The following is a 72,089-nucleotide window of genomic DNA, read 5'->3' on the forward strand; positions in this document are numbered from 1 at the left end:
ATAATATGTACCAAAATATAGTATCAAAAGGAGTCTAATTGTGAAGACAGGGGAAAAGAAAATGGGGAGCTGTTGCCTATAGTGATTGGTCCATTATTATTTTTTTTTTTTTTTTATTCAAGTTTATCAAAGCTAAAAATGAATTGGTTACTATGGACAACAACTGTTTTTCTTCTTTCAAGTTTTTATAAAACAGGCCTAAGTGCTGTGCTAGGGGAGAGAAAGTGAAATGCATATTTTTTTTTTCTGTATGCAAGTTTCAGTAAAGATTCATAAGATTTATTTTCAGTATAAGACCTCTTGCACACTGCAGCTTGAAAAGCTCAGTACATAGTTTTTTTTTTTTTTTTTACTGATGTAGACCCCGTTCACACTGGAGCAATCCGACTTGCCGGGGCAACCTCACAGGTCGCGGTGCGCAGCTCGCACCGCGACCTCGGAGCGGCTGGCACGGACTTCATATCATTGAAGTCAATGCAGGTCACTCCAAGTCGCCTCAAAGAAGCTCCGGACCCTTTTTCTAAGTCGGAGCGACTTGTGTTGCTCCTTTTAGAACGGGTCCACAGCTTCTCTATGCCAGGCGACCTACGGCGACCTGTCAGGCGCTGCCCCAGTGTGAACGGGTCTTAAAATGCAGTTAATTGTTTACAATGTGCCTGTGCACACAGGTGTGTAAACAAGCTCTCCAATAAAAAAGAAAAATCTGCGTTCCCAGTCAGTATTTTACACCAGTTCAAGCAAATGCGCACATATGAGCATAAATATTATTGAATTTTCCTGAGCAGCAATATGGTTTGTGCAAATGTGCGAAAACTGGCGTATAACAGGCATATATTCACGAATTTGTGCAAAACAAATGCCTGAAATTAAGCCTATAAAAAGCAGATGCTCAAACATCAATACCATGTGCAAGAGGCCTATAAATGTTTCCTTAAACTTGCAGCAGGTCATATGGGACAATTATTTTCTATGTATTAATCCAATGCAGGTAGCAGACAGGAAAAATGGGAAGACTTGGTACAGTTGTAGAATGGTTCAGCACTGTGGCATGGCATCTTATATGCAAAGTGTGCAACACGGTTTGCCGTGCAGTATCCTGTAACTTGGAAGCAATTTGTACCACTCACTTATAACGTAGCAAAAGGTTAAAGGGTATGTCAAGGCAAAATGAAATATTTTCATTCATACATCTCTATGGGAGCAGGGATATTAAGATTCTGGCTGCAGCCATAATCCTAATATAAATTTTCTCAGCCAGCGACTCTGTACAAAGTAGAAGTGATCAGAGCTGCTATACAGCCACCCGATCACCTTTTCCTATTCCATCAGATGCACAAGATGGATTTAAAGCAACCCCCTCCCCATTCAAATGCGAATGTAGGTCCAACACTCATATGTGAGGCATTGCCTCGAACGCCGGAGTGCGGGCAATAATTCTAGCACCAGACCTCCTGTTTAACTCTAAACTGGTAATAAATAAAGGCTTTTAAAGTGTCGCCTATAAATACTTAAATGTACTGTAGTTTTTTTTCCCATTCTACAGGTGTTCACAATTCTGACATGTTTGGTATCTGTTTTACTCAGCGTAATTTCATCTTTTATATTTTACCAAAAAAATGGGTAGTATATTGAGTTTGTATGCACTAAAATTAATTAATTAAAGTGTATTTCTTCTTGAAGATTTGCTTTTGATAAACTGCTACACAAATATCGTGTGACATAAAAAATTGCAATAATAACTTTATTTTCCAGGGTATCTGCTTAAAAATATATATTTGGGGGGTCTAAGTAATTTTCTAGCAAAAAAAAAAAAAATAATTGGATTTTTTTCTTTGATGTTTATTGACTGACACAGCTCCAGAATCTTCTTGACCATTGGGTTATGCTGCCCCCTACAGGAGTAGGACACTAGGCAGGAAAAAGCTTTACCAAGCTTATGGGGCAGTCCCAAGGGGTATACACCCACTTCCTGCTATAGACATTCAGTTTAATTGTAAGCTGTGTCAGAAGAAAAATAACCAAACTCAATAACCAAGGGTCGGGTGCTTTGTCTGTCAATTAACATCAGAGAAAAGGATTTTACGGTAAGGCAAAAATCCAATTTTCTCTTTCATTCATTGACGGACAGAGCTCCAGAATCTTCTTGACCATTGGGACGTCCCAAAGCAGTGTTAAACATGAGGGGTGGGAAAAAACACAGCAGAAAAATTCTGAAAAAAGGCTAAACCTAGCCAACCAGGTAACATGGAGCTCAACCAGGAACAACTGGAGCACACCTGAAAAAAAAAAACAAAAAAAACCCATACACCCTTAAAGAGGACTAGTCCTCCCTAAGGGTCCTTTCACACGGTCTGCTGTCCAGTGCGGACCGTTCTCTACTTAGCTGGGATCCATCCACTGATCCCCGCTGAGCAGGCGGATGACAGCTCTGTCTCCGCACTGTGTGCAGAGAGGGAGGTGTCAGAGCCCCGCTGCTCTCTATGGGGAATCAGATGAGCGCGGACCGCCTGTCCGCTCTCATCCGATCTCCTGGACGGATGGAAAATAGGGTTTCCATCCGTCCGGATTTCACGGACAAAATCAGATGCGGATGGCAGCGGGTGTCAGCAGACATGTCTCCGCTGACATCCGCTGCCCCATAGGAATGCATGGAGGATTCGATCAGATCCGCCTAAAAAACTGACTGGCTCCTTTCATACGAACGATCCGATCCGCCGAACAGCGGCCTGTAAAACTTTGCGACCAAAAGCAACATCCGCAGATGCCAGCACATCTAGCTTATAAAATTTTGTGAAAGTGTGCAAAGACGACCAGGTGGCCGCCTTGCAAACCTGCACCACTGACGCCTGATGGCTGAAGGCACTAAGCGCCCGTGTAGAAAGCGCCCTAAGAGGGAAAGGAGGAATCTGACCCTTGATTGAATAGGCCTGCTCTACTGTCTGTCTGATCCATCTGGAAATGGTCACTGCAGGCATGGCCAACCCCTTGGGAGGTCTATCCATAAGGACAAAAAGTGAGTCTGATTTCCTAAATTTCCTAAGTACACCCTGATCGCCCGAACCACATCCAGGGAATGCAGGGCAATCTCCTGAGGATGCTTAGGACATAAGGAGTGCAATACAATGTCTTAATTTAGATGGAAACCAGAGGCAACCTTAGGAAGGAATGACTAACAAGGGCGAAGCACCACTTTATTTCTCTGTGAACCACCACATAAGGTGAACGACAAGACAAAGCCGCCAGCAAAAAAAGAAAAGGGGAAGAAACCCCAAGAGATTCGCACCACACAATGTACGACTTCCATATGCGATGGTAAATCTTCCTAGAGGTAGATTTCCTGGCATTTAGCAGCGTGGGAATCACCGAGTCAGACAATCCCCTATTCTTCAGCACTTGGCTTTCAATAGGCAAGCCGTTAAAGCCAGCGACTGTAAAGCAGGATGAAAGAATGACTCTTGGGCCAATAGGTCTTCTCTGAGAGGGAGTCGCAAAGGAACATCAGCAAGCAGCCGAATTAGATCCGCATACCAAGACCGGCGAGGCCAGTCTGGGGCCACTAGGATGACAGAAATTCCTTGCCTCGATCCTTCGCAGAAGTGTCGGCAGAAGTTTCAGAGGGGGAAAGGTGTATATCAGACAGTACTGGCCCTAAGGAGTCACCAGTGCGTCTATAGCATCGGCTAGAGGATCCGGAGACCTTGCCACGGATCTCTGCACCTTCCTGTTGAGGCGAGAGGCCAACAGGTCCAACTTCCCCACCAGACACACAGCTGTTGAAACACCTCCAGATGAAGTGACCATTCCCCCTGGTCCAAGGCCTGTCGACTGAGGTAATCCACCTGCCAATTTTTCCACCCCCAATCCCTGTACAGCAGGGAGAGCACTAAACTAAATGTTCCACCCACCTTAGAATGCCGGCTACTTCCAGAGCTGCTAGGACATTTTTTGTGCCCCTTGGTGATTGACATATAACACTGCTGTAGCATTGTCTGATTGAATCCGTACCGGACACCCCTGAAGACAAACTGGCTAATGGGCCAGACAAAGTCTGATTGCCCAAAGTTCCACTACATAAATTGGAAGTCTGGACTCCTCCAGAATCCAAACCCCTTGAGCACAGTCCGTGCCCAAGACACCTCCCCACCCAGACAGGCTGGCATCCGTGGTGACCACTGTCCAGTACCGGGGAAGGAAGGATTTTCCCTGTCAAAGAGCCAGAAAACGAAGCCACCAGATCAGGGACCCTCTCGTATCCTGGTTCAGCAAAATAAGATGGTCTAGACTAGAACCACTCACTTCCTGCTCAGGACTACATGTCCCATGAAGCATTGCTTACACATTCACATGTTCTAAAGGTACTTACTGACATCTATGGACAGTGTACTGAGCTGTATGTGTGCTTCACTGCCTCTTCGGATATGTAAAACAAATAATGCACTCATTGCAGGCCAACTAATCTGATGACCAAGTAATCGATTATGAAAATAGTTGACAACTATTTTCATAATCGATTGTTTCAGCCCTGAACTCAAAGTCTGAGCAAACTCCTGCAAAGTCTGCACAGTGATGTCCAGATTGTCCTTTATACCAGGCGGAGACTCTGCTCGCAGAAGAAGATCGTCCAGGTACCCCAGTACCACAATCCCCCCACTGTTGCAACAATGCTAACACCAGAGCCAACACTTTTGTGAATACCCAATGAGCGGAGGCGAGACCAAAGGGTAACTCCACAAATTGATAATGCTCCTTTCAAAACGGCAAAGTGGAGGAAGCGCTGATGCCCGACGTATATAGGGATATGGAGGTAAGCGTCCTTGATGAAGGGATATCACTACCGTACGTATGGACTCCATTCAGAACTTCTGTACAAGCACAAAGCAGTTCAGGGCTTTACAGTTCCCAGGAGGGAAGGCAAAGTTTGCCCAATCCTGGACTTCAAACAGGTTTGAATAAAAACACCGAAAACGTTCAGTTTGGAACTGGTAAAATCACCCCTTGTTGCAGCAAATTTTGTAACGCCCGGAAGAGACCACACAGGCGGTCTGGGGACAAATGCAGGTTGGAAGGAAAAAAACCTCTCTGGATGATAAGACCGAAATTCAATCTTGTAGCCGGACCGAATCAACTCGTGGACCCATCTGTCCTGAATCAGAGAGGTCCACAATAAAACTAAGACTTCCCCCCACCCCAGATACGGGTGAGGGCACCCCTTCAGGCAGAAGAGGGCTTGTCTGCAGGTCTGGAAGGACCTGCTTTGGGCTTACCAGGCCAGGGCCTCTTGGAACCTCCGGAGACGGTACTAACGGATTTTGATCCTTTGGCTTGAGACCCTGAGGGAGGAAAAAGGCGCTTATGAGCTGAGTAAAAAGGACCACGTCTGCCAAGAGACGCCTTGCCCCTGGAGGCCTGCAGGAGGAGAGTCGTCTTCCCTCCTGTGACTCCCTTAATGATTTCATCCAGGGAAGACCCAAACAGGCGATCCCTACAAAAGGGAAGATCTGATAAGGCCTACTTGGAAGCTTGGTCCGCAGACCAGCATTTCAGCCAAATCATGCGCCGAAGGACCACTGCTGTCACGGACAGCCTAGAAACGAATTAAGCTGCATCCAGAGAGGCATCACAGATAAAACTGTAACCCCTGGACCAACTGGTCCACCAGCATTGCAAAGGAAGGGGGAAGCTGTTCCCCCTCCAGATCCTGGCACAAGGTCTAGGATACCAAGGCAATGGTGAACACCGGCCTAAGAACCGAACTGGTCATAGTAAACATGTTCCGGGCCAAGGTCTCCGCTTTCCCATAAAAAGGGTCCTTAAAAGCCGGAGACTCTTCCACCAAGATTAGAGTGGATTTGTTCAGCCTGGAAACCTGAGAATCTATCACAGGTGGGACCGTCCACTTTAACAGGGACTCTTCAACAGGGTATGTGCTAGCAAAACGCTTAGGAACCACCATGAATCAGTGGAGTTGCTCTAAACACAAATTTTGTCAAAATAGGCAGGAAAAGGAAAAACCTTTGCCGCTTTTGAGGATTTTCGGGTACCAAGGTGACCGGCGCCTGCGACACAACTGCATCCTCCATTTTTTAAGTTTCCCACACTGATACAATCAGTGCATCAACCAGCACTTTTTCATGCGCGGTTGTAGTGGAAGAGGAATCATCCTCACTATCAGAGCACTCAGGGTGCGTGGACGCAGACCCAGCAGGGTGATTCGCGTCCATGGTGGTCAGATCAGAAAAGCTGTGCATTCGGCTGCTGGCAGGGGTCTCTGTTGCTGGCTCGACACCCCGCAGGCGATCCTGGACAGGTATGGCCACCCCCCGGGGGGGAGCTAGGTGTGGGTAGATAGGGGTGGTCCACAGGGGACCCCGATATATGGGGGGGCTGTATGGAAAGGAGGGGAACCCAGGGGTCTGACTGTTCCAGGGAGGGGCCCCCAACAGGCCACCAGGCAAGGGGGGACACTACTTACTATACATGGAACTGGGTAGGCACCGTTGGACCAGGACCAGGTCGTATGCACCCTCGTGGGACATTTAACTTGCAGGCCAGCCCCTGTCCAGTGGGGCTATGTAGCAGCTGACCTAGCGTCTAGCTAAGGTCTGCGTGCACTTGCTGACCAGACTGGAAAGACCATAAGGATCCAAAACATCCAGTCCGCTGCCCAGTCCAGCAGTTGATTGTAGTTCTTACAGGAACAGAAAATAAAAGAGGAAAAAAAAATCCTAGGACCAGAGATCTCAGCAAGGAACTAGGTCCTTAACTCCTGCCTAGGCAGAAAAAACTGAATGCCTATAGTAGGAAGTAGGAGTCAGGGTTCATACACATTTTTACCAATAAAATTCCATGACTTTTCCATGACTTCATGTAAATATTCATGACCTAAAGTTTCATGAAATGTCTACATATACATGTTAAATAAGAAGAAAATCCATGTCTCACCCAGCATATTTTTACTAAAATAAATGACAAGCTTTGTAGTGTACAGTACCTCTGCAGTTAGGGTTTCGATTCTGGATACAGAGTGACTCAAAATGGTCCCTTGTTTTACAGTGGATGAGATGGAAGCACCGCTGCCTCAGCTGGGAGCGGGTGTCACTTCAGGCACACAGGTGAAAAAGCCAGCGATCGGATTGGAAGCTGTCGAGCACGCAGCTGTAGACTGGTGCTTTGCACCTTTAGCGTGGCTAGACAGTGCTGCCTCTCCCATGTTCGAAATGTCAAACATTTTACGACACACACTGTACATTTAGCACGTCCCGGGTCCTGATCTTTCTCCAGCCACCTCTCATACTTTTCGTCATGAAGCCATACATTTTTAAAGCTGCATTTCCCTGGCATTGCTGTAACACTGTGAACACACTAACTTTAGCTGAAACTGTTACCCCTGTTTTAATTTGACCAATATACTGTAACTGGAGAAAGATTAATGGCCGCTCCTGCTTGGGGATAAAGCATCAGTTCAGGCAGTCATGATGGAGGTGCCGGCGGACTGGTATGGATGGCACAGACAGTCAAATGCACAAAATGCAGCACTTACTCTTTTAGGCCCAAGCCACAGTCATGAGGTGCAGGCAGACTGGTATGGATGGCACAGATCTGATGCACAAATGCGGCACTTATTCTTGGAGAAAGAACAGTAAATGGGTGCTCCTGCTTGCCGGAATAAAGCAGTTCAGGCAGTCATGAAGGTGCAGCTGGACACTGTGATATGGATGGCACAGTTAAATGCACAAAATGCGGCGCTTACTACTCTTAGGCCAAACCTACAGTCCCACAAACAGGCAGAAAAGAGTTAACAGAAAGGCACCACTCAGTGGATTGGATGCTTAGTATTTTTATTGACATGTATTTTACATTGGTGTAAGCGTATAGGACTGGTAGGTGGCCTTCCGGGTCCGCAGTTTGCCTTTACTGTCACTGGCCAGCAGCAGCAGCCGAGGAGATGAACCAATCAGGCAGCGGGGAGGGCCGGCCGCAGTTTGCCCTGATACTGTAACTGGCCAGCAGCAACAGTCGGGAGATTACAACCAATCAGGCAGTGGAAGCGTCACTGGAGGGCGGGCCGGCTGCATGAACGTGATGCGGAAGGGGGTGGTAACCACAGATTCCTGTGACCGCAGCAGACAGACTAGTAGTTTCTGTGCACCTGCTGCTTCCCAATTGACAGCCTCACACAGGTGTATTCTGTAGTATGCCTCATGTATAGGGGACCTTACTAGGTTGTGTATATATTTTATTTTTTTTAGTTATTTTTAATTAATAATTTTTACTTTTTGGGGGGGATGCTTTGGTGAGACATCAGGGTGGTAAAAAGACTCCTGAGGTCTCTTATGAAACAGGACAGAGTCTTCAATCCCTTTCTCTGCAGCGTCATCTGCACTGCAGATGAATGAATATAAGCCTCTATGCAGAGGCTCCTCTCCTATTTATTCACAAACTGCAGCATAGTACTGTGTTTACTATGCTTCAATGATGAACACTGTAGCGATCGGTACTGCTCTCCATTCCGACAACTATAACAGTGGAGTGGAGAGAAGGGGAAGGGGCAGTATAGGGGATCTCCGAGCTGAGGGGGGGGGGTGTAATCTATTTGCAGAGTTAGGTCCTGCTGTGGGAAGGGGAAAAGAACTAATCAGATACAATGCAGCTGCAGGTACAGTACATGCATAGAAAATGCTCAAGAGAGGAAAGAGCAGCAACAAGTCTTCTGCTGCTTCCTCAAATATACACACAAACACCTTTAAAAAACCAGTGCTGTTCTTAGTAAATACATCATTTACAAATACTTATTCAAGAAATGCCTACAAAGTGCAAAAAAGGGTAAACAGTTAATCAATGCTCATAATGCAATAATGTCTCAACAGCAGTGTCTTTAAGGTATATATTGTCCAATATCTTTATGATGCAACACAGCTGCTTTAGTTCGCTATGGGGAATAATATGTGAAGAGCATTTGGTATATATTAAAAGTAGCTGTATTAACTGCAGTAGAAAATAGTCCAGACACAAGATTGGCTGTGCTGTATAATTCTCATTACAACATTCTACATTACATTAAAGTAAACCCATAACAAGGGAGATAGGACTTTTACTGCACACATTCTTCTAAAAATCCTGGTTATTTTAACGACCCATTAAATGTTTCCAATGCTCCTGACGTGGCACATATGCAGATCACAATGGCATTTTGGGGATATGTTTGGTGAGAGAGTTAATGACATTTCTTACTGGTTTCCTTTAAAACCTCAGGGTCTATATTCCTATTGGTCACTGGCACCTTTGTTGCAGGTAAGACAGTTTGGACCTGAGTCCAATTGTTTTATTAAAGATCACAAGCTGTAAAAAATATTTAAAAAAAACACAACAGAATCATTCTGTTTTAGACTCCTAAAATTCACACAGATGTAATGTGATTGGGCGGTTATTTAAAAAAAAAAAACTTACCAGACTCATTTTCATGTTTCTAATGCAGCATGTAAGGCAAATCTGATTGGCTGTTTATTAGCCACCTGGGGTTGTGCTGTGGTTTACACAGGGTGGAGCTAACCCAAGGTATACTGACTTACCCGAAAGGTAAATCCTCCTTGTCACAGGTCCCCTCTGATCCTATGCCGTGGGGCTCTGTGACCTCCATATTTTCTAGCATTGTGGTGGGGAGTCATCTATGCCTTCCATAGTTTTACAGCTTATTGTCTTCTACATAGCATGTTTCTATCATGAGATACTACAAAGAACACTCCTGCATATGAAATAGGTTTTGGCCTCAGTGTTTGTAAATTTTGATTCATTATGCTGTGAACATTTTGGTTTTGTCACTAGTGATACTAAATGTATTTCTGATCAATAAATTATTACATTTAACTACTGATCTGACTGGTAACTTTTCTGCTAGGCCTTCATTGCAGGCAAATAAAGATTAACAGATTGTGTTCTTCACACAAGTTTATTAATGTAGTACGCCACACTGGCACTTTATAATTAAAATAGTTTTCTGTCAGCACATTGCTTTGTGACTGTATACAGTGCTAGGCTATTGAAGGAAAGAATATTCAATACAAACAGAACTTCCATGGCATCCTTCACTGTTCTAAGAATTTCTTTTTGTTTGCATCTGGCTTTGCTGCAGTTAGTCCCAGCCACCACTAGATGGAGCTCTTGTGAGATGGATCGTCCCAAGATCATGCCTGGTGGCAGCTGGGAGTGATTTGTTTAGCAGTACGATATCTACAATGTGGTTACACAAAAATCTATTTAAAGCAGAGTTCCGCCTCCCCCTCCAAAAATTAAAAGTCAGCAGCTACACATACTATAGCTGCTGACTTAATATTAGGACACTTACCTGTCCTGAAGTCAGGCGATGTCGGCACCGCAGCTGGTGTTTCCATCGGCTGTCAGGGTGCTGCCGCCGCCATTGCCGGTAAGGGGACCCGGCAGTGAAGCCTTGCGGCTCCACGGGCAGGTCCCTACTGCGCATGCGCAAAGCACGCTGCGCATTCCTACTGGCTCGGCGGCGGAGGAGGGAGCTGAGCTTCCGAGGGACAGCACCACGGAAGTGGGGAAGGGTACCTGTCAAAAACAGGTACCCGTTCCCCCCTGAAAGGTGCCAAATGTGGCACCAGAGGGGGGGGGCAAGGAAACAAAGGAGTGGAAGTTCCACTTTTGGGTGGAGCTCCGCTTTAAATAATCTACAGGAGTCTCGCTTCATTTTTTTCTTCACAAGACCAGATTACTGCTGTTGCAGAGACCTGTCACAAATGAGCTTAATCAATAACCTAAATATTTGGTAATGTACTTTACATTCATTTAGCTATCCTAATTTCTGGTGTAATGCACACTTCGGAGCTAGGAGACAGTAGGTCATGAGCATAGTAAGGCAGCTGACCTCCAGTGACAGTCACACTTCTAACGCAAGCTCAAGAGCTAGACACAAAACAGGCAACGTTAAATACCCATAAATGAATATACCCAGGAACTGTAAAGCAAAACTTACATCTTTTTTTTGCGTGTACAGATTTCAGAACTCTTCCATATTTATACTAACAGTAAAATATAGGAGGGAGCTGGCTGGAAAAAACCTTTAAATGAAATTAGGAGATCTCTGATGGAAACGACAGAGGAATGTGGGCTAAAGGACAAAAACACTCTACAGAAATTGAGCAGTAGAGAACAGAAATTAGTCCTTTTGTTATCCATCTTGCTTTCCAGACTTTACTGTATGCAGACCTTGGCACATATGAATCACAATGTCATGTCCTATGCAGACCTTGGCACATATGAATCACGATGTCATGTCCTATGTACAAACTCATACACACAACCCCCCCTAAAAAGAGATACTGGACCTATCACAGGCACTTGTTAAAAATGCCAACTATGCCTGGTGCCTGCCTTTTCACCTCTCTCTCCCTCCATTCAGAGCGCTTTTCTTTGCTTGAAGTTATATTACAGCTTCTATGAATGGAGGAGGCAGGCATAGTCAGCTCTCTTGATAAGTGCCTAGAATATGATCAGCAGCTCATATTACCTTCAGCAGCACCAGACTACCAACACAGGGGTATGGGGTTGCAGAGAACTAAAGGCTTCAACTAAAAGAGCAGACAGCGACACATCTGTTGAATAAAAATAGAACTAAATATACACAAGCTTTAAAAAGGATAGGTTCACCTTTATTTCGGGTGCAACATGCTCAGCATCTGCCTGCTCTTTCCTCGACCCCCCTCTCCTGTGACAGCAGGCTGGTGATCTTCTCACATCCGCTGTCCCAATTCAAAAAGTGCGTGGCTGTGCAGGGCTCCGCCCACATGGGTGCGTCCACTCGTTCACAGAGCCCAGTGAATCAATGAACTACAACTACTGCCAGCCTTTGTGGCCGACAGCTTGTAGCTCTCAAAAAACTACCAGGGTGCCAATTAGTGCTTTAGGTAGGTCATTGAGCTTCCCGTCATTCAGGAACTGCCTGCTGGTATTTGAGGTACAGGGAGACAGCTACAGTGAGTTTGCAGCAGCCTGCAGATCGAGGATGCAAGGCTTTACAGGCTCCAAAAAAAAGTTTTAATAAAGCATATTTTTTACCTGCAAAAAAATGTGCATTATTTTTTCTTTTAAAGGAGAACTTCTCTGTTAAGTAAAGACTAATGTAGAATGTGCAAATAAAAAAAGTCTGCTTTATAGTCCGTTGTAGTGACAGCGAGACTTCTGACTCCACAATAGCCACTGCACACACCCAATAGCTCATTTGATAAAGTGTCCAGACAAGACAAAATGAAAGAAAATAAAATTAAGATGGTTAGGCTTGGTGCTGCTCTTATCATACTATCCTAGGTGCAAGCCCACAAATGCAGTCATGATTATTACAGCCCTGACTATACGGGGATTGCCTTAGAAAGTTCAGAGGAAACATTTCCGCAATCTGAGTCTTGGTTCTAAGGCTAGATTTACACTCGTGCAGGTGATGCAGCTTTCTTTTGCATGGGCACAGAAGCTCATTCATTTGAATCAGCTTACTGTACCTGTGAAAAAAATAAACACAGGAAAAAAGCCCAACCCTTTTTAAAAAAGCAGCCGCATGAACCACGCTGCATTTTTTAATGTGTTTAAATTTTTTTCCTCATTCACACAATATATACAGAAAAACTGCTGGGGGAAAAAAAAAAAAAAAAACAAACAAAGCAGATTTGATCCGCATGGAATCTTTTGGGCTTGTTCACATGTGCAAACATGAGTTTTTCTAATGTAGGTCTCCACAAGAACACCATTACAATAAAAATAAAATAAAAATTACAGCGCTCAGCAAAATAAAGAAAATACAACACCCATGCAGAGTGATAATGTCCAAATAAGAAGATAATTAAACAAATAATCCGTAGTGGTCTTAAAGTTAATAAGGTGATCCTAGGAATGCTTGGGACAGTCCTTCACCAAAATGATCCACCATGTGTCACCGCCACCTTAGGCAGAAATGCAAACTCACCAGACACTGTTGCGGTCTATTTATAATATAAAAAAATAAATAAAAGATTTAATAGACCGCAACAGTGTCTGGTGAGTTTGCATTTCTGCCTAAGGTGGCAGTGACACATGGTGGATCATTTTGGTGAAGGACTGTCCCAAGCATTCCTAGGATCACCTTAGAGTCCGTTCACACTATGGCGACACGACTTCGGGGGCGACTAGTGAAGTCGCCATACACAGCGACTTTTGCGCAATTTGCACGGACTTCACATAATGGAAGTCAATACAAGTCGCTCCGACTTTGGTCAAAAGTAACGCAGGAACATTTTTGTGAGTCGCTCCTATTAGAACGGTTCCCATAGCACAGAATGGAGCACGACTTGTCAGGCGACAAGTCGCGGTAGTGTGATCCAGCAGTTAATGAACTTTCAGACCACTACCGATTATTTGTTTAAATTATCTACTTGTTTGGACATTCTCACTCTGCATGGGTGTTGTGTATTTTTTTTTTGTAAATCCACACTCATTGCATATGGGCGTACACTTTACCATTAAAGCTTGCAGATTTACGTTTACAAAGAACACCATATGTTCCCTGTTCACGCCACAATGTTGGTGTCATCTAAGTTTTTTCTGAACAAAAAAATATAATAATAATAATAATAATAATAATAATAATAATAATAATAATAATAATACGCACACGATACCAGTGTTGTGGTCGTGAACAGGGAACATATCAGATTTGTCACACAATTTCCATTCCTAGATGGTTCAGTTTGAGTTTTGCAGTCTATGAAAAGAGGTTAAAAATCTGAATACAGAAATTAGGAAAACGACTGCACATGTGCAATTCTTTCCCCACAATGCTTTGTTGTCTAACCCACAAGAGATCTGATGGCCCAATCACCTTAAAAACAGAGGAAGAGCCCACATCAGTATTTCATAAGATACAATGTATTATTTATTTTGTAGCACTGCATTCTGTATCTTCCACTGGTATCAGCACTACTCCCCTTTTATTTTTAATTTTTTTATTACATAAAATATTTTCAGTGGCAATGTGACATCTTGATCATGATCATTGTAGTGGATCTGACGGGAGGAAATGTACAAAATCATCCTATCTGTAATAAATATTGCATATTAAAAGAAAGTCCACTGTATTTAAATAATTCAAAAGAGGTGTTTATATTGGCTGTGCCTTTAGCAAACCATAAGACAAATCACATACAAAGGGGTAAGGAAAAAAAAACTCAAGAGGTTTGTAGCGGGAAGAAAAAGCCCCAAATCCTCATGTTGATCTGTGACAATAACAGAGTTCTTGTTGCCATGGTAACATTTTTGGCTTTGCCAATAAGCTATATAGGGGAGTGACAGGCTGAAAAGAGACATACAAGTGCAGGGAGTATGATAGGTTGATCTGCTTGGCTGTCACGCTGTAAGAAAACCATGTGCTTGCTTGGCATTCATAGAAAGAATAAAAAATATATAGAGCAGGCTGGGAAAGATTGCCAACATTCACTCTAACTATTCTTTATCGGCTACCCCGTGACAATTTATTTAGAGCAAAACACTTAACTCTTCCATCATTGGGTAAGAGAGCAGCCCAGTGCAGCTGCTCACTAATGTCCCTTCAAAGACTCATCATGGAAAGAAGTCTGTTTTCAGCTCCAGTTTATATTGTTCTCTTCATGCAGCTCCCAGTCAGATTCTCGCTCAATCTAATTCGATAGGGCTGCTGTCATCCTGGCCATCCTCCACTTCATCCTCATCTTCACCAGCCCCCATTAGACTGTTCAACAGGTTACCTTTGTACAAAAAATGAAAAAAAAATTAAAATACAGTTCAGATAGGTTGCCAAAAAAGTTTTCAGCATTTAAAAACCCCATTTATAGTTAATATTTAAGAAGTAAATCCCTGCAATACATGCAAGTGGTTTTCCCCCCCCTTTAAAAAACCGGCAAGTACAGAAAAACACCTGGACTGTAAAAAAGGAACAAAGAAGATATTCATTGTAGGCATTTACTACTGTAAAGCTAACAGAAATGTACATTTTGAGTATGCTTCCCCATTATTACACTTTGAAACATATAGCAGTAAATTTCTAAATGCTCTCACTCTAGCAGTCATCTACATATTAGGGAACATGATAAACATTCAGAACTAGACTTGTGCTGTCACTGCTATTCTCCATGCCAGGTGTTATGCTAGTCCAGTGGCTTCCATGCTTTGAGTGACTGCTTAAAGTGAATTTGCAGCACATGAAGTAAGTTTACTCATGCCAAACCAGTAACTCAATGTGCTAAAAACAGAAGGAGATCAGCATTATACAGAAGCAACAAGCATTTTATCAGGGAGTCAATGGTAGCCAATGTATTCTTTCATGCAGTTAAAGAATAGCCAAGGTAAAATCAGATATCACTGGAGATCATCTGCTGTTTTAAATCTATACCTCACCCACCGACTTGCCCTGAAAGAGGGGAGCAAATCAATCACAATCCATGTGCAGCTCTACTAGGCAAGAGGCACAACCTGCATAAGAAATTTGCACATATGCTTGCCATTTCAATAAAATATATTCACAGGAAAGACAGGTTTAAAATATTCACACTGATTTATTTTTTTTCCCCCTTACACTTGAAGCTGATCCATCCACATATCGCTAAAACCTGTAAATATACTAGATTCCCTTTTGTGGAGTGCTGGAAATATTGTAATCCAATGTCTGATATTAAGCCATCTTAAGGCAATGTCATGTTAGGGCTGAATCATGAAAACTGGAGATGTTAGCCACAACAGTCTGCTTCCTTCTTTTATTTCCCCATTGGACATGAAACTGAATTTTCATCACTCATGTTCACTACACATTGCCACACTATATATAAAAAACACATATACAGTTAAACACACACACCAGCCACCTTGCTAGTACCGGATTGGCCCCCTTTTGCATTCAGAACTGCCCTAATTCTTCATGGTTTAAGTTCAACAAAGTGTTGGAAACTTTCCTCTGAGATTTGGGTCCATATTGACATGATAGCATCACGCACTTGCTGCGGATTTGTCGACTGCACATCCATTAAGCAAATCTCCTGTTCCACCACATCTTAAAGTTGCTCAATTGGATTGAGATCTGGTGACCATGGAGGCCATTGGAGTACAGTAACCTCATTGTCATTTTTAAGAAACCAGTTCGAGAGGGCTTGTAAAATGGTGCATTATCCTGCTGGAAGAAGCCATCAGAAGATGGGTATACTGTAGTCATAAAAGGGATGAACATGGTCAGCAACAATTCTCAGGTAGGCCATAGCGTTTAAACAATGTCCAATTGGTACCGAGGGGGCCCAAAGTGTGCCAAGAAAATATCCCTTACACCACCAGCCTGAACAGATCCATCCTAGAGATGGCGGTGCATGAAAATCCCAGATCAGCAGTTTTTGAAATCCTTACACCAACCCGTCTGGCACCAACAACCATGCCACGTTCAAAGTCTCTTAAATCCCCTTTCTTACCCATTCTGATGCTCGGTTTGAACTTCAGCAAGTCATCTTCACCACACCTAGACGCCTAAATGCATTGATTTGCTGCCATACGGTTGGCTGATTAGCACTTTGTATTACCATAAGCAATTAAATAGGAGTACCTAATTAAAGTGGCGTGCGTGTGTGTGGTGTGTGTGTGTGTGTTTTAATTATCTTGTCCTCAGAAACCCTTCTTAATCCAGGATAAGGTAAGGGGGCCTTACAAGACATGGTCCATTGGGAAGAAATTCCACCATGACTTCCATTGGTAATCAGAAGAACCCAGAAACAACTGTGCACTAGAAAATATTTACAAGGATAGCTAACCATTTCAATTTTTTATTTTTTTTTAATAAAGGAAGGGTTAGAATCTCCAGCAGCTTTTTGCGATTTGTCCTGGGGACCACTGCCACTGAAACAGAAAGCAATGGAAAATCCAAAATTTTACAGTAGACACTAGAGCAGGAGCACAGGGCAGATCTTCCAAAGGAGATACCAGTTTCAGTTACAACTATACAAGAAAAGGCATTCCTTTACTTTGTAGACATTTCTTCTCGCTTCCTGTTGGGTCTCTGACAGGAAGTGAGGAGAAATCTCAATTAGAAGCAGGCAGCAAAAAATGGGCCGACAAGAGCTGAATATCTTGGTCTACATTATTAAAAAATAAAAATCCCTGGATACTTGATCCAAAAAAGAACAGTTTTCAAAGTTTTTATTACGGTTCTGGCTTTGGTACCTAGTCAACTACTGTCCTGGATTAAGCACACAAAAGCTCAGACTTTTCCGATTGGCTGTATCAGACTCAGATGGCAGAACATTCAGGACAAGGATAACACTTGTACAGCTCTACACACCGATTTTCTACTCACCCAATAATCCCCCATATGAAGATGACTGTTTAGGAGGTACACCAAAGAAAAGCTGTCCTATCCTGTCCAGATACTGCAAAAGGAGAAAGACAGATCCATATATCAGTCTAGAAAGTACATGCATTTGTCCTTTATTAACCAAAAGCAAACTGCGATGTATCCCTGGGCTATGTGAAATCCCAGCTATTACCATGAAAAACAACCCCACCACAACAAAATGATGGGCAAAATGTAGCAGACATAGTGGGCACCCAATCATCACACCCATTATGGAGGTTGCTGGACATACCATTTATATACCATGGACATTAATATAATATTGGATCCCCTCTTGTAGCTATAGCAGCCTACACATAAGATTGTACAGCGTGTCTGTGGGAATTCATGTCTTTTCAGCCAAAAGAAGAGCATTTGTCAGGTCAGGAAATTCAGAATATGATCTGGCTTACAATCAGCATTCTAAATGCATCCCCGAGGTGTTCAGTATGGTTGAGGTCAGGGTTCTATGAAGGTCACTCCAATTCCTCCACACCAAACTCAATCCATTCATGTCTTCATTGACTTGGCTTTGTATACAAAACAGTCATGGTGGAACAGAGATCGGCCAGCTCCAAATAGTTTCCACAAGGATTGAAAGCGCACAATTGTCTAAAATTTCTTTGTATGCGGTGGCATTAACAGTACTCTTTACTGGAAACACCTGAAACTAATAATTTATAGTGTATGGACACAAAATTACTACAGCACACCATTACTACATTTCACAACAACTGTCCCAACCTACCTCATTATACATAGGATCTCTTTTTAAAGACGGCTGATACTGGTCACACAATATTGTAAATACTGTTAATTTCCCACTGCAAAAAAAATAAATAAAATCTGAATTACCACAGGTTTTCGATAATGCACATTTAACACTGAGATCCGCACATCAATCAGGAAACACAACTCCCAGAACACTTTCAAACAAGCCTGTATGTTGTGCATGCAGAGGAAAGCAACAGGGTAGCTTTATAGTGGTTCTAAACCTAAAACATCAGTTTTACACAAAGAGGTTGGGAACAGACCCCCGAATCAAGTTCTAAAAGTATTAAAATCACTTTCACAATACCTTTATTTCTTCTAGTTTGGGGGGGGGTCACATGACTGCTTCGATGTATTTTTAGCCAAACAGGCCGGGCGGTGGGAGGGACCAGCCTGCCGGCTATGACAAGAGGATCTGCTGGTCCCACCCACCACCCGGCCTGTTTGATATGAAGAGCCTCCTTAGCTTTTAAACCATAGGGAGGATGACCTTGCAGATCGTTGCCACTAACAGCCGTAAGAGGTCACTGAAGGATCAACTGGTATTTTTAGGCAAAATTCATTTAAAAAAAAAAAAGTCAAATTTATCACAGAATCTATGCAGGCTTTTTTTTTTGGGTTTAATGACACTCTAATGCCCCCCATTCAGGCAGTATGAAAACAAAAAGGAAGAGGAAGAAGAACTCTGTTCAGCTGCCAGAAGCAGAACATATCTGGTACCTTCACATTTAACGGAGCCAATAGCTCACTCCATTTGGCCCCTCCGGTGCTTGGTAAATGATGGAGCTCCATTACATGGGGACAAGAAGAGTAAAGCCTCGTACACACGCAACGATTATTGGCCGACCGATTGTCCGTCTTTTGTCCAGTGGTGTTTTGTTGGTTGGAATGTGCCTAGACTGCACACGAATTTTCTCGCCCGACAAAATTCTACTTCAGAAGTGATGTCATGTGTTGGTTTGCTTTCTTTGTGTTCTTTCTTCTCTGAGCATGCCCAGACTTGCTCATAAGATTTTCCCTGTCTAAATCTGTACTGACTGCACGAAAATCGACCGTGTTTTGACGGCGGACAAAAATTTTTATAGCCTGCGCACCAGATTTTTTTTCGGCCTAAAAGTCGGAAGCATCATACTAACAAGCCGAAAATCGGCAGATCAGTCGGACGAAAATTCCCTGCCGATTTTTGACGCATGTGTACGAGGCTTAAGCTTTGACTGGAGCAATTTAGAGCCAACAGACTTGTCTTTATTTGCTCCAGACAACTGAACAGATCGAAAGGCAGGTTTACTTTAAAAGATTTTAGGATTGTTGCTTCCATACATTGTGTATTGCTGCTCAGCAACTGCTATCAAGTTGTTACTCCATGAGGAAAGTTCAATACTGGTTCTAATAAAGATCTGGGAAGTCTTTATTTTCTCTGAGTCCATCCAAGATTTATCCTGGGTTCAGTCCTAATAAAAAGGGTCCCCAAAATACAATGGCTTTTTTTAGAACTGTTTTTGTGGGAGGCTTATTAACCGATATATAAAATGATCTTGGGACGCATTCACTGTTTTGTTCTGGCTCTTCTGTATTTCTCTAGTTTGAGCTACTGCTGGGTGTCCATTGAGGGAAGCCTTGCTGTGTGAGAGCCACCACACCACACCTCTCAAACTTGTTTGAAGTTTTTCTTCATCCGACTACACATGGACTTCTAAAAGCTCCCGCCGGCTTGAGTATGTGGTTCTAGATCACAGGCGTGATGTACTGTTTTTTAGTATTGGTTGAGCTACAAGTTGGATTTATGTATATATTCACATTGGTATTCCTTGTACATCAGCATTCTGACCCCAAAGAAGGGTCCCGTGTGCCCCAAGATGTAGTTTCTTCTGATGAGACTACTACAACCTCACATTAAACCATAAATTATAGTTTAGGAAGTTCTGTTTAAGATTTCTTCTATATTACAAGGGGAGGACTGGAAACATTTGGTCTGGAGGGAAAAAACACAACCAATTAGCCTTTTTATGACAGGCACAGATTCCTTAGGGCTAAAGAAAATGTACCATTCATAGAGTGCTAAAGTGCTGCATTGATTGGGGGGCATGATGAAAGCTTCCTACAGCATACGAATAACTGACAAACCCTTTCACACCTTTCAGTGCTGGCTTCCTTTGTGGCACTCTGCATTCAATACCATGACATCTCAGGGCTGCTCAAGGAAGGCTATATATTGCCCAACATGTGTTACTAAATGTTTCAGAAATGGGAATTGAAGAACCACATCACTGATACAAGATCCAGATACAACTTTATTCCAATAAAAGTCAGGAGGACAATTCAAAAACATTTGAATGCTGAAGTATCTCCAATCAGGACCAACAGTCTAACATGTAGTTAGTAATGTCTCCCCCCCACCCCCAAGTCTAGTCCTCCCGTGTGTATTACTATTTGCATTTCAGAGTGTAATTTAAGGCTCCATTCACACCAATGCGTTTCTTTCATGCTTTTTTGCAGGAACGCAGGACATTTAACATGAGTTCTTATTGAACACGTTCACAGCAATGCATTTTTGGGTCTCCGTAATTTTGCGAAAGGGCCAGGGACTATTTAAATGCAAAACGGTGCTTTTTTTGCTTTTTTGGTTCAATAAGACTTTAATGGAGAAGCTGCAGAAAAGCATGTATTGTGTTTTTACTGCGATTTTGTGTTTTTAAATCTGCCAAACTACTAATTTTCCTAAAGCATAAAAAAGGCCAAAAGCCCTGCAGAAACGCTCAAAAGAAACATGCATAGGTGTGAATGGAGCCTTAGACACATTCCAAACAGCTTGCTCAGCCTGAAAGCAAGTGCACTAGAAACCAGTTCCATCAGTAAAATATCATTTCGAAATGAAATAACAGTCAATACACTATTATGCTCTATGAGAAATGCAGAGAAGTCAGTAATAAGCTATTCAATTTCTAAAGCCTGGTACACACTATTCGTTTTTTTTTTTTTTCGTTCAACCCAGCAGGCTGAATGGAAAAAAAAAAAAGAAGAATGAAGAGCTCGGGAGTAGCCGCTGTACTATGCGATGTTAGTACAGCAATCTACCCCGCTAAGCTATTGTGTTCTGACAGGGGGACAGCCTCCCCGCAAGAACACTTCCGTCAGCACTCCCAGCCAATCAGCAGAACTTTTTAAGTCATGCTCCTTCGACAGAAGCTGGCTGAAGGTCCGGCTTCCGTCGCACCGGCTGCCACACTCACGGGCTGAATGTAAACCGGCTGATGCCGTCCAGTATTCGGCCTGTGTACGGCTCTTAAAAATGGCATTCAAGCCCAACACTCAAATGTTCCTTACCCCCTCCTCCTACCCTTCCTGCCTACACTGTAAAAAAGATCTCCATACCTACCTTCTTCTGGTCCTATGATCCTTCAGCCCATTCACCATAATACTTCAGTCCATTCACCCCGTGTCAATGAGTGGTAACGGCAGGGGAATCGCCAACAACTGGGCTATGGGAGCCCTATGGCTGATTTCACAGCTCCTGGAAATTCCCAGATACTGTGAAGCGCTCCATGACACAGGAGAGTCAGAGCTACAGGATCACATGACAACTCAAAAAAAAAAAAAAAAGTATACTGAAATTTATTTTTTTTTGCACAGGGTAGGCAGGTTAGAGAAAGTGGGAGGGAATATTTTTGAGAATAGTTAGTGTTAGGCTTGAATTCCACTTTAAACAGCCATCTCAGATTTCACTCTAACGTTTTCATAGTTCTGACATACACCCAATGCATAAAACAACAAAAAAAACATACCCCTCCACAGCCAGTAGTAGAAACCAAATAAAGTTTAAAAGAGGCTGTACAAAAGGAGGACCCCTCTCTATTGAAGGATGCTTCTCCGTATACGTTGTGAAAACCACTGATGCACTGGTTTTGTTTTTTAAACAGAGGAATCTAAAAAGGAAACAAAAAAACACATTGTAACTATACAGAAAACAGAAATTAAACGTTTAGTTCTTGTGAATCGTGGATCAGCAATTTTGGTACTGGGAATATGGCTTACTCTGTTTTAGTGCGAAGCCTAAGCGGAAAAAAAAAAAATAGAAAAATAAAAGCTAAGTAGAGAAGATAAATAAGGAGTTAAAGTGTTTGTTAACCCAGCATTTCAAATTTCTGATATGTGGATGGCTGTACTATGTACTTGTATGAAAAATGTTCTATTTGTATTGCTTCTTTTGTGTGAAATCTCTGGTGTTCCTGCCAGTCCCTCTGCTTTCCTGTTAAAAACTGACCACACTAAGCAGGAGAACACACCGTGGTTCGTTCTCTAGCTATGCTGGGAACTCCGTGTACTCGCCTCCAATGATCAAACTTGTCCTGACACACCTCCCTCTGCACAGCCTTTCACTGGGAAGATCAGTGTACTGGTACTTCTCCTCCCGCCAGCTCTTATGCAGCTGAGAACAGAGAGGAATGTGACAGGAAAAAAAAAAAAAAAAAAAAAAAAAGAAGACACACACGCACTCTCCCCCCCCCCCCTTTTTTTTTATATCTATACTCAAGGCCAATTTCTGTGCAACCACCACCACCCCCCCAGCTTCGGAATTACAGACTCCAGCAAAGCCGTCAAAGCCAGCAACTGCAAATCAGGATGAAAGATTGGTCCTTGGGACAGCAGATCCTCCCTTAGAGGAAGTCCAAGGAACATTGGCGACCAGCCTTACCCAATTGGAGTACCAAGACCGGCGAGGTCAGTCTGGACAGAATCCCTTCTGCTTTGATCCTGCAGAGGAGTCGTGGCAGAAACAAATTGGGTCAGCCCACCTTAAAATGCCGGCTACTTACCGAGCCGCCAGGACACTACTTGTGCCCTCTTGGTGATTGACCGACCACGGCCGTGGCATTGTCCAAATGAATTCGTACCGGACATCCCTGCAGACGAATTGTCCAATGAGCCAGACAAAGGCTTATCATTCGGATTTCAAGAACAATAAATCGTCAGTCTGGACTCTGCCAGAGTCCAGACCCCCTGAGCACATCTGTGCTGAGGACGCCTCCCCACGCGGACAGGCTGACATCTGTGGTGACAACCGTCCAGTACTGCACAGGGGAGAAAGGATTTTCCCTGTCAAAGTGCCAGAGAACTAAGCCACCTCTAGAGACCGTGGATTCTTGTCCCATTTCACCAGAATCTTTTTAGCAGAAATCATGTGTGGAACTCTGTGCAAACAGACTGCCTCGAGGGTGGACACCATCAGGCCCAGCACCCGCATGCAAACCCAGAGGGATGACCGTCTGCTGAACAACAAAAGCCGAATGGCCTCCTGCAGTGTCTGGAGTATTTCCTGAGGTAGAAACACTGGCTAAGGCAGAGTCCAGAGTCAGACCCAGATAGTCCAGTTTTGGTGGACAGAACCAAAAGCAGACTCCTGAAGGTTCAGAATCAAACCGAACTCCCTCAGAGTTGGCAGCGCAATCTCCAGTTGTCCATCAGAACAGTCGGAGACTCCGCTCGCAGAAGATCGTCCAGGTACCCCAGTACTGGGATCCCCTGCTGACTCAAACAATGCCAGCACAGGGGCCAACACTTTTGTGAAGACCCGAGGAGTGGTCCATGCCACAGAACGATAATGCTCCTCGCCCACAACAAAAAAACAGAGGAAGCATTGGTGACTGGCACATATTAGAATGTGCAGGTAGGCATCCTTGATGTCGATAGAAACTAGAAGAAATCCCTGACGTAGGGATGCCACCTACCGTGTGAATATACTCCATGTGGAAATTCTGTACTCGTACAAGCAGTTTAGTGCCTTAATGTCCAGAATTAGACGTACTTTGCCTTCCTTCTTGGGAACTGTAAAGAGGTTTAAGTTAAACCCCCTGAAAACGTTCCGAAATCGGAACAATAACCGCTTGAATGAACAAGTCTTGCACTACCCAAAGAGACCCGTAAGTGATCTGGGGACAAGTGCAGGTTGGAAGGGAAGAACCTTTCCGGAGAATAAGACCGAACTCTATCTCATAGCCCGACCGAATAACTTTGTGGACCCACATGTCCTATACCAGGGAAGTACATGAATCCGGAAACCAGCAAAGACATCTCCCTACCCCAGATACGGGTGAGGGCGCCCCTTCATGCAGAGGCAGCCTTACCCACAGGTCTTGAAGAGGCCCTGACTTTTGACCTTGCTTGAGACCCTGAGGGACGAAAAAACCTCTATGAGCCAAGGAGAATGGCCCACGTCTAAGACAGGGCTCTTTGCCCTTGGTAGCCTTGGTCCCCCCCCTGTGAGACCCTTAATGTCATCCAAGGAAGCTCCAAATAGGCAATCCCCTACAAGGGGGAGATTAGATAAGGCCTTCTTAGAAGTCTGGTCCGCAGATTAGTATTTCAGCCAGATAATACACCGAAGGACCACTGCTGATACAGACAGCCTAGAAATCAAAGGAGCCGCATCCAAAGAGGCATCACAGATAAACTGTAGACCCTGAACCAACTGATCGCCAGCTCCGCAAGACAGGGGGAAGCTGTTTCCCCTCCAGGTCCCGGTGCAAAATTTAGCTCACTCGGTCAGAGCTTGCGACACCAGGGCAATAGTAAATACTAGCCTGAATGCTGAACCAGCCACACCAAACATTTGGTGGGCCAGAGCCTCCGCCCTCCTATCAACTGCATATTTAAAGGTCAGGGAGTCCTCAACCGGAATGAAGGTAGCTTTATTTAACCTGGAAACCGACGAGTCCACTACAGGTGGGGCCGTCCACCTTTAAAAAACACAGTTAATCCTCATAAGGACACCGCTTGCAAAAAGCACTTCAGTACCACTGCGTTTTGGACAACCCTACTGTTTTATGACAATGTTGTCAATAGTGGAAAAAGGAACACCCTCGCCACTTTGGAGGACCTGTGGGTGCCAAAAAGGGACCAGGGCCTTTGACGCAGCATCAGCCGCAACCTCCATTTTTAAAGTGTCAGGCACTGACACAAACTATGCATTCACCAGCACCTTTTCAAGCACGGCTAGAGGAGCAGAGGAATCATTCTCACTATCTGAGTACTCAGGGTGCTTGGATGCAGACCCAGTAGGGTCGCTATATACTAAGCTCACCCGGAAAACATAAGGGCAAACATCAGGGCAGGCCGCCAACTGCGATCCCGCAAAGGGGACACCGACCAAGGGCTCACGACAGGACCCCACAAAAAAAAAAAAAACAAGGGGTTCGCTCTCCATAGAGAGCATAATAGGAAATAACAGCCTTAAAAGGGGGCCTGCCCGCTGTAACGCAGACACGCAGGCAGGGTACCCTGATGGTCCCACAGCGCTAAAAGGGGAAGATGCCCCACACAATAATGGTTGTCATTAAAAAATGAAGTGCCCCCACAGCACCAACCCTTACAAGGGAGGTGCCAAGCTGACCACATAGTCTAGCAGGCCTCAAGCCGCGGCCTACATTTTTGTGGCTGCCCAGCTGCAAGTGCACGGATTCCAGCCTGGCAGATGCCCAAAGGAAGAGTGGGGGCTTCAGCTAAACGCACTGGGGCCGCACCTGTCTCCTGGAATTTCCTCCATGCTCTAGAGACTGTGGTGAGAGACACAACAAACCTTCAGGCCATGGCACAAATTGATATGCCATCCTGGAGGAGTTGGAATGCCTAAGCAACCTCTATAGGGTCCAGTTATCGCCTCATACTACCAGTAGTGACACTGACCCTAGCCAAATGAAAAACTAGTGAAAAACAGTCAGAAAATATGAGAAGGGAAAACAATTTCAGTTGCCTTCACCTGTAAAACTATTCTGTTTTGGAGGTCGTCTCATTGTTGCCCATCTGGTGCCCCTGTTGTTAATTTCAATAACACCCAAAGCAGCTGAAACTGAACAATCCCCACTGACCAGATCAATATCCCAGGAGTTTAATTGACTTGATGCTATACTCTGAATAAAAGGTGTTCCCTTAAATTTTTTTGAGCAGTATAGAAGGATTTTTCTCATCTCCGTGTATCACATAACGCTAATAACTTCACAGGGTATGAGGGTTTACAAGAACTTTAAGATCTTCATATGGTAAGGACGACCAGCAAGGTACTCAGTTGTTGCTGCTTGCTGTGTTTCCGCAATCAAAGAGGAGAGACCACATTAGCAGGGAAAGTTCTCTTAGCAATCCCGTTGCTGGCAGCAGTGTTCCCTTTAAGGTGCGCGCGTGCGCGGTCGCGCAGTGGAAATTACGTCCCGCGCAAGCACCTAGTTAGACGGCGCAGCCGCAGACGGAGCGGCCAGGGAGCAGAGCGTGCACCCCGAGAGCACGCCCATCGTGTGACAATAGCGAATGAAAATTCGCTATTGTCATACGGATCCTCCTCCTGGCCAATCAGGGAGCGGGTCCTCCCGCTTCCTGATTGGCCGAAAGGCCAACTTCATGCCATTGGCCGAGGAGGAGGCGCCGGGACTCGGGAGGATGGAGACGCGGGAAGCTGGAAGCCGGGGACTGAAGACAGAGTGCCGTGACCGTCCGTGAGGTAAGTGCACGGGGTCGCGGGGGGGCATTGCTGTGGCACTCTGCAGTTTATTGGGGGCATTGCTGTGGCACTCTGCATTTTATTGGGGGCATTGCTGTGGCACTCTGCATTTTATTGGGGGCATTGCTGTGGCACTCTGCATTTTATTGGGGGCATTGCTGTGGCACTCTGCATTTTATTGGGGGCATTGCTGTGGCACTCTGCATTTTATTGGGGGCATTGCTGTGGCACTCTGCATTTTATTGGGGGCATTGCTGTGGCACTCTGCATTTTATTGGGGGCATTGCTGTGGCACTCTGCATTTTATTGGGGGCATTGCTGTGGCACTCTGCATTTTATTGGGGGCATTGCTGTGGCACTCTGCATTTTATTGGGGGCATTGCTGTGGCACTCTGCATTTTATTGGGGGCATTGCTGTGGCACTCTGCATTTTATTGGGGGCAATGCTGTGGCACTCTGCATTTTATTGGGGGCAATGCTGTGGCACTCTGCATTTTATTGGGGGCAATGCTGTGGCACTCTGCAGTTTATTGGGGGCAATGCTGTGGCACTCTGCAGTTTATTGGGGGCAATGCTGTGGCACTCTGCAGTTTATTGGGGGCAATGCTGTGGCACTCTGCAGTTTATTGGGGGCAATGCTGTGGCACTCTGCAGTTTATTGGGGGCAATGCTGTGGCACTCTGCAGTTTATTGGGGGCATTGCTGTGGCACTCTGCAATTTATTGGGGGCATTGCTGTGGCACTCTGCAATTTATTGGGGGCAATGCTGTGGCACTCTGCAATTTATTGGGGGCAATGCTGTGGCACTCTGCAATTTATTGGGGGCATTGCTGTGGCACTCTGCATTTTATTGGGGGCATTGCTGTGGCACTCTGCATTTTATTGGGGGCATTGCTGTGGCACTCTGCATTTTATTGGGGGCAATGCTGTGGCACTCTGCAGTTTATTGGGGGCAATGCTGTGGCACTCTGCAGTTTATTGGGGGCAATGCTGTGGCACTCTGCAGTTTATTGGGGGCAATGCTGTGGCACTCTGCAGTTTATTGGGGGCAATGCTGTGGCACTCTGCAGTTTATTGGGGGCAATGCTGTGGCACTCTGCAGTTTATTGGGGGCAATGCTGTGGCACTCTGCAGTTTATTGGGGGCAATGCTGTGGCACTCTGCAGTTTATTGGGGGCAATGCTGTGGCACTCTGCAGTTTATTGGGGGCAATGCTGTGGCACTCTGCAGTTTATTGGGGGCATTGCTGTGGCACTCTGCAGTTTATTGGGGGCAATGCTGTGGCACTCTGCAATGTATTGGGGGCATTGCTGTGGCACTCTGCAATGTATTGGGGGCATTGCTGTGGCACTCTGCAATGTATTGGGGGCATTGCTGTGGCACTCTGCAATGTATTGGGGGCATTGCTGTGGCACTCTGCAGTTTATTGGGGGCATTGCTGTGGCACTCTGCAATGTATTGGGGGCATTGCTGTGGCACTCTGCAATGTATTGGGGGCATTGCTGTGACACTCTGCAATGTATTGGGGGCATTGCTGTGACACTCTGCAATGTATTGGGGGCATTGCTGTGACACTCTGCAATTTATTGGGGGCATTGCTGTGGCACTCTGCAGTTTATTGGGGGCATTGCTGTGGCACTCTGCAGTTTATTGGGGGCATTGCTGTGGCACTCTGCAGTTGATTGGGGCAAGCTGGTCACTCTGCATTGACGTCCCCCCCCCCCCCCCCCCATTGCTCAATCTAAAGGTTTGCGCTCAGAAATTTTTTTATTTGCTCAGCTCAGTAAAAAATTAGAGGGAACATTGGCTGGCAGTAGTGACAAGGATGCTAGCATGGCATGGCTCTTATTTAGATGTGTCTATACAGTTCAGCTTGACCTAAAATCTGTAAGAGGGGTTGGTTTAAAGGCTAATTCCACCCTTAGCAACATATTACACTTGTATCAAGGTGTAACATGTGGCATGTTGGCAAGCATATCCCACCCCCCATCCATGACAGCATTCGGGGGGGGGGGGTTCATCTCCCCTGCAGCCCGTCACTTAACATGAACGTGAGTGGGATGGGGGGGGGGGGGGGGGAATTCTTAGAATCATGTTACATGTCTGTGAATGAAGTACAAGTACCTTCTCCCATTGCAGCAGGCGGACTTTTAGTCCATTGACTCCTCCTCCAGCTCTCCAAACTAAAAGCCTTTAGACAGTTGTGGGCGGAGAGCTGTAAGAAGAGTTTAAAGGAACCTGACATTTTACCCACTATCAACTGATCACAGGTGGAACACTTTGCGGGCGGAAAAAATAAATAATAAATGCACATCCAGACTGTCAATGAAGAGTCACATGTGCATAATTAATGAATGACAGCACGCTGCAGAAATACTTGTGGTCATCCATTTATTATGCACACAGGTTTGCACTGAATTTTTATTTAGCAAGGCATCTAAGAAACAGTTTATTGAAGGAGGGCTTTGTACAGCAAGTCTATAGCAAAATAGGGATCGACTGATTATCGGTGGGGCCGATACTCACTTTTTTTGAAGTATCGGTCACAAACTTGCCGATATTGATTTAAGTGGTTGTACCGGAGTAATGCCTACAGCTACAGGGATTACCCGGGTACCATTTTTTAGAGCCAACAGTCGACTTTCTTGTAATAACAATCAATGTGGCTAATCAGCCGCTCTGCTGTTATTACAAGCAGCAGGAGGGGAGGTCCCCCCTGCCTTCCCCCGCTCCGCCCGGGTCTCCCGTCCCACTGGGAGGCCGGAGCGAACAGCTGGCCGAAGACCTGAACAAGCTGGAATCAGCTCTGTTGGGGTCTCTGATTTAGTAATCTGGAAGTGATAAAAGTTTAGCGAAGTGGTCTCTGCTAAACCCGGAAGTAGGAAATAGAGGCATTCGGAGCAGTGGCTGGGACGCACGCCGACCGCCGCAAGTAAACAGGGAAAAGGAGATACAGGAGGGTACTGCAGATCCTCGGACGTTGTCTTCCTAATACCCGCACGATACTAACAGCCCAATTGCCCAGTGCCAGGAGGGCACAACTAAATGTAAGAAGCCAATTGTTATTTTATTGTGTAATTTTTTTACAATAAACAGTATTACACTATCTGTGGCTATCTTATATATCTTTATATATGCAGACTGTACTGCCTATATACGAGTAACGCACAAAAAGGGAAAAGGAGCAGGATATTCTGGAAAAGGAGTAGAGGTCTGATCCACCCATTTAAAGGGATCACAGGCATTGGGGGTCCTTGTGACCTGCTTTAATCTGGTAAGAGGCAACGTGTGACACACCCCTTCACCTGGAGCACTATAGATCCAAGCAATCAAGTTTACACAAGCACCTTTTTTTTGCATGAATTGCTCTGGACTATTAAATATTATAGACACTGTAATCACTTTTTTTTGGAGCACTGTAAAAGTGAGCACGATTAATTTAATGTGGATATAGTTTAATGATATATTATATGTGACATAATTTATTATGTTTTGTGGATGCACTAGGAAGCACTTTTGATTTGCAATAATAACTTTTTGCACAAGTAAAGGATAGCACTTGCACTTTAACTTATTATGTGGATGCACTAGCAAGCACTTTGATTTGCAATAATTTTTTTAGCACAAGTACAGCATAGCACGTGCACTTTTACTATATATATTGATTATATATGCAATATCTATTTTTTATTGGATGTGTATGAAAATAATTTTATATCTTAAGTATTTGTATATAGCACTATAAAAAGATCACCAGCGCCTTTTTACCAACTATACATACCAATCTGGAAGTGATGTCATGACATCACTTCCGGTTACTGGAGCCTTAAAAGGAGTCAGATGAAACAAACAAAACACACACACCAGGCTTTTTAAATGCTTTTAAGTCTTAAGACCCCAGATCCCTCCATAAAGAGTACCCGTCACTGCCTCTTACTATCACAAGGGAGGTTTATATTCCTTGTGACAGCAATAAAAGTGGTCAAAAAACTAAAGTGTCCAATCACCTGAAGGTAGCAGCAATAACCCACAGTTTACATCTTCCTGTGCGGTTTAACATACTGAACTAGGCAAACCTCCGCTCAACATTCCCAGAAGTATAGGTGGTCAGGCAGGAAGTCTTTGCATTCTTCCTGCCAATACATGGTTGAAGGCTTGTGCATGTGACACAAGATAGTGCACTCCTTCATACCCTGAATTTTAGAATAAATTACATGCCACTCATTTACAATTTTTGAATTTAAACAATCAGCTACTCTGACCCTGAAAGCAGGCAAATATTTGCTGTACTTACTGTAGGACAGCCTGTGCCACGAACATGTCCACCTCACTACGGTAGCCACGGGTGGAGGAGTATTCTACTAACATATTGGCGCACCCCTCTCCATCTGAGGAGTGCAGGAAGTGATACCGGGACTCATAATAGTTTTGCTCTAAAAAAATAAAATAAATAAATAAATAAAAAAGGTCGTTAATGAAAAATAGCAAGGTCACCAAACTACTGTGTGGTCTGGTAGATGGTATAAATCTAAGGACTAGATCAAAAGAAACATTTTTGACAGGTTAAACAGTACATGTATTTTAACAGTGAATTTAGCAGTTTGCCTGTAGTTCAGCCTTATTCAAGGCAACGTCATAGATACACTAAAACCCATTTACATTAAAAACCCATTTACATTAAAAAAATACGACTGTAGTATCAAAGTAACCACATTTTAGCTTTCAATCTCCAGAAGACCAAGTTAAATCAAGGGTCACCAAGAAAGATTATCCCCTAAACAAATTCATGTGTCACAGAAATAAGATAAGCAGCGCCACTGCTAAATTAAAAGAGAAAAAAAAAAAAAAAAAAAAAAAAAGGGACAGCGGCAGGTTTCGCCTCTGATGCGTTTTACCCCAAGGAGGGCTTTGTCACAGAGGATCCTATAAAAACTTATCAGAGGCAGAATCTAACAAATATGTCCCTTTTTTATATTAAGTTTGGTAAAAAAAAAAAATGGTCTATAAAAAACACATCTACCTATGAAGATCAATCAAATGTGATCCTGAAACAAGCATTGTACCATTTCAGGGGCCAGCATATCGTACCTTTCCATAACGTAATAGCTAGTAATTGGTGGAGCTTTGGGTGACCTAGTTTTCCTGACCCTCCAGACGACCACTTGAGAGCCCGGGATACAAACGCCACTCGCTCTGGAGAGTTTTGATCCATCAAACTAAACATTTTGGCCAAGTTTTCTAAAGAAATTTCACAAGATTTTAATACAACATATACAATAATTATAACAAAACAACATCTTAAACAAACAGGTGGTGGTTAGTTCCTTTAAGGAAATGATTGTTTGCATAAATTCTCATACATCTGTACTGTACAGTCAGGCAAAGTCAGAAGAGGCCAGTCCTGCCTTTATACCCTAAATGGCTTATGTATTCAGAAAGTATATATATATATATATATATATATATATATATATATATATATATATATATATATAAAAATATAAATTTAAAGATAGGATACCTCTGCTGTGTAACCAGTTCCTTTTGCATCTGATGTGGCACTTTTTCCACCAGACATTGATCAAAAAATTGGAGATGCAATCTCAATAATTGCAAGTTTCTTTTAGTATCTTCAGGCAATCTCAATAATTGTAAATTTTACTTTATATCTTCATGTATTAACAAGCATGAAGTAAAGAAAGAAATTACAATTATTGAGATGGCATCTCCAATTTTTTGATAAATTGATAGATGGATTGATCCCTACAACAGACTTCAAATAGTGGGTAGTGGCAACCCTAAAACAAAGGCTAAGTTCACTTTTAGGAGCATGTGACCCCCATATTTATTTTAACATGCTCCTATACACATCTCCCACCACCAAGACTCCCCCGCTCTGAGAGCGCAGGTAGGCAATCTTCTCCCCAAACCTGCTGCCACGGTTTCCTGTGAATGAACTACAAGTACTGTCCTCCACAGCGGCAGACAGCTTGTAAGTTCTCAGGGAACTACGAGGGCGTTAGTGAGTGCTCTCATAGATCGATTCCTCCTGTAGTTCAGTTAACTGTCTGCCCATATGGGAGGTACAAGCAGACAGCTGGCTGAGAGTCTGCAGGATCCTTGCATTGCACCCGCAATCCGCTGATCGTGGGTACAATGCTTTACAGGCTGCAGTGCAATAAAAATAAGTAAATGCACATTTATTATTATTTTATTTTTGAAATGTGAACTTCTCTTTTAACCACTTCGCTTCTCACACCTGTTTAACCCATGGACCAGAGCAATTTTTACATTTCTTCTATGGACCTGTTTGTTCGCCAATAACTGTAATTCCTAAAGATACCAAGGTAAATCAGTATTTTCTGCTAGAAAAGATCTTAGAATTGCTAACATTTAGAATTGCCAAACATATATATTTTTTAAGCCCGCGTTCACATTGGTCCGATCTGACATGAGATTTGACGCGATTTCAAAATGGCCTCAGTGTGAACCTGGGCTTAAGCAGATGTCCCAGAGAATAAATTGGTGAGTGTTGCAACGCCACACAGTATTTGCTCAGAACCTGTCAAAACCAGATATCCACTCTCCCACCCAAAAGTGCTAAATGTGGCAGAGGAAGGGAGATGAAAACAAGCTGAACTTCACCTTTTGGGTAAAGTTGCCCCATTAATATGTTCCTTGCATTAAGGTAAAAAAAAAAAATGTTCCAGCATCAGGATTCCCCCCCCCCCCCCACACTTACCTGAGCCCTCATTCAATCAACTGCTGTGCCCATCTGCAGCTCTGCTCTCCACCCACTTGCTGGTCTCACTGGCATTTGCAGTCAATCAAAGCCAGTGATAAAACAGTGGGGGGGCAGGGCCAAGTCCCGCCGTTTGTGTCAATTAAGAGAGCTCGCACGAGAAAGGAAGGAGCCAGGAACCGTCGGCTGGAGATGGGTCACATGTGTGCAGAATGAACAGATCCACAAAAGTAGGACCAAAAAAAGCTTGGGCCAGAATTCTACTTTAAACAGACATCATCTGCAGATCTTAAGATCATCCCTTTGATCTGCAGATGAATGAACAGAAAGATAAAAAAAATAATTACTTTGTATCCTTGCATAATGAGTCTTAATCAGCGTTTATAAACACTGACACAAACTGCTTTTGACAGCTAGAGCTTCTGAGTTTGTGTGGCACGCCCAAAGTCCACAACTGGTTAAAGCTGCTCTTAAGTCATTTTTTTAATCTTTCTATCTATTAAATCCTCTGGCCTTGTTGTTTTAACCTTGAATAGTAAAACTTTTTTTCTGCCAGTAAATACCTTATACAGCCCACTTCCTCTTTCTTGTTGGGTAATTAGCCTAGGGCTTATGACATCATGCACAGCTCTCCCATGAGTTTGCCGGTGTAACGTTTAAAAAAACATACCTCGTGAAAATTCCATACCTCGTCACTTCCGGTGCACATACGTCATGGAACAGCTGAGCAGGTTACCATTGCGCATGCTCAGAGGTCCGGAGGGTAGGGAATTTTTACAGGGGACTGTGTGTAACGTTACACCGCATCAGCTGTTGCCGCGGTTACATTAAAACATCTCGGCTGCAACACGAAATCATGTCCGCTCCTACCCCTGTGTCTTCCCTGATCTCGGCTACTAAATGTAAAAGCGGCGGGTCTATGAAAATATAAATGACGGAGATCTCGGCTCCGTGATTTATATTTTCATAGACTCACCGCCGCTTTAAAATTTAGTAGCAGAGATCAGGAAAGTCACAGGGGTAGGAGCGGAGATGATTTCATGTTGCAGCGGAGATGTTTTAATGTTACTGCGGCAACAGCTGATGCAGTGTAATGTTACAACACACTCACCCGTGAAAATTCGCTACCCTCCGGAGCTCTGAGCGTGCGCAATGGTAACCTGCTCAGCTGTTCCATGACGTAGGTGCACCGGAAGTGACAAAGGTTGGGAATTTCCACGGGTAGGGTTTTTTCACGTAACACCGGCAAAGGAGGGAGGGATTCGTCACAGAAAAGCCAAGGAGAGCTGGATGAGGGTGGAGATAACAGGAGGCTGCAGAGATCTATTCATCCAGAGAGGAGAAATATGCAGGCAAGCAGTGGTTTTAAATATATATATATATGTGTGTGTGTGTTTATGTCTCTCTCTTAGGGATAGCTCGGGCGTGTTCCAGTTTGTACGTGCCCGATCCCACCAGGAAGCCGACCCTGCACTCCGCTAATTACAGGCAGTGAGACACTACACCGATCTGTGCAGCTGTGGATCAGGAAATGTCTCACTGCCTGTGATTAGCGGAGTGCAGTGTCGGCTTCCTGGTGAGATCGGGCACGTACAAACTTGAACATGCCCGAGCTATCTCTGCTCTGTGTGTCTGTGCAAATCCAGGAAGTGAACATGCAGCAGCTTCAGCTGCCCACAGTTAAAATGGTTGCAGACTTAGTGGAGGGAGATTTCTGCAGCATATCTGGCAAGTACAGAATCACAGTATATATAGAATGATATGCAAATTATTTGGAGGGAATCTTCAGAATGGCAAAGATGTTATTACAAATCATGTGAGCAGACTGCAGGTTTAAGTGTAAAAATAAGAAAGCCTTTCATAGCTCCTGACCAAGGCCAAGAAATAAAAAGCTCCAAGATCCTGCAGCAAAGGCAAAAGAAAGCAGTTTTTCTGTAGGTCACATTAACCAAAGTAAATGAGGAGAGATCAAATGTGAGACGTATTTTAAATTGGGATGCACTCTGCTAGTGCAACTGCACCCATTTTCCCCAAAGCATTGTGAATGTAGTAAAGCTTCACTTTGTAAAAAATAACCAATGAGGCGCAAGGGAAAAAAAAAAAAACAAACAGCATTTTTGCTTACACATGATTGGATGATGGAACCGCATTCACCAAGCTCTGGGGAAAAGGAGTGCAACTGCACAAAAAGTGCATAGCTTACTTTTCTTTTAGTAAATGAATTCCACTGTTATGACAGGCATTATCTTTTTGCAGTACAAAATGCTGTAAAAGGAGAGCAATATCTACTTTCCTAGCCCCTGCCCCTTTTTAACAGCAGCATTTCTAAACTCTTCTGCTCAAGTACTCTTAGTACAACATGTTGAGGATTTTCATCTTGTAGCAAGCTTTTACAAAGCAAGCCTTTAAAGGAACAATTCAGCTCCAGTTTTAAGGAATGTTTTTTAACATTTCTCAAAGAGATGCTAACTGTCAATTTAAAACAAGCTCCTAGCAGGCTTCACTAAGCTTCACCAATATTTCAGGCTTGGTAAAAGTTTGCTGGCAAGTTTTTTAAAGCAACTGTCAGCAGACTCATTAACTTACCACCAAAGAACAACCTAAAAAAAGTTCTACTCTTGACGAATGCAGCGATGCCACATATGTGTATATTTGTATCTGTAGTACAGCTCAGAAACAACCGTGCACATTTTACTTATTTTATTCAACGTAACACATACTGACACCAATTCATTTTTTTTTTTTTTTTTTTTTAAATCCTAACCAAAATATACTGACCTTGACTTTTGACCGCAACACTGACCTAGACCAAACCTTAACCAATTAGCAACCTATTGTAGCTTTACTGCTACAGGGTGGCCTCTCTGCGTAGAATAACATTCAGGTATGTGATTCTGCACTTTCAGGTAGGGGGCGTGCGCCCTCCTGGCTGTGCTTCAAGGCACAAGCCGATCACTGGGTAATGCCGATTGACTCTGAAACCTACAGAACACAGATTTGTCAGTGTATGTGTTCAGTGACAGGGGATCTAGTCAGTTTTTCATTCCTGCTAAGCAGGGAACAATAGATTCACACTAAAAGCAGCACAGTGTACACACACACTTGTTAGGCACATATTTATCCTCTTGATCGCCCTAGATGTTAACCCCTTCCTGCCCAGTATCATTAGTACAGTATAAACAGGCAAAAAATTTTTGGGGGAGCATACCCATGTATTTCTAAAGCTGCTGCAGCTATGAACCACATCTTTCCCAGCAAGGAGTATTATCTCCAAGGGTTAGAAAGGCTGGATTCATCTCTTTTTCATGGATAGTGTAGGACCCACTGATAATGGGGTACTTTGATGTAGTAGTGGGCTTGAGCACGATATGGCCATATGGTGGGACCAAATCCCCATTTTTATTTATGGATTGTCTTCAGATTTGGTAGTAATTTCTTTTGCATTTGCGTGCTATTCTTTTTTAAATATATCATTAGTACAGTGACAGTGCATAATATTAGCACTAATCACTAACAATGGCACTGGTGATGTCAGTGGCAGTTAGTCCTCTGCAGAGTCAGTTACTGTCAGATCGACAGCCCCAGTCCTGTTAAAAGTCGCTAATCGCCACCATTACTAGTATATAAAAAAAAAATAATTATGTATGTATGTATGTATGTATGTATGTATGTATGTATGTATGTATGTATGTATGTATGTATATAGTTTGGGTACAGCGTTGCATGAGAGCGCAATTGTCAGTTAGAACAGCGCAGGGCAGCATAGCAAAACATGGCCTGATCATGTATCACTATCTTTCTCCCCATTCAGAGGAGAAAGTATACACATGGTCAGGCTTTGAAGTGCATGATCACTGTGATAGCCAAACAGAGGCTTTCACAGTGATCAGGCAATTGGGTTCCAGATTATTAGTACAGGACCCAGGGATCTCGGGCGACAGCCTGATCCCCATGCTGGGAGTGCGCTGTGTAGTACACTCCCAGCACAAAGACATGTATGCATATATGCAGCCTCAAAGACGACAACCCACTTCAATGAGGTGGCATATATGCGTAGGCTTGGTGGCAATGGGTTAAATCCAAAACTCCAGCTATGAACTTAATTGCATACTTACACTGGTCAAGAATAGACACTGGTGGTCAGTGGCCTTTTATTCCCCCCTCCCCACCCACGATCGCAGCAGCTTTCTTCTATTGTGAGATGAAGGGATGGGTTCTCCACTGTAAACCGTAATACATTACTTTACACTGGTGATCACAAATTGATCATTACAGCAATCACATGGCACAGAGCCACTCCAATTGGATGCTATCTGCTGTGAGATGAAGGCAGATCAGCAGTTGGGCGTGCTCAAAGTAAAAGGACATACAGGTACATAGATCTACCCCCTAGTAAGGCAGTAGGGAGGATAAAGTTGAACTCCAGACAAATATAAAAAAAAAAAAAAAAGAAAGATAAATACAATGATGTATCCTTTAAAAAAAAATGTATTTTAATTGCAACTAGTGTATGTAAAGAAGCACTCGGACTGGGAGAGGGAGAAGAAGCAGTAAGGTGACAGGTGTGCTGTGCTGACAGAAGGAGAGGGCAGAGAGATGACCTCATTGTTCAGCTGCTGGTCCTTTTCTGTCTAGTCACAGGCTAAGGGCAGGAAACTTACCTAGTAGGGTTGCTTATCTGAGGTCAAATAAACTCATGTCAGCGACCTGGTTGGGCTGTCTGGCAGGGCGGTCTAAATCTGAGGACTGCATGGGCAAAAAAAAAAAAAATCCTTTGGCAGGTAAAACACCTCTCATATGTATTTCAGTGATGTATTTAGTAGTGTGCTCGGAGATTAGCTTTAATGGAAGGAAGCAGAAGTTTTATATCAGTCCAAACTCACCTAATAAGTCTTCTGTCACTTTAGCTTCAGATTTTTCTAGTGACTCCAGAACAAGCATGGACAGATCAGCAGCACTGTTTTGCTGCAAGGCAAATGAAAGAACTTAAAATGAAGATTTTCAAATGTTCATGAAAAAGTAAACAAAACACGACTTTAGTGCTTACAGGGAGAAATGCTGATTAAACATGTTACTGCCAAATAAGGCAACAGAGTTACACTTTACTAGCTGCAGCCAATGTGACATTGATAGATCATGGATATGTTCTTACTTGACCATGGCTGAAAAACAGCACAGCTCCAGAATACATTAATTCTCGGGCTTCCGTGTGTTTGTTCTGTGACATATACCTGGAAAACAAACAAGAGTAACTTTAGCCGAGAAGTCACATTTGTAAAAAGATAGCTCGGGTAGAGCTGCCAGCTCAGGCAAAGCAAATTACATTATAACCAAGATCAGATTTTACCCACATCTGGGTGATCCTAAAAAGGCAAACATATGAACATAGCAGGGGAGGGGTTAGAACCTCTGTAAGGTATTTATTGGTGTTTGTTTCCACTGGTGAGACATTCTACCACTTCCTGTCCTAGTGAAAGGTTAGCAGAAGTACAAGAAATTGACAAATATCTCCAACAGGGACTGGGAAGGTAAGAAAACATAATCCCTGAAAATCATCATTGAAGATTGGAGATGCATCTCCACACAACAAATGTCGGTAACGGATGTTAGACTGGTACATGCATCTGGTGTACGCACTGAGCGGAGTGCCCACATGGACACTCTGACCTTAGCACAGTGGCACTCCCTCCCTGCCACTGAAGCTGCTGGGGAACTAGTGTCTTAGCGTTCCCATCAGGCTCCACCTACAGCGACATCATTGGTTGTTAGAGGCGGTCGGCTGTGATGCAGACAGCGCCCTTAGCCAGTGATGAATATGCTACTCTGCTACACTTCATACAGGGAGGGGCACACCGCCTGTCTCTGCACACCAATTTAGAGCAGGTCTACAAACTGAAGGTAGTGGTTTTTGAATTTAAAGCAAAAATAGCAACACTTTCTAAAAGTGGCACTAAACCCACCAATGCAACAGTTTACAAAAACAGGCATGCCGGGAATGTAATGGTCAAATTTGTTTGTGCTCTGAACCAAACTGTCAAACCATCAAAATGGCTGGTGGCATAATTGATTATGTGCACCATCATGGCAGTTGCAGATCAAACAGAAGCTAAGATGGCAGCTTCCATGGCTGCAAAGGAGGGTTTAGTTCCACCATCTGCCACAGGTGTCAGTAAATTTGCAAAAAACAGGTGGTAGATACAAATACACAAAAAAAAAAAAAAAAAAAAAAAAAAAACTGTCCCCCATTTCTATACTGAATTCCCTTGGTTCACACTGCTGTGACTTGTCATGCAACTTGAGAGTTCAAGTCACATGACAAGTTGCACCCTATTAACTGCAATGGAACCATTCTAATCTGTGCAACTCAAGTTGAAGCAACTTAGAGAAAGGTTACCGCACTACTTCATCACAACTTCCATTGACTTCTGTTAATGGAGTCGCAAACAAGCCGCAATGAAGTAGTATGAAAGTCGCCTTAAGGGTCCATTTACACTAGCGCGACTTGTCACGCGACTTAGGTCACCTGACAAGTCGCGGTGGGTAACTCGCCTGCCATTGATTAGCACAGGACCCATTCTAATAGGAGCGACACAAGTCGCTCTGACTTAGAAAAAGGGTCCTGTACTACTTTGGGGCGACTTGCATTGACTTCAATTATATGAAGTCCGTGCAAAAAAAAAGTTTGTCTGGAGTTGGGAGTGGAGAGGAATGGAAAATCAAAGGACTGTTTTTAACGAGTAGTGGCTCTAATCATCAACTGTGCAGAAAATCCTAGAGCCCTCTGCAATGGTGCAACACTTTCAATATATAATTAGATAATTCATCAAATTGCTTTCTTTTTATATGGGCTGAATGGGCGATCTCCCTACTGATACTTTATTTACAGACTCCCTCTTCCCAAGTCATTTAATAGCAGTTAATCCTCTTTCCTTGATAGAGCAGAGCAGCTTACACTCTGTTCAGTCACAAACAAACACACCACAACAACAACATTGTGCCCGTGCACAGCCCCACGGCTACATTGTAGCTCCAGAAGCCAGCAATGACATGGAAGTCAACAAAAGAAAACAGACCCTGCAGGAAGTATCAGTCATCCAGCGGGCTTGGAGAACCATTCCTCACGACAGCAGCGTTGATGGCAGAAAATGAATGTAGGTACTATTCTAGAATATACTATAAAAGGTGTGCTGTCTAAGTAACCTCCCAATAGTGACAGGGTTGCTTCTGAGAAAATGGTATTGAGCATGTGCAGGACTGCACTGATCGCATAGAAAATGATGCAGATCTGCGGTATTGTACTTTATCGTAGTTATCTATTCATTTTGGCTCCGTAGACCTTTCTTTTTTTTTTGTGATTTATATAAAAAGAAGATTCCCAACCTCACAAAAAAAATAAATACATTTTGGAAAAAGGTAAAGAATAGTTACCTTAGACCCCAGCTTCTTTGCCTAGATGAGGGTGAAGTCTCTTGCGATAATGCCTCCCAGCTCAGTGCAGAATTGCATTCCTCCACTTTCCAGGATTTCACTGTGAGAGACATCACCCTGGCCTGGATGTAGTTGAAAGCTTGGGTTCCAGGCAAGGAATTTTAGATTTTTACAGGATATGCAAGGGTGGCGGAGGGAAGCTACTGAATTGCAAATCCTTGATTTTTGATGCAAAGTTCATTTTAAAGTGGTAGTAAACTCTGCTTTTTATCTTGTACCTACAGGTAACCATATAATAATAAGTATGTGTGCACCGTTTAGGAGATGTTTACATTTGCAACAGCTGGTGACATCACCGGGGCATATGCACTACACTTAATGGATGGCATGCCGACCATTGAGATAGCTGTGCCACGGTCGTGACGTCATCCAAATCATGGCAAGAGCCCGCAAACTCGGAAAAAAGACTGGGTAAAGAGGGAAGCCCTGTTAGCAGCGATAGCATGCTGCTGGAGGGATCCTTTTTTTTTTTTTTTTTTTTTTTTTTTTTTAAGGCAATTCTTCCATAACGTGCTACTATGCGGTGCATAGTAGAATGTTATGACAGGAGTCTACGGGGGACCAGTTTTTTTTTTTTTTTTTTTAAAAAGGTCATACCTTTCATAAATCTAAGATACACTACATTATTATCAAAATATTACCATAAAAAGCCTCTCCTACCATGAATAAAAAATATCTTACACTCCCTCAGCCTCGCCTAAAGTAATATGCTCACTGGGTAATGGAGCATTATGGATGTTTCATGTTATTAGAGATTACAGAGAGGCAGACCATAGAACTGCATTAATAATGCACAGATACATCTCTCCAGGTGTGCAAATATAATGACAAACTATACATGGAAAGAAAGCTTTTAAACATTAACATGTATTGATAATATTATTATTGACAAAAAGCTAATCTCTTTCACATGTACATATCAAAAGAAACCTGCATAAAAATATATAGTTCCTCTATTATTGTAGTTTATGACATGGACAATAATTCCAGGACCATCATGAAGGTGGAGTAAAGGGAAGAGGAGTTGGCGTTTGGGAATCAGTTAGGTGAACCTGTTGCTTTAGAGAAAATAATCAAATACTGTATATAATAAATCAACTTGTATATATTGACAAGAGATCCCAGATCACTTGTCTTATCTTCAGGGAGAGTTCGTTACTTTTATGACTCAATATTATTTACTTACACATGTAAAAACAAGCTACACATACAGGAAGTCACAATCCAAACATAACAGTACAGTACTAGTGTCAGCTGTCATCCTATTCCATAGACCTGGGTAATGCCACTACTACAGCTGGGAAGACATTGGCTCATCCTATTCCATAGACCTAGGTAATCCCACTACTACAGCTGGGAAGACATTGGCTCATCCTATTCCATAGACCTAGGTAATCCCACTACTACAGCTGGGAAGACATTGGCTCATCCTATTCCATAGACCTGGGTAATGCCACTACTACAGCTGGGAAGACATTGGCTCATCCTATTCCATAGACCTAGGTAATCCCACTACTACAGTTTGGAAGACATTGGCTCTCCTATTCCATAGACCTAGGAAGACATTGGCTCATCCTATTCCATAGACCTGGGTAATGCCACTACTACAGCTGGGAAAACATTGGCTCTCCTATTCCATAGACCTAGGTAATGCCACTACTACAGCTGGGAAGACAGTGAAGACGTTGGCTCACCATGGCAGTCAAGCATCCGGCATTTTCTGAAGGAACGGTATACATTGGCAGCCACATTACATGAACCCATTCACTGTCACTAGCTGTAGCAGACAGTAGTAGTAGGATTTGTGAATTTTCCCCTGGAAAGTCTGGTCCCCATTTCTGAACAATCAACAATAAAATATCTGCTTGTGGCGGCGTTCTATTCAGTTCCAAATGCAAACATTACCTATTGGTTTCCCATATATTATATTTAAAGTGGTTCACCAGCCTTTCTAAAAAATAATTAAAAGTAAGCAGCTACAAACACTGCAGCTGATAACTTATTAAAAGAACACTTGTTCAGGAATCCAGTGCCGTCCTCACCCGGGCCTGTCTTTTCCTGGTCTTTGGGCTCCTGGTGGTGGCATGTTTAGTGTAGGAAACCGGCTGTGACTCCTCGCAGCTTCACAGCCGGTTTCCCACTGCAAATGTGCGAGCCACATTGCACTCTGACTGGTCCCACAACATGTCCCAGAAGGCTGCGGGCAGGGAGGGGACCAGACTTCAGGTGTAATCGCTTAAGCAGGCTGGTCAGACTTGGGTACAATGCAGAACCAGTAGAGACCATCTCCCTTATACTTACCTGGGCCCAATCTCAATCCAGCATTGAGCGTGAGAGCAGCAGCCGAAACCATTGGCTCCCGTTACTTTCAATCGCAGCAAGTGAGAGAACATGAGAAGTCTGAGCTGCGCCAATGGACACACAGAGTGGGACCTGGGCGCAAGCACGCACAAGGTTGGAAATATGCAGCAAAAGATCACTAGAGAACAGGGTAATGTTACATAAGACTGCTAGAGATCATTGCCATTACAGCAGCTTTACAAATGAATGCTCCTACTACTACCTGCTGGGAAGACTACACAATACATACCAGAATACATATCAAAGGCCTGCATGTGGTCATTGGGCCACAGGCTGAGCAACAGTGGACTAGACAGTGCCCCGCAATCATTCTCTTTCCGCAATCATTAAATGGCTCCTTCAAAAGGAACATTGCAAGTGAATAAAAAAAAGGTTCAAGGAAAAGAAAAAGGCTGCAAGTAAACATTTAAAGCCCATCTTCAAGCAAAATCTATTATTTCTCCACCCAGCCACCCTGCCATCTATTCAATATTCTTAGCCTGGTATAGTCAGTTAGGCCTCTTTCACACACGCGTTCCGTTTTTTTTTTTTTAATGGAAAAAAAATAGAGCTGGATCGGTTTCAAAAAACAGATGCGAATGTAAATGGATGATCATCCGGTGACATTTGTTTTTCCATAGAGATGCATTGATCCGCGTTTTTCATTTGTTAACCTATGGATAAAAAACGAACAAACGTACACGTCCCTCGCTGATGCGATTTCTGTCTGCAGGGATTGCTGGTTCAGTGCCACGCGTTAACCCTCGATGTCCGGCTTCCTTCACTCCTCCAGGTCTGGACATCAGCAGTATTCTGGATCCTGAGAGAACACCTCAGCGGCCCCCCAATGGGGATTATTCACGTCACTCAGGCAGCGATGACAACATTCAGAAGAGAGGAGAGGGACCCAGCAGTGGATGACCATGTGACTGCGACTTCAGGTAAGTGAGAATGGAGGTTTAGAAAGTTTTTTCTTTTTCAAGCCAGCAATCTGATAGGGGAGAGGGAGCGGGGTTATTTTATTTCAGAATTGGGCTTATAAAGTGAACTCGGGGATAGGCAAATATTTTCTAAATACAAGTCCTATGTATTCTTCCTTAAATCTTGGTGTGCTCCGTTCATTTCTTTCAGATCTGTGCCGTAATCCAGTGTGAGACTCTGCCTCTGTGCGGGACTTCCTGTAATAAAGACCAGTCACTGCTGCTCTCTCTCCTTGTGCAGTGTGACTGGTCTTGTACCCGCCCCCTGCCGTTTTCAAGAAGCAGCAAGCCCACTCACTGCTCTGCTCCTTGCACAGGCTACATGTAGCACTGTAATGTCGCTAATAATTTTACCAGGTAATAACTAGGTTCACAAAGGTATTTGGAAGACACAGTGTATTCGTGTCTTGTAAACTAAAACTGTATTTTATTTTGGATAGCATAAGGGAGGGTTATAATCCCTATCAGATAGGAAAATAAAAAGTGGGATGTGTCCCATTGGGAGGATTTACATTAATTTCCTGCCCCATAGACTTAGAGCTAAACTAGAGAAACTTAACATAAATAAATCCCCGGGACCGGATGGCTTGCACCCAAGGGTTCTTAATGAGCTCAGCCAGGTGATTGCCAGACCATTATTCTTGATCTTTAAGGATAGTGTACAGACGGGTATGGTGCCAGCTGATTGGAAAAAAGCCAACGTGGTACCAATATTTAAAAAGGGGCCGAGATATATCCCGGGTAGCTATAGGCCGGTCAGCCTAACATCAGTAGTCTGCAAAATTTTGGAGGGGATGATAAGGGACCACATACAAGACTTTAGTAATGAAAACGGTATTATAAGTAGTAATCAGCATGGATTCATGAAAAATCGTTCATGCCAAACCAATCTATTAACCTTCTACGATGAAGTGAGCTGTCATCTAGATAAAGGTAAGCCTGTGGATGTGGTGTATCTGGACTTTGCAAAGGCCTTTGACACCGTTCCCCACAAACGCTTACTGTACAAACTAAGGAAGGTAGGTATGGACCATAAGGTGAGTACCTGGATAGAGAACTGGCTCCAGGGGAGAGTACAGAGGGTGGTGATTAATGGGGAGTACTCGGATTGGGTGGGTGTGGAAAGTGGGGTCCCCCAGGGTTCTGTCCTGGGACCAATCCTGTTTAATTTATTCATAAATGATCTAGAGGAGGGGATATCTAGTACAATCTCAGTATTTGCAGATGATACTAAATTAGGCATGCCAATATCTTCTATGCAGGATGTGGAAATCTTGCAAGCAGACCTGAACAAAATAACGGGGTGGGCAACTACATGGCAGATGAGATTTAATGTAGAAAAATGTAAAGTAATGCACTTGGGGGCCAGAAACCAGAAAGCAAGCTACTCACTAGGGGGGGAACCTCTGGGTGAGTCTAGGATGGAAAGGGACCTGGGGGTACTGGTAGACAACAGGCTTGGCAGTGGCATGCAATGCCAAGCCACCGCAAGCAAAGCCAACAGAATACTGGGTTGTATAAAAAAGGGGATTCACTCCAGAAATAAAGAGATTATTTTCCCACTCTACAAGACTCTCGTCCGGCCACATCTGGAGTATGCTGTCCAGTTCTGGGCACCGGTCCTCAGGAAGGATGTGCTGGAACTGGAGAAAGTCCAGAGAAGGGCAACAAAAATAATTAGGGGAATGGAGGACATCAGCTATGAGGAAAGACTACAAGCACTGAACTTATTCTCTCTGGAGAAGAGACGATTGAGGGGGGATATGATATCAATGTACAAATACTGTACTGGCGACCCGAGCATAAAGGAACAAACTATTCAGAGAGAGGAGATACAATAAGACACGTGGCCATTCACTAAAACTAGAGGAAAGGCGGTTTAACCTTAAAGTGCGTAAGGGGTTCGTCACTGTAAGAGCGGTAAGGATGTGGAATTCTCTTCCACAAGCAGTCGTATCAGCGGGGAGCATTGATAGTTTCAAAAAACTATTGGATGGACACCTTAACCACCTCCCACCCGGGCCATTGTACATATACGGCCGGGTGGGAGTCTCGTCCTTCTGAATGGACGTTCCGGAACGTCCTTCAGAAGGAGCGAGATCGCGCCGCCGCGGGCACGCGCAGCGGCGCGATCCCGATGTGCCTGTGTCCCTCGGACACAGCGCAACAAGATGCGTCAGGAGGGCCCTGTGATTGGCCCTCCTGATCACATAACGGCTGTGTCCAATCACAGCCGTCATGCAATGTAAATACAGCCGTTGTAACGGCTTCGATCTCTTCTCCTCCCTGACAGATCCTGTCAGGGAGGAGAAGAAGAGGATCGATACTGGAGCTGGGGTGATCAGTGAGTATTTCTAAGTACTCACTGATCACAGGGGGGGGGTCTGTGCTGGTAATCAGAACATTGATTACCAGTGCAGCCCTGGGGGGAGGGGATGCCACTAGAGCCACCAGGGATGCCCCCCCATGACCACCAGGGATGCCCACCATGGCCACCAGGGATGGCAAACAGCCTGCCAGTAGTGCCCTCCTATCAGTGCTGCCCACCAATGCCATATATCAGTGCTGCCCACCAGTGCCCGTTATTGCCATCCACCAGTGCTGCCCACCAGTGCCCATTATTGCCCACCAGTGCTGCCTATCAGTGCCCATCAGTGCCCCCCATCAGTGCCCATCAGTGCCCCCCATCAGTGCCCATCAGTGCCCCCCATCAGTGCCCATCAGTGCCCATCATCAGTGCCAATCAGTGCCCATCAGCGCCGCCTATCAGTGCCCATCAGCGCCGCCTATCAGTGCCCATCAGCGCTGCCTATCAGTGCCCATCAGCGCTGCCTATCAGTGCCCATCAGCGCTGCCTATCAGTGCCCATCAGCGCTGCCCATCAGTGCCCATCAGCGCTGCCCATCAGTGCCCATCAGCGCTGCCCATCAGTGCCCATCAGCGCTGCCCATCAGTGCCCATCAGCGCTGCCTATCAGTGCCCATCAGCGCTGCCTATCAGTGCCCATCAGCGCTGCCTATCAGTGCCCATCAGCGCTGCCTATCAGCACTGATATGTAGCATTGGTGGGCACTATCTATCAGTGCCACATATCAGTGTCCATCAGTGCTGCATATCATTGCTACCTATCAGTGCCCATCAGTGCTGCATATCAGTGCCATCCCATCAGTGCCACCCCATCAGTGCCACCCAATCAGTGTCTCCTCATCAGTGCCTGTCAGTGCGGCATCATCAGTGCAGGAAAAAACGTATCTATTCACAAAATTTTATAACCTAAACAAAAAAACTTTTTTTTTTTTTCAAACTTTTCTGTCTTTTTTTATTTGTGCACCAAAAAAGAAAAAACCTGACAGTGATCAAATACCACCAAAAGAAAGCTCTATTTGTGGGGAAAAAATGACACAAATTTGGTTTAGGTACAATGTTGCATGACCGCGCAATTGTCATTCAAAATGCAACAGCGCTAAAAGCTGAAAATTGGCCTGGGAAGGAAGGGGGTTTAAGTGCCCAGTATTGAGGTAGTTAAAGACCACAACATACAGGGGTATACAATGTACGGTTAAAAGCAAACACACACATCATAGGTTGAACTGGATGGACTTGTGTCTTTTTTCAGCCTCACTAACTATGTAAATAGTCAAAACAGGAAGTAAAAGGAAATCCCTGCAAAGTGAAGGAATCTCAGTCACACTTCAGCACCCCTTATTAGGCCTCATGCACACAGGGCGTTTTTACTGCCGCTTTAGCAGCGTCAAGCTTACAGCTTCAAATGCCATTCCATGTTATTGTATGTGTCCATGCACACATAGGATTTTAGGCGCTTTTAGTGGCAGAGACGTGCTGACGGCACCTAAACTCTGCTAAACGTTGGTGTCCAGGCCTGGTCAGAAACAGACCAGGCCTGTTTCTGACACTTCTTGTTTACAAGTTAAAATCAGTATTTTTTTTTTTGCTAGAAAATTACTTAGAGCCCCCAAACAATATATATTTTCTTTTAGCAGAGACCCTAAGAGAATAAAATGGAGATTGTTGCAATACTTTATGTCACACCGAATTTGCGCATCGGTCTTACAAACGCAATTTTTCTTGGGGAAAACCTTTTGGAATTAAAAAAAATAAATAAGACAATAGTAAAGTTAGCCCAATTTTTCTATAATGTGAAAGATAATGTTTCACTGAGTAAATGGATACCCAACAGGTCATGCTTCAAAATTGCGCACACTTGTGGAGTGGCAAACTTTGGTACCCAAAAATCTCCATAGACGATGCTTTAAAGATTTCTACAGGTTACCAGTTTAGAGTTAACAATATCACACGTGTGGTTTGAACACCGTTCACATATGTGGGCACGACTTGCATATGCGTTCGCTTCTGCGTGCGAGCTTGGGGGGAAGAGGTGGTTTTTTTCTTTTACTTTTTATTTTTACCCTGCCCCTTTAAAAAAAAAAAAGTTTTTTTTTTATCACTTTTATTCCTTTTACAAGGAATGTAAACATCCCTTGTAATAGAAGCATGACAGGTTCTCTTTAATGCGAGATCTGGGGTCAAAAGGTTTTCGCATCTATACTTAACCACTTCAATACAGGGCACTTTCCTCCCTTCCTGCCCAGGCCAATTTTCCCCTTTTAGCGCTGTTGCATTTTGAATGACAATTGCGCGGTCATGCAACACTGTACCTACACCACATTTATGTCATTTTCCCCCCACAAATAGAGCTTTCTTTTGGTGGTATTTGATCACCTCTGGGTTTTTTCCTTTTTGCTAAACAAATAAAAAAAGACCGAAAAGTTTGAAAAAAAAAAAAAGTTTTTTTGTTTAGGTTATACAATTTTGTAAATAAATAAGTTTTTTTCCTGCACTGATGAGACTGCACTGACAGGCACTGATGAGGAGGCACTGATAGGTAGCACAGATATGCAGCATTGGTGGGCACTGATAGGTGGCACTGATAGGTGGCACTGATAGGTGGCACTGATAGGTGGCACTGATAGGCGGCACTGATAGGCGGCACTGATAGGCAGCACTGACGGGCAATAATGGGCACTGGTGGGCGACACTGAAAGATGGCAATGATGGGCACTTGTGGGCAGCACTGATAGGGAGGGCACTGGCGGGCAGCACTGATGGGGAGGGCAACGGGGCGCTCCCTGAGCCCTGATTGCCATCCCTGGTGGCCATAGTGGGCATCCCTGGGGTCATAGGTTGGCATCCCGCCCCCCCCCCCCCCCGAGGGTCTGCACTGGTAATCAATGATCTGATTACCAGTGCCAACCCCCCCCCCCCCCGTCAGGGGAGCCGCCGATCAGCACTCCTTTACTCGTGCCTGTTAGGCACGAACTAAGGAAAGCGATCAACGGCTGTTCCTGTTTACTATGTGACCAGCCGTGATTGGACACGGCTGATCACATGGTAAAGAGCCACGTCAGTAGTCTCTTTACTGAGATCGGAGATGCAGGGTGTCAGGGTGACACCTCGCATCACCGATCGCCGCTCTGCGTGCCCCAGGGGGGCGCGCAGAGCTGTATTATCCTGCCGCCATCATATGACGTCCGTTTAGGATAATACAACCACATTCCCGCCGTCAATCTGTTATAGGGTGGGCGGGAAGTGGTTAAAAAGGAAAAAAAAAAAAAATGTAATCAAAAAAATTGCTCCGGTCCTCCAAGGTCATAAAGTCGAGTGAGGCCATCTTGCCCTTACTCGACTTCCTGCCCAGCAGCACAGGGGATCAGATCAATTTCCCTGCTACTGGCGGCTCCGATAAGCAGGGAAAATGACTTGGATGCGGTGAGGGGGGGGTGGGTATTTACCGTTAAAGTAGCGACATAAATACACGGCGGGTGGTCCAGAAAGTGGTTAAGCAGAGTTTTTTGGGGGGTTTTTTTATGCAGAGGCCGCTGGCATGCTTAACCGGTAATTAGCTGGTGGTTAAGAAGCGAGCCAGTAAGCCCCATGTCCTTAGGCTCATGCACACAGGACATTTTTACAGCTGCTGTTAGGGGCCTCTGACTTTTTTTCTGCCTCTAAACTAGAGCTGCACAATTAATCCCCTGCGATCTCAATCCCCAATTTTCACAATTCTCAGTGCAGTGGGTTTAGCGTTGTGTCTGGGTATAACACATAGCCAGACCTCCTAATGGGTCATACACACTATAAGTTTTTTGAAGACTTTTTCCTTTAGACTTACCAAAACCATATAATACGAGGTCAAACCTAAACACTTTCAATTTGTATGCAATCTGGCAGGCCCTTGCACTACATAGAAAAGGTAAATCTGAAGGAAATCTAACCACAAAAGATGGATAGTGTGTATCCAGCTTTAATCTCCGGCATGCGGGCTGCAGCTTCCTGACACCCGGGCAATATCCCAGCTGTGTGTCAGCTGTCAGAACGGAGCCGATGCTTCCTGTATAGTTCCAGCTCCGTTCTGTCACAGGAGGATTGATATCAAATGCCCTCCGCCTGTGAAAGGAGACAGAGGAGAGCTACAGGAAGCATTGGCTCTGCACCGCTACTCCCTCTCCGCAAGCAGTACCCACCAGCCAGCAGTACCCACAGCAGTACCAGTCAGCAGAACCCACCAGCCAGCAGGAGGAGGGGGGGGGGGAATCCAAGTCACAGCTTTATTTAAAATAAAAAAAGATTTTGAGAATCATGATCTTCATTCTAAGCAAAAAAAAACATGATTCTCATTTTTGCCAGAATCGTGTAGCTCTACTCGAAGCGCCTCTCCATGTTAGCCTATCTGTCCATGCACACAAACTTTCAGGGGCATTTGAAGGCATAAGCGTTTAGGAGCAGTAGAAAAAAAACAACAGCAGCCTGTGCGTCCAGGAGTAGAGGCTGTTGAGCTGTAAAAGCTGCTAAACGCTGTAACAAGCCATTATTCTCTCTTCATTCACATTTTTACAGTATAGGTAGTGTTTTTACTGTAAAAACATCCAAAAACACTAACGCTAAAAAACACGGCTAAAAGCAGGTTTTTACAGCGGCTTTTTCCTGGCAGCAGAACTGGCATTGTTTTTTTCTTAAATGTCCAGTGTGCATGAGGCCTTAACAACAAATTGTTAACAGTTGAATGAAAAAATTAGAAAAAAAAAAACCCACACACACAAGTGGCAATGCAAAAGTGTGAAAAAAATAAAAATAAAAATAGCGTGGGAGGTCCCTCCCCCCCTAACTCCATACCAGGCCCTTTGGGTCTAGCATGGATTTTAAGGGGAACACCATGCCAATTTTTTTTTTTTTTTTTAAAAGACGGGCATAGGGTTCCCCCCTAGAATCTATACAAGACCCTTCCCAAAAAAAAAAAAGTTTTAAAAGAAAAAAAAAAAAAACACACACACACCAAAGACGGTTTTTGGCAATTCCTCTATTAAGATTTTTAAAAAAAAATGTCCCTGATGTAGATCCAACGTCAATCACAACACACCTAAAAAAAAAAAGCTCTGCCCGCAAAAAAGGGTACTGCCACCTACTTGCTCAGCCGTGTGACAGTTCTTAAATAGGTATCAGGCGGAGCCACTCGACAACATCACCTGGTGGCACCACTCCTTGTGACGTCACCGGCCCAGCATGCACCAGGCAGTGACGTTACAGGGGACAGTGTCCCTAACCTATTTAAGAACTGTCACACGGCAGTAGCTTTTGTCATCAACACAGCTTTCTTTCCCCCCCCCCCCCCTTTTTTTCAGGTCCAGCGTGCGTCGTGATTGGCGATGGCTCTACATCAATGGACGTTGTTGTTTTATTTTTAAAATAGAAGAATTGTCAAAAACTGTGTTTTTATTTCTGACACTTTTTTTGTGAATAAGCGTACAATGTACCCCATACTCCAGATTAAAGGGGGTCCCAGATCTCACCCCCCCCAAAGAGGGGCTTTTAGATTCCGATAAGCTCTGTGCCTGCAGACCCTTACAACCACAGCCCTGGGTTGTGGGGGAAGAGGACCTTGTCCCCATCATCATGGGGAGATGGTGCTTTGGGGTGGTGGGCGGCATGTGGCCTTGTATTGTGCCAGGCTCCATGCTCAGATAAGGGTCTTGTATAGATTTGGGGGGGTGAACCCCATTTTTTTTACATTTTTGTATTGCCAGCAATGTTTTGTTTACATTGAGCAGTAAAGCCTACTGAGGACTCATCCGTTAAGGACACAGCGGCCGGCTTCCTGGCCTGCTCCTTGACACCCAGCTGATCACTGGTTAAGGATGCTGGGGGCCCCGCTCCTTGACACCCAGCTGATCACTGGTTAAGGATGCTGGGGGCCCCGCTCCTTGACACCCAGCTGTTCACTGGTTAAGGATGCTGGGGGCCCCGCTCCTTGACAACCAGCTGTTCACTGGTTAAGGATGCTGGGGGCCCCGCTCCTTGACAACCAGCTGTTCACTGGTTAAGGATGCTGGGGGCCCCGCTCCTTGACAACCAGCTGTTCACTGGTTAAGGATGCTGGGGGCCCCGCTCCTTGACACCCAGCTGATCACTGGTTAAGGATGCTGGGGGCCCCGCTCCTTGACACCCAGCTGTTCACTGGTTAAGGATGCTGGGGGCCCCGCTCCTTAATGTAGCTTACACACAAGGCTAAACATTTGCTTTGTTACAGCAGTTCTTAGCTTTCTAGTGTGCACAAGGGCTGAGAGAGTCAGGTACCAGCACTGAGGCTATATATGTGTCAGTCCACCCATCCCCATGGTGAGATGACTGATCAGGATGAGTGTTGGATGTGGGAGTGACGATCAGCAGGGATTCCTATGGGAAGCCATGTGTGTGGATGTGATGACTCCATCCAGGAGCCCCTGGCAGATTACACAGCAGATGTCACTAATACACTGACACATATGGGCTGTCTGCCATAGACCTGGCTGGGAGCAGCTGTCACCATTCACACACTGTCAGTCTAGGAAATGAAAAGCCCCTTAACCTGCCCAGGAATCCTCCCAGGCCCAGGTGCAGCCCCCCATAGCAACTAGAAGACACAAGCCAATCAGCGAGCAGGAAGATTCGCCTGGTCCCGGCAGCTGAGGAGTTAACCGAGGACTTTCCACAGATTGACAAGAAGCCCAACCAGTCAAATGACAGCGCTGAAAGAAGCCCCGCCTTCGCCTAGCAACCGGAACGCCATCGGCCAATCAGCGGTTCGCTGGAGGCAAGGGCCCTGGAAAGCTCTGGAAGGTTTTGGATGTTCCGCTCCATACCTGAAGAAGAGTGTGCGGTACATCTGGTGGGCCTCGTAGTAGTCTCCCTTTTCCACGCTGGCCCGCAGCTTCCCCTCCACACGCTGCACTCCTCCCCGGTTCCGGGCGCTGCCTTTGGAGCCCTCCTGCTCCGCCATTGCAGCAGCCATCATGGGGAGACGTCACCCGGGCAGATCAGCACACGCTCCGTCCTTTCCCCCTTCTGCGTACGGAAGCCGAGTGCGGTCACATGAGCGGCCGCGCGCTGACATGACCATGTGACCGGGAGTTGCGGAAGCTGATTGGCTGCTGCTGTTATTGCTGTGAAGTCTCTTCGGAGATGATCAGTTCTATAGGACTCAGCAGAAGGCAGGGAGAGGAACAGTGTGTGTACATTTACACATGACTAGGGAGTTGTGGACATAGTCGCAATTAGAGAAAAAAAAAAGGGTTATAGCCTCTGTCAGTTTAATTTGTTTGCCTCTTGGGTCCCATTGTGGAGATTTCCCTTCACTTCCTGTCCCATAGCCAAAACAGGAAGTGAGAGGATATCCTTCCAAAGTGAGGGCACCTCTGGTTGTCACCAGAACTAGTGTCCCCATAGGAAGATTTCCCCTATATTCCTGTTCTGCTGACAACCCAACATTTGGGATTTTCACTTTTGGTGATAATAGTAAAAAGGACAAATAGGGAGAATCTCCCTCATGGGGATATAAATATCAATAACCTTACAGGTGTCCTCATCATTCTCCACTCTATACAAAACTTAAAAAAAAAATGTGTCAGTTCCAATTTAGGACTTCACCATAAAGGTGCGTCTGAGCATGTGCGTTCATTTGCATTGCTATGTACATGATGCGTTTAGCCGATTCATTTCAATGAGCTGACAAACGTGCGGGAACACGCAAAAAGTAGCACAAGTGCAATTTTTAAAATTGCACCAAACCACATAATTCTGTGGTACCATGGGTATTGGTGGCTGCAAACATAGCTGCGTTTTTCAGATGTGTGGGGGTGACATTAGGAATAAATGTAACCGTGTGTCTGCAGAGGGCAGCAGATTTCAGCACACATTTCTGCACCGCATCTGGTGTGAACAAGTCCTTAACCACTTTCTGCCCACACTATTCCCAAAGATGGGTACAGCGTGGGCATCCAGTGCCAGGAGGCCGTCAGTAGACGTCTTCCTGGGATCGGGCTGCTCTGTGATCGGGAAGTCTTTCAGACTCGGCTGATCACAGAACAGGGTAAAGGGGCCAATCACAGTGGCCTTTTACCACATGATCAGCTGTCAGCCAATGACAGCTGATCACGGAAGTAAACAGAAGCTGGTTATTGGCTTTTTTTTCTCCTCACAATCAGTGTGGGGAGAATAGAAGAAAGTCAGTAACCGGCTTCTGTTAGAGGGACATCGGTTCCAATCTGTGCCCACCAGTGCCAACTATCAATGCCTATCAGTGCTGCCAATCATCAGTGTCACCTATTAATGCTGCCTACCAGTGCAGCCTCATCAGTGCCTATCAATACAGCCTTATCAGTGCCCATCAATACAGCCTCATCAGAGCCTATCAATACAGCCTTATCAGTGCCCATCAGTGCAGTCCCATCAGTGCAGCCTCATCAGTGCCTATCAATACAGCCTTATCAGTGCCCATCAGTCCTGCCTCATCAATCAGTTCCTATCAGTGCAGCCTCATCAGTGCCCATCAGTGCCTATCAATACAGCCTCATCAGTGCCTATCAATACAGCCTTATCAGTGCCTATCAATACAGCCTTATCAGTGCCTATCAATACAACCTCATCAGTGCCTATCAATACAGCCTTATCAGTGCCCATCAGTCCTGCCTCATCAATCAGTTCCTATCAGTGCAGCCTCATCAGTGCCCATCAGTGCAGCCTCATCAGCACACATCAGTGAAGGTGAAAAATTACCTGTTTGCAAAATTTTATAATAAACTAAGGATACATGTTTTTTTTTTTTGGGGGGGGGGGGGTCGGTCTATTTTTGTTTCTTTAGCAACAAATAAAAACCCCAGTGGTGAATAAATACCACCAAAAGAAAGGTCCATTTGTGTAAAAAAAAAGATAAAACTTTCTTTTGTGTACAGCGTTGCATGGCCGCACAATTGTCATTCAATGTGTGACAGCGCTGAATGCTAAAAACTGGCCTGGGCAGGAAGGGGATGTAAGTGCTCAGTAAGTAAGTGGTTAAAGTGAAAGTAAGGTCAAAAATAGCCTTGGATAAAGTAGGAAAGGATCATTGTTCTTCTGTCTGCATCTGGGAAATTTCCCTTCACTTCCTGTCCTAGAGACAAAGCAGGAAGTAAAGGCCCGTACACACGTACCGATCGTCGGCATACAAACGTCGGTGGACGAAGGATCTGCCGATTGTACGCGTGTTAGTATGGTGCCTCCGACAGATGTCTGCGCACAATCCGCGGACAAAAGTCTTTCGTGCAAACATGAAAATATTTGTATGCCGACACCAGAACGGACGATTGTTCGCCTGTCAGTACACAATTCGGCCGACAGACCGCAGATTTGCAAGACTGGGCATGCTCAGAAAATAGAAAACACAGGGAAAGTTAACCATTACATGACATCACTTCTGCAGTCGGCGGACAAAATTCTTGTGCTGTCCTTGTGCTGTCTTTGCACTTTTCAGCAGACACCGACATCCCGGGGAGAAAAGAGGAACATTTGTAAGCCGACCATCGGTACGTGTGTACGGGGCTTTAGAGGATATCTAATGGTGACCAAAAAAGGTGCATGAAAACGGAACAATCGATGTCCAGTTCCATGGTTTTGTCAAATTGGACATCATTCAGTTTTATCACACTGTGTGTGGCCACCATTAGACAGTTGTCCCCAGAACAGGTTTCTCCTCATCATAGATGAAAAAGTCATCTACAACACACCTTTGTTTCTTGGCCATGTTCAGTTATGGCTGAGATTCATAGATGATGTGTTCATGGTATGGACGGGGCCTGTGGACAAACTGAAGGAATTTATAGATCAACTCAACAACAACCATTTGAACATTAGGTTGACCTATGTGTTTGATCCTCATGAGATTTCCTTCCTTGATTTAAGAATTGGAGGTGAGAATGGAATTCAATCTACTAGCACTTAACACAAACCTCCCGCAGCCAATACTCCACACAAAGTACCTACTATCCACGTCCCTTGATCAACGGAATTCCAATAGGACAATCGTTATGATGTCATAGAAATTGTTCGGGTATTAAGAAATTTAGAAAAAGAAGCAGATTAAATAATTAAAAGATATAAAATAATTGTAAAGCCTCGTTTTTTTTTTTTTAAATAAAAATAACAAACATGTTATACTTACCTCCTCCGTGCAGTTGCTTTTGGACAGAGTAGCTCTCCTACTTCTTCGGGTCCCTCTTCTGCTCTCCTGGCTCCTCCCTCCATTCGGACACGGAGCTGTCGCCTGGCCCTGCCCCCCTCTCTCCTCATTGGCTGACTGACTTTAAATGACAGCAGTGGGGGCCAATGGCATCGCTGCTGTGTCTCAGCCAATCAGGAGGGAGAGTCCCAGGATGGCCGAAGCAATTCCTGCACATCGCTGGAGAGAGATGGGGCTCAGGTAAGTATTAGGGGGGCTGCTACACACTGAAGGCGTTTTATCTTAATGCATAGAATGCATTAAGATAAAAATCTGAGTTTACAACTCCTTTAACCACTTGCCGACCAGCTGCCGTAGTTTTACAGCGGCAGGTCGGCTCTGTTACGCGAAACAATATACATGTACGTCGCTTCGTGTAGCAGTTAGTGTGGGCATGCGCACGCGCCACTTGGGGGAGGGGAAGCCAATCAGAGGGTCTGGCGGCCGCGATGTCCACCAGGCACCCATGACCCGCGATCGCTTCCCGTGGAGGCAGAACGACAGTCTGCCTATGTAAACACAGCAGACCGCTGTTCTGTGAGTGATGAACACAGGGATCCTGTGTTCATTCTATTTAGGAACTCAGGTCTCTGTGTTCATTCAGTGAGCCCATGCCCCGCACAGTTAGAAAGCACCCATTAGGCACGTATTTAACCCTTTGATTGCCCCTGGTGTTAACCCCTTCCCTGCCAGTGTTATTATTACAGAAACAGTGCATATTTGTAGCACTGATTACTGTAGTAATGTCACTAGTCCCCCCAAAAGTGTCAAAAATGTCAGTAAGGTGTCTGATCTGTCCGCCGCAATGTCGCAGTCCCACTAAAAATCGCTGATCGCCACCATTACTGGTAAAAAAGTAAATTAAATAAAAATGACATAAATCTTTCCCCTAATTTGTAGATGTGATCATTTTTCCGTAAACCAATCAATATACACTTATTGGGATTTTTTTTACCAAAAATATGTAGCAGAATACATATTGGCCTAAAATTATGAAAAAATTAGATTTTTTATTTTTTTTTAATTGGGAATGTTTTATAGCAGAAAGTAAAAAATATTGTTTTTTTTTTTTTTTTTTTTTTTTTTTAGAATTGTCGCTTTCATTTGTTTATAGCGCAAAAAATCACAGAGGTGATCAAATACCACCAAAAGAAAGCTCTATTTGTGGGGGAAAACAGACATCAATTTTATTTGGGTATATCGCTGCATGACTGCGCAATTGTCAGTTCAAATAATGCAGTGCCGTATCGCAAAAAATGGCCTGGTCATTAAAGGGGTAAAACCTTCCAGCCCTTAAGTGGTTAAAGAACAAGGTTATGCACATTCCCAGATAAGAAGAGCAAGAAAAAGGGCTTATGGAACTGATAGGGAAAAGTTACTTGTCCCCAAAAAACAATCAATGGGCAAGATTTAAGAATAGAAGAAAGAGCAGAAGGAACAAAACCAGTAAGGATGATCACCAAATTTGATGCACAATTCGATGATGTGAAGAAAATTTTTAATAGACACTGGTGTGTCTGAAAGGAGTGTCCAAAGTTAAAGAAAATTGTGGGAGAATACCAGATCTTGGTGACCTTTTGATCAACTCTGCATGGTGACTCCACTTGGTTGTCCTCTTTCCCATGCTCAAAAGATATGTTCCCATGTGGTAAATGCCAGGTATGTCAACTTATTGACCAGACAGATACTTTTTCAGACTCACTTAATCAAATCCAATATAGGATTAATAGTCTAAGTAACTGCTATACATGATCACCTGTCCATGAAATAAATCTTATGTGGGCAAGACAACGAGACAATTAAAAACAAGGATAGGGGAACATTTCAATGACATACGTAAAAAAGATCCAGATAGTCCCCTAGCCCAACATTTCATGGAAGTCAACTGGATGGCACAGAGGGGAAGTGGTTTTATGCCCTCAAGCTTTCAAAAAGAAGAGGTGATTTTAATACAGAGTTACTTAGATGAGTAATGTGGATATACAAGCTGGATACTTTGAACCCAAAAGGTCTAAATACAGAACTAAATCTTCAGGTATTCCTAGAATGTTAACCTAAAGAGGTTTGACTGCATTCCATGGATGAAGATAAAATGATCTTTTATTAAAATTGTAAATCCAACAAAACAAGACAATCGAGCCAGAAACAGTTGACGTGTTTCACGATTCAAGATCACTTAATCATAGCTGGCAATACATCCTTGCATCTGGTATTAAAATAGTAATGGTTGGTAACATATGTTCCCAATATGGGAGTAATTAATGATGTTAACTATTAACAAATTACTAACATCCCAGCAAAGACGATCAGATTGGTATATGCAGCCAATCTGTTAAAGAAACGTAACAATATAACATGTAAAAACAATTGAAAGACAAAATGTATTTTGTTTCTTTTCTTGTAAAAACAAAAAGCTATGGCATTGGCGCAAGGAGTGTCATTGAATACAATATATAATTACTGTATATAAATCTATGCAAATTTAAGAAACAACCTTCGGGGATGGTGACTACAATCACCTTTATGTCACCCCATACATCCCCTCACTTAATAACCTATAATCATGCGTACTATAATACTTTGTCTTTCAATTGTTTTTATATGTTATATTGTTACATGTTTCTTAACAGATTGGCTGCATATACCAATCTGATCGTCTTTGCTGGGATGTTAGTAATTGGTTAATAGTTACCATCATTAATTACTCCCATATTGGGAACATATGTTACCGTTACTATTTTAACACCGGATGCAAGGATGTATTGCCAGTTATGATTAAGCGATCTTAAATGGCTCGATTGTCTTGTTTTGTTGGATTTACAATCTTAACCACTTCTGGACCAAGCCCATTTCTGACACATGTTGTTTACAAGTTAAAATCTGTATTTGTAGCTATAAAATTACTTAGTACCCCCAAACATTATATATATATATATATATATATATATATATATATATATATATTAGCAAAGACTCTGGAGAATAAAATGGCAGTCGTTGCAATATTTTTTGTCATGTGGTATTTGCGCAGCAGTCTTTCAAACGCCATTTTTTGGGGAAAAGAAAATTTCACTACATTTAAAAAACGAAACAGTAAAGTTAGCCTATTTTTTTAATATTGTGAAAGATGATGTCACGCCGAGTAAAAAGATACCTAACATGTTACGGTTTAAAATTGCGCACACCCGCGGAATGGCGACAAACTATGGTCAATAAAAATCTCCATGGGTGATGCTTTAAATTTTTTAATGGTTGCCAGTTTAGAGTTAGAGAGTAGTTTTTTTTTTTTTTTTTTAGAAATAATGCTCTCGCTCTGGGGATTGCGGCGATACTTCACATGTGTGATTTGAACAGCGATTTCATTTGCGGGCGCAAATTCTGTATGCATTATCTTTTGTGCGCGAGCTCACAGCTTTTAATTTTAGCACAGTTTAAAAAAGAAAAAAATCTGATCACTTTTATTGCTGGCACAAGCAATGTAAACATCCCTTGTGACAGCAATAGGCATTGACAGGTACTCTTTATAGAGGGATCGTGGGGTCTAAAAGATCAGGACTCCAACCAGCCAGTGGATGTGCCAGCTGGTTGCTCGGGTTGCTTCCGTTGGGACGGGAGACACAGGCAGAGCCGTGGAAGGCGGCGGGGCATCCCTTCCCACTCGCCGGGGTAACGACCGAGCAGCTCCCGAGACGCACCAGCCGTTATCACCTGAAAGCCGACCACCGGCTCTAAAAAATGGTACCGGGATGATGCCTCTAGCTGCAGACATCAACTCGGTACAGTACAACCACTTCTCTGAGCCAAGGTAGAGCTACGCGGGAAGTGCTTATTGGTTAATAAAGGATCATTTTATCTTCATCCACTGGAGTGCGGTCAAACCTCTTTTCGTTTACATTGAGTGGATCCAGACCGCTCACTGGACTTGCACCTAGTTGCTTGAGGGTTGGATTGTCCTTACCTGGAGCGGTGTACATTTCCTTTCAGTGGATAGAATGTTAACCTGCTATACTATATACCTTAATTTAATTTAATTATAACAATAACCTTTTTCCATGTTCCCCTCTTTTTGTTATAATCTTTGTTAATACTTGTATGTGTCAAAGTCAAATCAAGTCAAAGTCATCCTCATGAACAATGTCATGGAGAATTTAGAAAAATGTGAAAAAACAATGTGATCTTTGGAAGAATACTTTACCAGTATTATGGAATAGTAATTACTTTTATATTATAACCACTTTTTGGTTTTATTTACCTCCCTGAGATTGTGCACTACTCCCACTTAAGACACACTGATGGAAAAGTGGTAGGTAGAGCCACAGCCTTATAATGTTACTGAGACAGGCAGTTCATTGGTCCCAACAAAGCAAAATTAGATACACCCATTGGCGAAATGCATTTACATCACGTCAGGGGCGTCACGTGTGGCCAGCCCATACCCACGGGAGACGGTTCAATGGACTTTGGAGCAGATGCAGCATGTTGAAGGAGGAGGATTTGGGCATGCAATCATATGGGTGCACTGCAAGATAGGCGGCTGCACATAGGGTGAACATATCCCATACGGAGCGGAGGTTCAAACATGACAAACCTGGAAAGGGAGTACAGGATTGGTACAAGCATCATGTATTGAGACTCCACATGGACACGTGAGGTTGTATGACAACATGAACTGCCCTTAATTTACAGTGCCATATGATCAGAGTAGTGGAAAAGGATTACTAAAGCAGACTGTCCCTGTTCATATCATGACTACCTTAATACCTTTGCTATAAGAACAATCTCTCTACCCTATTTTCTGTGATTGACATCCATCTTCCCATCAATTTTAACCATCTTCCCTGTACATGGACTGTGAATCTCCTATTGCTCTGTTATGCACACTGCCCAATACTAATGTGTTTGGCCAAATGCAGTGTCAATATCTTGAAGTTTTATTTGTGCCAGCAACATAAGATATGACATGTAGCCTGGAACTCTGGCCTATTTCTAGGGAGGTGTGCTCAAAAGGTGGAGAGGGAGCTCATAAATATTCTGAGGCCTGGCAGCCAGAGTTCCTGGGTCCAGTCCTTCAGGAAGAGACCCCTTGTAGGGGCTGTGCCCCTGGGGCAGAGAGAGACAGAAAGGAATCCAGAAGAGCCTTGGAAAACTTTTTAAGTTCCCAGCTAGGCTTTGCAAAGCGAGCTGGGTCCAGAGACTGAGCAGAGACAGATGGGAGTTGGTGGGAGGAAGCCCAACCATTCTGAGTGAGTAACTGATCCTGCTACAATATACAGAGAAGTGACTGTGGAGTGGTCTAACCCTCAAGCAAGGGCAGGGTAGTCAGGAGTTGTGCAAAACAGCCAGAAACATGCAATACTGCTTAGAAGTTAGCCCACGACAGCCAGGAGTTGTACATGACATCGAAATGAGTACAGTGAAGTTCAAGGTTGTGCAATACAGCCTGCATTTTTATACAGAAGTTCTGCTTTGCACATGAGCAGTAGAGAACCAGCAGCTTCAAAATTAGCTTGGGCGAGGACACCGCTGGATTCCTGGACAGGTAAGTGTCCTAATATTAAAAGTCAGCAGCTACAGTATTTATATACCCCAGGGGGTGGTCCCCTCAGTCCATAACTCCCTGCTTCCTGCATTTCCAACTCAGTTTCTAATGCCTAGCTCAGGAGTATGCAGGCTGTTCCTGTGCTGGGGCTCTCAGTCTCAGCTTCTTTTTTCTTTTTGATTTTATTTGAAGTTTTTTCTCTTTCTTTTACTTAGCTGTTTATTTTCAGCAGTAGTTAGTTTCTTCTGATGAAGATGATCGTGCGGTGCTGGGTCTCAGTCTGGCCACCCTGGTTCCCAGGGCTCAGGGCCAGGGGCTTCCCAGCCTGCCATCGAGGGTTCAGTTTAGGTTTTGCCCTGGCACATTGAACGACCCATCCCTGTTCGCTGCAGGGATGCTATCGGTGAGGTGGCTACCTTACTGGACGCCATTGCGGGTTCGCACCGCGGTTCCGTTGCGTCATTCTTGCGACACTCCCCGTCCTCAGTGCAGCGGTTTGGTCGCTGGAGAAGGCTCCCCACGCCATCCGGACTGGTAAGTGTAACTCTATGTGGGGACCTGTCTATTTGGGTGTCAGTCTGGGACTGTGTGACCCTGCATGTCTGTGTGGCTGCTGTGCTCCCTGTCAGTTCCTGTGTGAACTTGCTGCCTGTGTGTGTGCGCTGTGAAGGGGGGGGGGCTCTCCCGCTCTGCTGGGTGTCATTGTGAAGCAGTCAGATTTTCAGCATGCTGTGAGGCGATCGCTGCGGCGATCCGCCATTTTTTTGGGGCAAAATCATGGTGGCAGGTCCTGTGAGGTACTGCACGGCGTTTTTGGCGCCAAACGCCGCCATTTTGAGCGGAAATCGATCAGGCCACATGTCGGCGCCATGTTCTGTTTGCCCTGGGATTCCTCAGCCGAGCGGCCATGTTTGTGTAGCCTTGCATAGGCTTCATAGGGGCGGTCAGTCTTGCATCACTTCCTTTTGCTCTGGGACAGCGATCGGTGCAGCAGCCTGTGTGTTCTCTCCAGGTTTTTATATTTCCTTTTTTCCTGTATTCCTTGCCCAGTTTCTTGTCCCTGTGGGGGTCGGTGTATTCAGTGGGTGCGGTGGGCTACGCTCGCCGCGATCTTAAAGGGGCAGTACCCTTTATTACTTATTTTGCTGGGGCATGGATTCTCAGGATTGCAAGTTTCCTCCCACCTTGGTGGGGGGCCAAGGGGCTGCTGCTTCCCCCGAGGGGGCTGATCTGGCCACTATTGTGGCAAACTTAGCTGCTCAAGTGCAGATGCTGGTGGCTGATCGATCCACAAACCAGCCCAGGGTTCCTCTGATTCAGAGGGCGATGGGGCTGCTATGGCTGGAGTGCCCTTCTCAGGGTCTCACTCATCCCTAGACCTTGTGGAGTCTGACGGGGAGGCTGAGGTGGAAGGGGTTGATAATTCTCCCCCTGGCTCGTCTGAAGAGCTTGCAATCATGGATGAGTTGGTTGCTTCTATCAAACAAACGCTGCATTTGCAGGATGAACCATGTCCTCCTGCTTTGATGTCCTCTTATGGGACGCAAAGGAAACGCAAAACATCGCAGGTTTTTCCTTGCACTACGGAATTTCAGCGCGCGGTTGATGAGCAATGGCGCAATTTAAAGAAGCCTTTTGCTGTGCCGAGTAGGTTCAAGCTGCGGTATCCCTTTACACCAGCTACTGATGAGCGTTGGTGTGTGCCGCCTCAGGTGGATCACGCCGTTGCGATTTTGAATAAATCAACTGCGATCCCTGCTGAGGATACCCCGGTGTTCCGGGACCCGACGGACAGGAGGTTGGAATCTCTGGCCCGTCATGCTTATACGGTTGCTGGCTCTATGCTGAAGCCTATTTTTGCTTCCATTATGGCAGCCCAGGCTATTGCAGATTGGACGCAGGTGCTCAGGCGCGCTCTGGTGGCTGACTCTGCCCCGCCGACAACTTTGGCTATGGTGGATCAGATTCATCAGGGTAACATGTATTTGTGTGATGCGAACCTGGATTTGGTCCCTTTAGCTGCGCGTCTTTCTAGTGTGGCGGTCTTGAACCGTCGCCTGATATGGCTGAAATGTTGGTCTGTTGACCAATCTTCCCGCAAGACTTTAGCTAATTTGCCCTACGCGGGATCTCGCCTTTTTGGCGAATCTTTGGATACTCTGATAAAGGGTATTTCTGGGGGTAAAAGCACTCTTTTGCCCCAATCTCACAAGAATAAGTTTGTTCGTGGTAAGAAGAATGCCTAGTTTAGGCCCTCTTAGGGGTCCTTTCGTGCCTTTCGGTCGCACTATAAGGGCAAGCCCTTCAAAGGCCAAGGCTCCCAGAAGAAGCCGTGGTCGGGTAAGCAGAAGTCCGGCCAGTCCGGTTCCGCTGCCCATAACAATGCGGCCTGAAGGGGCGTCCTCACCCGTTTCTGGGGTGGGGGGACGTTTGCTCGGTTTTCTTCAACCCTGGCTGGACCGCGTTCGGGACAGGTGGGTTCAGGAAATCGTTCGATCTGGATAAAAGATCGAGTTTCTCTCTCGGCCGGCGGGCAGATTTTTCCCCTCAAACCTTCAGCTGACTCCGGAGCGCTTGCAGGATCTGCACCTGGCGGTGCGGGACCTGCGGGCCCAGGGAGTGGTGGTCCGGGTGCATCATCGGGACAGATTTCGGGGGTTCTATTCCAATCTGTTCACTGTGCCCAGAAAGGAGGGCAAGGTACGTCCGATTCTGGACTTGAAAGCTCTGAACCGCTTTGTGCGGGTTCGCAAGTTCCGCATGGAATCCCTGCGATCGGTGGTGGCTGCCCTGGTTCTGGGGGAATTCATGGCCTCCATTGACTTGAAGGATGCATACCTTCACATCCCCATCTTCGAGGGTCACCAGAGGTACCTTCGATTTGCCATTGCGGAGGATCATTACCAATTCGTGGCATTACCCTTTGGTCTCGCTTCGGCTCCGTGGGTTTTCACCAAGGTGCTTGCGCCGGTTCTGGCCTTGTTGAGGGCCCAGGGCATTTCTGTCCTGGGGTATCTGGACGATATTCTGATTCGGTCCGCGACCAGTCAGGGCCTGGTGAACGACCTGTCCATCATGATGCAGACTCTGCAGGAATTCGGCTGGACGATAAATTTTCCAAAGTCCACGTTGTGTCCGTCGGTTCGTCTTCCCTACCTGGGGATGATTCTGGACTCTGTTCAAGCGAAGGTCTTCCTGCCGGAAGACAAGCTTCGGACGCTTCAGTGCGAAGTCAGGTCCCTCAGGGACAATCAGTGCTCGTCCCTCCGGACGTGTATGAGGTGTCTGGAATTGATGGTTTCGGCCTTCGAGGCGATTCCCTTCGCCCAGTTTCACACACGGGAGCTTCAGGCGGAGGTTCTGGCCAAGTGGGACGGGCGTCCGCAATCTCTGGATCTGCGGCTGTCATTGAGCCATCTCACCCGAAGGGGTCTTTTGTGGTGGCTCCAGTCCCCGGCGGTGTCGGGGGGCAAGTCCTTTCGTCCTTTGTCGTGGACGGTGATCACCATGGATGCCAGCCTGTCGGGCTGGGGTGGTGTTCTCGGCGTTCTGTCCGCCTAGGGAACTTGGTCGGAGGAGGAATCCTCCCTTCCGATCAACATTCTGGAATTGCGAGCGATAAATCTCTGTCTTCTGCGTTGGACGGACAGGCTTCAGGGCCGTCCAGTTCGGGTACAGACGGACAATGCCACAGCGGTGGCCTACATCAACCACCAAGGGGGCACCAGGAGTGCCCGGGCGGCTCGGGAAGTAGCCGACATTCTGTCTTGGGCCGAGACGCACGTCCCAGCGATATCTGCAGTTCACATTCCGGGGGTGGAGAACTGGCAGGCGGATTATCTGAGCCGCCAGACCCTGGACCAGGGAGAATGGTCCCTTCACCCGGATGTCTTCCAGATGTTGTGCGCAAAGTGGGGGTCCCCAGATGTGGACCTGTTCGCGTCTCGTCTAAACAACATGGTGGAAAGGTTCGTGGCAAGGACGCGCGATCCTCGGGCAGACGCCTCAGACGCGTTAGTGGCGCCCTGGCATCAGTATTGCCTGATGTATGCCTTTCCACCGATTCAGCTGCTGTCCAGGCTCCTTCGCAGGTTGGCCTCGGAACCGCACACGGTGATTCTGGTGGCACCGGACTGGCCTCGCCGGTCTTGGTACGCAGACCTCGTGAATCTGGCGGTCGACGCTCTGTGGCGTCTGCCACTTCAAGAAGATCTCCTGTCTCAAGGACCGATATTCCATCCTGCTTTAGTCGCTGGCTTTAACGGCCTGGCTGTTGAAAGCCAGGTCCTGAAGGATAGGGGTCTTTCCCCTGAGGTCATTCCCACTTTGATCAAGGCTAGGAAGGCCTCTTCGGGGAAGATTTACTACCGTACTTGGAAGGCTTACTTTGCCTGGTGTGAGTCCAGGGGGTATTCCCCTCGCTCGTACTCGATGTCGAGAGTGTTGGCATTCCTTCAAACGGGCGTGGACCAACGTTTGGCGTTGGCCACGATTAAGGGTCAGATTTCTGCGCTGGCCATTCTCTTTCAACGCCCTGTGGCGTCTAACTCTTTGGTTAGCACCTTTGTTCAAGGGGTGCGACATTTGGTCCCTCCTAGGAGGGAGCTTTTGCCTCCATGGGATTTGAACCTTGTTCTGTCCGTGTTGCAACATGCTCCTTTTGAAAATATCAGGGAGATCTCGTTGTCTTTGTTGTCCAAGAAGGTTGCCTTCTTAGTGGCGATCACTTCGGCTCGCAGGGTGTCGGAGCTGGCGGCCTTGTCCTCCAAATCTCCGTATTTGGTGATTCACTTGGATAAGGTGGTCTTGCGACCTAGCCCGTCTTTTCTTTCGAAGAGGATCTCGGAATTTCACCTCAATGAGGATATTGTTCTGCCTTCGCTTTGCGCAAAGCCTAAGCATCCGAAGGAGGTGGCTTTGCATTCCTTGGATGTTGTTAGGGCGATCAGGGTTTACCTGTCATCGACTAAATCCTTTCGCAAGTCGGATTCTCTCTTTGTCCTTTCCTGAGGGACCTCGGAAGGGCATGGCGGCGTCAGCTGCTACCATCGCCAAATGGATCAGACAGACCATTGTGCAAGCCTATGCTTTGAAGGGGATGGTTCCTCCTTTTCCTGTGAAGGCGCACTCTACCAGGTCTCTGAGTACGTCTTGGGCCTATCGTCATCAGGCTTCTGTGGCCCAGGTGTGTAAGGCGGCGACTTGGTCGTCCGTTCACACTTTCTCGAAATTTTACAAAGTGGATGTTCAGGCATCGGCAGATGCTTCCTTTGGCCGCAAAGTTCTTAGTGCGGCAGTGCCTTAGGGTCCCTTGTTTGGGCCCTTGGCTGTTGGGGTGTTTTTACCCCTAGGTTACTTGTTTTTTCCTGGTTTGTTGCTCCTGTTGAGCACGTTTTCCTGTTGCCCAGTTGGTTCTCTTACTTTGGTAAGGTTCCTTTCTCTGATGTGGGTACTGCTTTGCTTTAGGCGCGGCTGCTTTTTTTCCCACCCCTCATGTCTGCACTGCTATGGGACGTCCCCATTAGTGACGAATATGAAGAGGCGGCGACTGTCGGAGGACGTAAGAGAAAACTGAATTTTTGTAAAATCTTACCTGTAAAATTTCTTTCTCTGAGTCCTCCAACAGTCGCCTCCCCCGCCCCTCTTTTGGGGTTTGTTTGTGTACTCTACTGCTATGCTACTGAAACTGAGTTGGAAATGCAGGAAGCAGGGAGGTATGGACTGAGGGGACCACCCCCTGGGGGTGGGATATGCTAAAAGCTTTGATATTAATATATTCTGTTGCCTAGCTACTCCTACGGAGAAAAGGTCAATAACCCATTAGTGACGAATATGAAGAGGCGGCGACTGTCGGAGGACTCAGAGAAAGGAATTTTACAGGTAAGATTTTACAAAAATTCCGTTTTTATTTTTCCAATGAAGAAGGGTTCGGTGAATGCCCATATGAAACTGGTGGGGTTCAGTACCTCCAACAAGGTTAAGAACCACTGCACTAGAATTTACAGAACTGTATGATATAGAGGAAGGATTTTTTTTTACATAGTAAATGATGACATGAACGATGCCTGAACATAGATGGCATCAGTTTTTTGAGCAGAAAAAAGGTGAAGGTAGTGTCAGGGAGAATACTGTGATCTGTGATTGGGAATAATTACAATTTGCAAATTTTGGCTTCTATATGGATGCAACATAAAGCTGGCTTTCCCATGTGCTGGAGAGAGCAAGACCTTATGCATCAAAATGTTTATTTATTTATTTTATTTAATAGAGTACGGAAGAGTTAAAACATTTAATTTTTTTCTCTGTCTGTGACCCTTTGGGGACATTTCCCTTTACTTTTTGTCCTGGAGACGCAACAGGGAGTGAGAGAATACTTGACAACAAATGACTGTTGTCAATAGAACCGGTGTTCCCTATGGAAAACCTACTTTTTGTCCTGTATTTCTCTTGAAAAACAGTATTGACATGTGACTGTACCTGGCTACTTATTTTCGGTACGCTAATAGTTGTATATCTGCAGATCATCTATGGCACTACTGCACCGCTACAGTGCAAGGATCTCTCTGCTTCATTCTCTGGATCTGTTTCCTCCATCTTTTCTGGTGCTTCTTGATCATTGCCCCATCCGATCACCAATCATCAGGTGGGCAGTACTAACATTAGGAGGCAAAGCACTACTCCTCTACCTAGATGGCCACGTCCACAGAGACACATTCTGGAACAAGTCATGGTAAGTCAGTAAGGCCTCTCGCCCACTGGAGTAAAGACGCAAATTCTTTTTACTGATCTGAACACAGGCGCATTGTTATCTGTGGAACAATGTACACAGCTGTGCAAAGAACACTTGCTGCCCTGCTTCTGTAGATAAACTGTGGCAGGCTCAGTCACATACACACACAGTGGCAGGCTCAGTCACATACACACACACACACATACATACAGTGCCTTGCGAAAGTATTCGGCCCCCTTGAACTTTTCAACCTTTTGCCACATTTCAGGCTTCAAACATAAAGATATAAAACTGTAATTTTATGTGAAGAATCAACAAGTTGGACACAATCATGAAGTGGAACAAAATCTATTGGATATTTCAAACTTTTTTAACAAATAAAAAACTGAAAAATTGGGCGTGCAAAATTATTCAGCCCCCTTAAGTTAATACTTTGTAGCGCCACTTTTTGCTGCGATTACAGCTGTAAGTCGCTTGGGGTATGTCTCTATCAGTTTTGCACATCGAGAGACTGGACTTTTTGCCCATTCCTCCTTGCAAAACAGCTCGAGCTCAGTGAGGTTGGATAGAGAGCGCTTGTGAACAGCAGTTTTCAGTTCTTTCCACAGATTCTCGATTGGATTCAGGTCTGGACTTTGATTTGACCATTCTAACACCTGGATATGTTTATTTGTGAACCATTCCATTGTAGATTTTGCTTTATGTTTTGGATCATTGTCTTGTTGGAAGACAAATCTCCGTCCCAGTCTCAGGTCTTTTGCAGACTCCATCAGGTTTTCTTCCAGAATGGTCCTGTATTTGGCTCCATCCATCTTGCCATCAATTTTAACCATCTTCCCTGTCCCTGCTGAAGAAAAGCAGGCCCAAACCATGATGCTGCCATCACCATGTTTGACAGTGGGGATGGTGTGTTCAGGGTGATGAGCTGTGTTGCTTTTACGCCAAACATAACGTTTTGCATTGTTGCCAAAAAGTTCGATTTTGGTTTCATCTGACCAGAGCACCGTCTTCCACATGTTTGGTGTGTCTCCCAGGTGGCTTGTGGCAAACTTTAAACTACACTTTTTTGGATATCTTTAAGAAATGGCTTTCTTCTTGCCACTCTTCCATAAAGGCCAGATTTGTGCAGTATACGACTGATTGTTGTCCTATGGACAGAGTCTCCCACCTCAGCTGTAGATCTTTGCAGTTCATCCAGAGTGATCATGGGCCCCTTGGCTGCATCTCTGATCAGTCTTCTCCTTGTATGAGCTGAAAGTTTAGAGGGACGGCCAGGTCTTCGTAGATTTGCAGTGGTCTGATACTCCTTCCATTTCAATATTATCGCTTGCATTGCTCCTTGGGATGTTTAAAGCTTGGGAAATCTTTTTGTATCCAAATCCAGCTTTAAACTTCTCTACAACAGTATCTCGGACCTGCCTGGTGTGTTCCTTGTTCCTCATGATGCTCTCTGCGCTTTAAACGGACCTCTGAGGCGATCACAGTGCAGGTGCATTTATACGGAGACTTGATTACACACAGGTGGATTCTATTTATCATCATTAATCATTTAGGTCAACTTTGACTCATTCAGAGATCCTCACTGAACTTCTGGAGAGAGTTTGCTGCACTGAAAGTAAAGGGGCTGAATAATTTTGCACGCCCAATTTTTCAGTTTTTTATTTGTTAACAAAGTTTGAAATATCCAATACATTTCGTTCCACTTCATGATTGTGTCCCACTTGTTGTTGATTCTTCACAAAAAATTACAGTTTTATATATTTATGTTTGAAGCCTGAAATGTGGCAAAAGGTCGAAAATTTTAAGGGGGCCGAATACTTTCGCAAGGCACTGTGTGTGTGTATATATATATATATATATATATACACACTTAATTGAGCCTGGTCTGGGTTAGGAGCGCACAGTGTGCTCCTCCTGTGACCGCTGTGTCCATTAGACAAAGCAGATCACTGTTACTGATAGCAAGTAACTGGGTATCATATGATCGATTGGTGTGATTGATCATAGCGATCACATGATAACAATTTGGCTTTCCATTCATGGACAGCTTGCTTACTGTTTTAATCTGTGATTGGCCCAAAGCAATCACTTAAAACCTGGTTTCCTGGTCCAGGTGGAAAGTGTATCTAATGGGATTGGTTTCATAATTATAAATCAGCGGTTGCACTTGCAGAGCTCTAAAGAGGAAAATTGCAGTGTCTTTATCCCTTTAGACGCGAGTTCCTATTGGGAGTATTTCACCAAAAATGACATTAATGTTGCAGGGGATGCCGGAAATCTGACTTGTATCTTAGGCAGACTTCTGGAAAAAAATCAGTGAGCCAATCACACAAGCAGGAAATATATATTTTTGCTATTGTTTTTCCCAATAAAAGTGGAGTTACCCTTTAAGGCTACTGTTCTAAAGTAGTTCTTTAAGGTAGGGAGACCCAACTATCCATTCAGATTTTTTTCCCTCGTCAGGATATGATAGGTTAGTCTAAGTTTTTCTTTTCGCCAGACAAAATTTGTTAAAATCCAACGAACGTTGATAAAAAAATATCTTATGGATTGGAATAGGTATCATCTGCAGTACAAATAAGACCGTATAATAATTTTAATCATATTAACTCTACCCATCCAGGTAAAGGTAGCTTTGCCCCAATTTTTAAATCACCATTTATTATTTTAAACAGTGGGGCATAACTCTTCTCATATAGGCTAGAAAGATCCGATGTCAAGTAAATGCCAAGGTATTTAATAGGTTGCTTATTTCTATAAATAGGAAAACAATGAGAATCGTCCATATCCTGGGGGTAAATATATAGCAAGATTTCAGATTTATTAAAATTTATTTTAAAATAAAGCCATCATACTCCTTTAGATCTGCCAATAAGTTGGGAAAGGAGGAAGGGATATCACCAGTTCAGATATATAGAATAAGACGTCGTCCGCGTATGCAGAATAATTTATGCTCTACTGAACCCACAGTGAACCCATGTATATTCACATTCCCTCTAACCATACGCAACAGCGCTTCTATAACCAAGGCAAAGAGCAGAGGTGACAGAGG

The 72,089-nt window shown here is 44.7% G+C and overlaps 1 protein-coding gene across 1 annotated transcript; it reads right to left on the reverse strand.

The window, feature by feature from the left end:
• Nucleotides 1-13,895: 13,895 nt before the first annotated feature.
• Nucleotides 13,896-53,595, reverse strand: GET4 (guided entry of tail-anchored proteins factor 4). The gene is made up of 9 exons (XM_082260981.1): nt 53,380-53,595; nt 38,534-38,612; nt 38,265-38,346; nt 31,728-31,877; nt 30,934-31,072; nt 21,937-22,077; nt 18,132-18,207; nt 17,348-17,420; nt 13,896-14,765 (listed from the first exon to the last, which is right to left on the reverse strand). Exons 1-9 carry the CDS (start codon nt 53,529-53,531, stop codon nt 14,674-14,676), a joined length of 984 nt encoding a protein of 327 aa, XP_082117107.1. The 5' UTR covers nt 53,532-53,595; the 3' UTR covers nt 13,896-14,673.
• Nucleotides 53,596-72,089: the final 18,494 nt, after the last annotated feature.

This window comes from Pelophylax lessonae, assembly GCF_965119305.1.
Source record: "Pelophylax lessonae genome assembly, chromosome: 6".
Classification (NCBI taxonomy): domain Eukaryota; kingdom Metazoa; phylum Chordata; class Amphibia; order Anura; family Ranidae; genus Pelophylax; species Pelophylax lessonae.

Bases quoted from the DNA above. Each gene is read 5' to 3' on its own strand.
- GET4 (XM_082260981.1), bottom strand. From the start codon at position 53,531: ATGATGGCTGCTGCAATGGCGGAGCAGGAGGGCTCCAAAGGCAGCGCC. The intron at 38,613-53,379 runs GTATGGAGCGGA...TTTGTTTTCCAG, and splicing joins TACCGCACACTCTTCTTCAG to GTATATGTCACAGAACAAAC. The intron at 22,078-30,933 runs GTAAGTACAGCA...TTTCCTTTTTAG, and splicing joins GTGGCACAGGCTGTCCTACA to ATTCCTCTGTTTAAAAAACA.